A 72,089-nucleotide genomic window follows, 5' to 3' on the forward strand; every position below is an offset into this window, starting at 1 on the left:
AGGCGGAGGAGTTCCTCAGGGGACGAAGGTGACCGAGGCGGCGATCAGGGGCACGAATGCTCTCGGCTGAATGTCGTGGCCCATGTGAGCGCCAACGGCGTCACGGACAGTGGATCCGAGGAGGTCCTTCGTTCCCTTAGGGAACTGAGCTCCGAGGTGAAGCGCGTCGAGGGTGTTCGGCTGGGAAAAACGGTCTGCAGCGTCGTTCCGAGGGAGGATCGCGGGTCTCTGGTTTGGAGCCGAGTGGAAGGCATAAACCAGAGACTTTCGAGATTTTGCTCGGACATAGGAGCCTCCTTCGTCGACCTGAGGCCAACCCTCCGACCGTGCAGGACTCCCCTTAACCCATCGGGGTCCATTATATGGCGGAAGCGGCGAGTAAGGTAGCGGATAGGATACTCGACCACTGTAGGCCTTTTATAGGATAGAGGGCAGGTCATTTAGTGGGTCGGTAACATCTGGGACTAGCGCGTATAACATGATTAATAAACATATTAAAGTAACGGGCAACAATGGCATCGATGTAGAAAGGCATTTGACACGCACCTCTCCACAAACGCGTCCTAAATTACACTCAGACTAAAATACGGGCGTCATTCACAATAAAAATAGTCTTACTATCCTTGTAATAAATTGCAGAAGCCTCAAAAACAAATCAGCGGATCTAGAACACATAATCCAAACTCATTCCGCTGATATAGTATTGGGCACAGAGAGTTGGCTGTGCAATGACATAAACGACCAAGAAATTTTCCCAATAGATTTCAAAGTTTACCGACACGATAGAAATACAAGACCCGGAGGAGGGGTTTTAGTGGCCGTTAAAAGTAATTTTGAAAGCAGGCAAGTTTCATTTGAAAATAATAACATAGAAAGTGTTTGGTGCACCTTAATGCAATCTAGCCAACCCAACATTAATTTATGCCCTTTCTACAGACCTCCAGACTCAGATTTTAAAACACTTCATACCCTCAATGAACAAATATACAAATCTACACGTGAAAATAATAACAGCATCAACATAATTGGTGGTGACGTTACTCTCCCTAGTATCGATTGGGACAGCAATAGTGTTTAATCTCGGACCCGCGATCACGAATCTTGTAATTCCTTATTCAAATCGGTTCCAAGAAACTCCCTCCGTCAAGCAGTACGCATGCCCACCCGTGGAAAGAGCACATTGGACCTATTTCTTACGAACACACTGGAACGTATTATTAGTGTATCAACTGACGAGGGCTTAAGTGACAATAAATCAGTTAATACCAAATTGGGCGTAGAAATAAAAAGATTGTTAAACCAAAAAGAAAAAATTATAATTACCATACAGCAGACTTTAAAACTTTTGCCAGCCAATCAAACTCTTCACTACCCGAGTTCAAAAGACGCTTAAGTCATGCCAACGTGGAAGAAACTTGTACCCAACTTTTCAATATAAATCAAAAAGGTATCACAGATTTCATCCCTATAAAATACGTGAAAGTAAATCACGAAAGGGCGTCAGAAAAGCCCTTCGAAAGCAGAGAATGCTACACTCTAGGGTAAAGAGGGGAGGCGTGAGCACAACATCGTCGGAGAATAAACATTGAAGGGACAAATTTAGATCCTCTAAAATTGAAACCGAAACACAATTATATAGCGTCTTACTAGATTTGAAACGTAAAGTACTTTGCGAGTATTTGGACACTAAACCCAAAGCGTTATGGTCATATGTTAGGGAAGTAAAAGGGGGTAAGCAAACCGTGGCTTGCTTAAGGGATTGTAACAATATGATTCATAAAGACAGTGAGTGTAAAGCTAGCATACTAAATACATTCTTCCAAAGCGTTTTCAAGAACTATGTTGCCACCGCATATCTCCAAGAAACAATGCATACGAGAGTCAACCCATAGCAAAAATAACAGCAGACGGACAAGGAATTGTGAAATTGCTCAAAGAGATTAAACCCAACGAATCCGAGGGTCCCAAAAATATACCAGGTAGGGCGATAAAACTTTTAGCTCCTAACATCACCCCGTACCTCGAAGTTATACTTAACAGATCCCTGACAGACTGCGAAGTCCCTAAGAATTGGAAGACCGCACAAATAACGCCTATTTTTAAAAGTGGTGACAGGGAGGACCCCAGTAATTACAGACCCATATCTCTCACTTCGATATGTTGCAACATTTTAGAGCACATAATTGTCAGCTCCATAATGAGATACCTTGATAACAGTCACTTTTTAAGTGACAATCAGCACGGATTCAGGAAAATCCGCAATTAGGATTATTCATACATGACTTACTTTTATCTGGTGAAAGTGGTAGTCAAGTGGATGCGATCTTTTTAGATTTTCAAAAGGCGTTTGATAAGGTTACCCATAGTAAACTTATTCATGCATTAAAGTTCGCAGGTGTAAACAAGAGCGCGAAAAAATGGGTCGAAGACTTTAAGTCAGAGCGGGAACAGAGGGTAGTCCTTGATGGGGCGAGTTCCGACAGCGTTCGTGTCACCTCGGGGGTACCTCAGGGAAGTGTAATCGGGCCGTTGCTTGTCTTGATTCTAGCGCAGGATTTAGAATGCATTAGTAAATGGTGTTCAAAGTGGGGATTGTCATTAAATCTTGTTAAATATTCAGGGGTAAAGTTCTTTAAAACGTCAACGGGATGTGTTTTCAAATTATCTGGGGTTGACCTAGAAGTCTTTAATTCGGTAAAATACATAGGTGTTACATTCACTAAAGACTTCACTTGCGGGGCCCACGTACTCGTACGTAAAGTCTGCGGGCAAGAATATATAAAATATTGGGATTTATTAGACGCATTGTGGGCAGAAATGACTCCAAGGTCAAGGAGCGTTGCTACCACGCTCTTGTGAGGCCTCATTTAGAATATGCATGTAGCGTATGGGATCCGAGTGAAAAAGGCCTCATTCGGGAGATTGAGAAGGCTCAACACTGGGCAGCCCGTTCTTTAAAAATTCTTACCATAAAACGCAAAGCGTCACCGAAATGCTTCTGGAGTTTGGGTGGGAATCATTAGAAGAAAGACGATTTCAATGCTAAATCGAACTTACTAAATGAATTCCGATCCGCATGTTTCAGCACCGAGGTCTTACATACCGTTTGTCTGCTTAAGTATCTCTTAACAACTGCTTTTTAAAATATATGCTCCGTGTTGTCATTTTTAAATTGACTTGGCACGAACGATCCGATGGACTCAGTCTTCGCTGGCACTCTTACTCAAGACCTCTCTTGATGGGAATGCGTGGAGCAGCTTAAAATAGATTAGAAGTGTGTTAGAAGATTATCGAGAAAATATCTCCATTTGGTTAACGTTCGTTGTTTTTGACTAATTCGACCTTTTCCAGAAACGGAGCGAGATAAGAGGTTACATCCACAACTATATACTAGATCACATTCGTACCGCAAAAGGGTGTGTGTGGGTGACGACCATGAAGTAATTTAAATTTTCATTTGTACACGTAGAAATGAAAACTCAATTCTACGAAGTTGATCAAAGAAAAGTGCAATGTATATCTAATCAATAAAAGTACTTTTAATTTCGGGAGAAATTAAAGCGCAAACTGCTATTTTATGCACCTCAATGTACCCCAGTCAAACCCCAAGACGATGCAAGGGTTTGTGTCCCTGGGGTTCTTGAGCCCTAGAGTTTAGAAAAACCCAGAGCTGTAAAAAGCACATTCGGAAAGTGTTTTGTTATACTTGATTGTTTTGAGAAGTTCATCCCATCCATACGCGAACACGATCATTGCGGTGCTGTGGGGCGGTTAATCAGAGTGGTCTTCACGAGTCAAAGGTTAGTTCAATAATTTTTTTTTAATAGTTTAAAAAGCATTTGCGAAATTCAAATGAAGACTCCAGAATGAAAAGAGGGTTAACGTTAAGCTCTGAAACTGCCGAAAAACCGAAAACTATTACCTTTAAAAAGAAAACGTAGAAAATTTCGATTTGTGTCGACCCTCTGCGGTCATTCCGATGGTCAGCAGCAGGGCCGTTTGCAGCACTGGCTGCCGTCTCACCGGGCCCTGCCATCTTTGATAGGGTTTCCGAACTAGGAGGAGCCGCTAAACCTCTCGCCCGCTTCGTTTGACGGCCTTTGGTGCAGAGCGTCTTCCCGGGAGGGTTCAAACTGATTGTGTCAATGTTGATTGCTTCGAAACAAGGTGACATTCCTGTGCTCTTTTCTCGGTGAGAATCCCGAATGGCATCCATAGGATGTTTCATTTTCGCCAGTTAATTAAGGCAAGGGAAACGGCATAACTTTCAGAGGTCATTTGAGAGGCGAGTCAGTTTTGAAATAAGATTTATACCGAAGAAACTCATTGCCAATCAATCATGGATTGAAATGACGATCAAAAGTTATATCACCCCCAATCAAAAGTTATATGTACACCAATCTCATATGACTCGCTTAAGGATGTCGATGAGTGAAATTTTGGTTCAACATCTACACCAACACAAACAAATCTAAGAAAGAGAGCAATGGGGCAGGACGTTCAAACAACAGGAGGAAAGGGTGGGGGACAAGGGATGTAAAGGATCAGGGGAAGGGAAAAAACTATCAATTCAAAATCCTGAAAATACGTGCATGGGGGTGAAAACTCATAAACATATTAGCGGAATACTTAGTTTTAACAAGTGTTAATGCTACCCACTACGTGTAGTCATGCAGAACTGGAAAGGGGGAAGGGGAAAATTATATTAATCCACGGTCGCACCTTCTCTTGCCCCCAATAACAGCTAGTCCTCGGAGAGGCCAAACCCCCTCCATCAGGACACGAGGTAGGTCTGCGATTTGGCCAGCCATTTAGGGTATTCGGGCGAACCCTATTGGTATGGGGAGCTTTCGGTTTCCCACAATTTGTGCCCTTTATATAGATCTACCGTTTCGCAATTCTTCTGAATCCGTATCTAAGTCTACATTTACCTAAGACCATGTGATCCTCCGGAATGGTGTGTGGCAGGGGATGCATCAACACGAAGCATGCACAGATCAATCGAATTGCATCAATACATAAATCAATAAGTGATGGAAAACAAAATAGCATTGATTGGCACCAGGTTTGTTTAAGGGGGGAGGTAAAAACAAAGTGACAAGTAAGGGGAAGATAGGGGACGCACACTAGGTCACTTGGGTGTGCTTGAGAAACAGTGACCCGCGTGTACCTCAATCACACACACATACTTACAAAAAAACAAAATTAATAAATAATAAAACAAACTGACGACAACTCGATCAATTGGGTGTGTTAAGAAATAAAAGTCACTCTCGTGAATCGCATTCTTCACACACTAAGGTTTGCAAGGATATCTCCCATGCCAGGGACCAATTGTATTCAAATAGGAATGGAAATTAATTGAAAAGAAAAATTGAATATCAAAAAGAATGGACCCAAGTTCACGTTCGCAGTCACTCATTCACTCGGGTGTGTTAGATTCCTCCTATACCAGTGACCCATCAATCACACAGATGAAAACATAAATACGTACAAAGGAAGGTAGTAGGAATCGGGGATAGGTTAGTGCCTGGAGAAACCCTGGCACCAGGTGTTTCGCCTGCAAAGAAATGAATTAACCGGTGCATCGATATTTACCCCGCAAGCTGCCGCTAAGGTGTGTGGCGGGGGGTGTTAGGTCTTTACCCGTAAAATGGAACAAAACCACAAGCAAAATCAACACATCCATGCAAACGTACACCCACAGTGGCGTCTACATTCATGCAAAAACCCTTTCAACTTACACGCATGCGAATACATATACTATCCACTAACAAACAATTGCACCGTCGAATGTAGTAAAAATGTATTCAATAACGTGCAGCTTAGAATTTTTAAAGTGAGAAGGCGATATTCACCGAGAAGGCGATTGACCCCATGTACATGCAACGGTCCCTTCCCCCAAGGACACACCTAGGGAATGTGACCCAACGCTGCAGGTAGCGGGAGGCGATGGATGGAAGAGGAAACTTAAAAAACAGAAAAGGCAGAGGAAGCAATACTTTAAAGAGCACTACATTCTTTAATGGCATTCTAATGCGGACGTACGGGAAGGGGTTATGATAACAAAACACACGAGATTAGTGGAAGTGCATGCGATTGAGTAATTCCCTAGACGCCGAGGGTGGCAAGTGGGATTTTTGCTATCTATGCATAACCCTACAGTTGCTATCCCGTATTACCCGTGGGAAGCATTTCAGTGACGCTTTTCGTTTAATTGCAACAGTATTAAACGATACGGGCTGCTTGGCGTTGAACCTTCGCAATTTCCCGAATGAGGCCTCTTTCAGTCGGATCCCATACGCTACATGTGTATTCTAAATTTGGCCTTAGAAGAGCGTGGTAACAACGTTCCTTGACCTTGGAGTCACTACTGCCAACAATGCGTCAAATAAATAACATATTTTCAAATGCATCCCCATGAGTCCCCCATGTTAAATCTTTAATGATTGTAACACGTAGGTATTTTGCTTGTCTCTGCATTTCTACATCTACATACAACCCCGCAAGTCGCCACAAGGGCCTGTAGCGGGGTATTATGAATAGAAATCACGTTACTTCTACACAAATATTAGTTGGTTCATTCTTTCGACAAACCTTAATGACACCAAAGAAATTACTTACATTCAAATATATATAATAGCTAATTTCCGAGTTCTCCATCTGCGTTGGTTGTCTTCGGGTGACGACAGTTCCGCTGGCCATCCTGCCTGCGTCTTCAGGTCGAAGATACTTTAGAAGTTTTCTTGTCCGCCTTATATAGGGCTGGTAGTCAAGTACCGCCCTCTGATTGGATAGTCCTTTCCCACGCACTGTTCAATGGATATCCATCGTCCCTGTTAATATTTGGTGGTCTTTTTAGTATTTCAATGGCCTCGCGGATTTCCCAGGGGAAATGGCGCTTGTCCTTTGCTATTAGTTTCGCTCCCTCGCAATCGAAGACGTGTCCCGGCCCACTCCAAGTATGCTCGGCAATGGCTGAGAAGTTAAATTGCTTCTTTTCCGTCGCCCTGCGACGTTCTTTCATCCTTGTTGTGAGTGATCCGCCGGTTTCCCCGATGTAAGATCTGCCGCACGAGTAAAACACTGTGTTTACGCCTTCTGATAACTCCTTAGAGATTTTGTCTTTTGGTCCATGCAAGACGATGTTTATTTTGGTCACGGCGTTGAATCTTCTCACCACGTCGTGTTTGTTGTTGAGGATCCTGGCTAACCTTCCGGAGGTCCCCGCGACATATGGGCATGTTGGTGTCTCGCGCCCTTGGTCGTGCTGCCTCTTCCTCTCCGTTGTCATGGGTGGTCAGCTGACGTTTTTTCTTTCCAACCTTTTTAAGATCCTCAAGGTTCTTTTTAGGATCTTATCGGTCATGTTTCCATTTCCGCGCAGTGCAGTCGTCAGGTGTTTCAATTCCGTCTCCAATGAGTCAGTGTCGGATAAGGTGTACGCCCGGTGCATGAGAGTGGACATCAAAGCGGCCTTTTGAGATGGATGGTGATGCGAGATGGCATTTGAGGTACCGCTCCGTGTGGGTGCACTTCCTTTAAACGGCGTGCCCCGAGTTCCCGTTGCTTTTTCTCTTTACGATTACGTCAAGAAATGGCAATTGTCCTCCCTTTTTCCAACTCCATCGTGAACTGGCTGCTACTGCGTTGTGCATTCAGGTGTTCCAGGACCCTGTGTAATTCATCTTCACCGTGAAGCCAGATGACGAAGGTGTCGTCTACGTTTCGGCCAAAAGCCGAAACAGTTGGTTTCTAGTCATAACTGTTAAGCGCATTCATCTCAAATCACTCCCTGTACAAGTTAGTTACTACTGGCAACAGTAGCGATCCCATTGCTGCTCCTTCTGTCTGTTCGGAGTAATCAGCATTCCACAGGAAGAGGCTATTATTTAGACAATGTTCCACCAATTTCGGAAAGTCTCCATGCACGCCCGATGTGGTGAGTCCTCTGACGATCTCAACTGAGTCTTGGATTGGCACGATGGTGACTTGTGACATCACGTCGAAATGATACAGATTCCGATCTGTATCTTCCGTTTTCTCTAAATCTGCATCAGGATTTCGACGAAGTGGGCTGAGCTCTTTACGTACGAGGACTTTTTTCCGACGGGGAATCGTAGTGACTGGGCCAGATACTTGGCCAGGTAATAGGTCGGCGAGTCGATCTGGATTACTTCTTGGTCTTAACGGTCTACCCTCCTTATGAATATTGGGTAGGCCGTAGAGTCTCGGAGGTTTGGGTGCTTCTTTGTTCTTCCCGAAGAATTGATGAGTTCTTGGTGATGGATCTGGTGTCTCGGTCAGCCCGCTTTCGTCCTCGGGTTCGTGTCCAATTTCTTGTAGGTCTTGTTGTTGAGGATGTACGAAATATTTCGTACATCCTCAACACTGTATTCCCTTTTGGTGATGAGAACCGTTGAGGTGTCTTTGTCCGCGGGAAGGATGACGATGTCGCCGTTGACCCGAAGGTTCCGCAGGGCTTTTCTTTCGTTCGCCGTTATGTTCTGTTTGGGTCGTTTCGCGGTGCGTAAAACGCGGGGCACATCTTCCTCATTTCATCAAATTCTAACTTCGGGAGTTTCCGTATTGATCTCCCCCTTAATGATCCTCTCTAAAGTTTAGGGCCATTGCAAAATTCTAATCCTTGGCTAGCACTGAGGTAGTGGTGTGATCAAGGTGCATGTCTGTTATATTGACGATTAAACGGTCCTAATAAGGGTCAACAGCTGGGTGTTGCCTAGTATGAAGCTTGTCAAATTTCCTGATTTAGGTTCACATTTAGTCGTCTCCGCGGCTCGGAATTAGTCTTGTCTACCGTGTCCCAGTCTTCGGCCATCAAGGTAGATCTCAACTTCAGATGAAGCCGATAGAGTTCTTCGGAGATAAAAAGAATGTTATGGCCAGTGTTGTGGATGCGTCCCCTCAATGGTGCCTCGCTGTTACGGTGCGGTATCTCCCTGGCCTCTCTGGTATTCAGATGATACTTTACTTCTACGAATATTGGAATGGTGTCGGTATCACGGCAACGTTGAAGAAAGGCAAGGGAAGACTTCCTTCCTGGAGGTGATAAATGAGAATAGTATGAGTCAACTGCCTACGCAAAGGGAAAATAGGCAAGATGTAATGGGTCCTTGGTCGCTGTTCATGATATTTTCACTGTTCTTTTTAATTTTAATTCATAATACTCGAGCATGTAGTCTAAGGCAAGTTTTAGGAGTTTGATGTCGTCAATAGTTGCTTGCTGGCTGATTCGTTTTCCATTGCTTCACGGCCGTAGGCACATTGATTTCAAAATTTACACCAATAAGTCCTGGCTGTCGATAGGCTCCATAAGCTTCGGCGGGGATGGCCATCAGAGGTTACAAGTCCCATCCAGACATCCAACAGTTACCAGGTGTTGTCGGATGACACCACCATCGTATCAGTCGCCCATTACTCTACTCCGAGGCCACAGCACAGGCGAAGACGCCAGCGCACGGGGTGTTATTACGAAAGGTGCATCCGCATAATACCCTGGTAGCTCTATTGTTATTGTTGTTGCATGTCTTCTTTAAGACGTAGGGCCCAACGGGAGGGATCGTGTTCCTCGTGGTGTATACCAGGGAGCGGGGTTCCCCATATGACTCAGGCGGTCAAGGCGGGCGAACGGGATCTGGGTTCCTCCAAGCCGAGAAATGTTCGACGTATAACGCGGACAACCGACGCCACGCACCGCAGATATAAAGGAGTACAGCGTTCTTTGGAGTAGCCGAATTTGGAGCTGAAGCGAATCGGGGCGCAGTGTAGGGTCTCAGGAAATGTAATCATTTGTCCTAATCAACGACAGATAACATTTCTCTTTGACACTTTCATCACATTTAACATGAACTATTCTAATAAATCCCAATTTTTTGTTATCTTGTCCTCATATTCCCCGTATGTGTTTCACCCAGGAGAGATCTTGAGTGAGGGTGTTACATTAACCGTTTTTCAATTACTGGTAACGTTTTGATCTAATAGCGACATCTTTAATATGATTTCTGGATGCTTCGTAATTTGTGACGCTAGTTCCTTGAACACACGGACGGTTATTTGATCAGGCCCAGAGAATCCATCATCATCGGGTCTACTCAAAAGATCAGATGACCGTCTGATATAGCTGTTCTGTCCTCAGGATCACGGATATCACGGTAAATCACCGCATCGACGGCAAATAAATGTATCTTACCAGTGACTAAGGAGTCAATGCCATTAATGTAAAGTAGGGATAAAATAGGTCCGATGACACTTCCCTGGGGAACACCTGAAGTAACTTCCACTGCATTTGAGCTAATTCTATCTATGTCTACGCTTTGTACCCGACCATTCAAAAAGTCTTGAATCCGACCCCGGATATTTTCATCTATGCAAGTTACTGCGTCAAGCTTTGCGAGTAGTTTACTATGAGGTATTTTGTCAAAGGCTTTCTTAAAATCTATAAAAATCGCGTCTACTTGATCATTGCTCTCTCCCGAAGCAGCAATATCATGAACAAAAAGCGCAAGTTATGTCTCGTTGGATTTACCCTTTCGGAAACCGTCCTGATTTTTCATTAATAACGCATGATTATCGAGGTGTCTCACGATCTCACAATTTTGGGCATCGGTTTACCGGCACGATTTGGTAAGCTATCGGGGTTATTCTATAAGATGCAGTGAAGACGCTTTGAAAGAAAGAATGCAATAAGTTAGCCTTTTCCAAATTGCTGGTTACTCTTTAGCCTTTATCATTTTTCAGTGAATTAACAGTTGACTTATTTCCCGGAACTTCTTTGACGTATGACCAAAATTATTTTGAATTCTCTTTCAAATTTTCCGCTAATATTTTCTTTTTGAATTCACTAAACGATTTCAGAAATTCATTCTTGGCAGTTTCTCTTGATATCTTGTCATCATAAGTGATCTCATTCTTTTTGTCGCTAGAGATATCATTCCTAATATTTTCCAACTAGGCGTGGCATAACCTTTGACGTGGCAATGCCCTTCTAACATCCGCGTTGTACCATCTAGGTCCCGTGTTATCTTTTATAAATTCACTGAGAATGAACTTGTTGACTGCTGATCTCAAGGAAGTGATTCTGCGTATCCTCAGTATTTCGGCGATTACTATTTTTCTTAAAACTTCAAAATGATTCCGTAGCAGGCAGCAATCGCGTAGGAGATAATTAGTATTGGTAGTGTATATATATATATATATATATATATATATATATATTTGTCGATATCATGCATTTTTCTTCCTGCATGTTATTCTTTTTAATTAATAGACCCATCTTTTTAACATTTCTACAGCATGATTTGAATGTACGTTCCCTGGAACTAAATATTTCAGCATGTAATTACTTTTTCGCGTGATTAAGGTTTGTCGAGTGAATGAGCAAACTAATGTTTGCGTAGAGGTAACATGATTTCGTTTTGCATATGGTTTCATTTTAGTCGGGTAGGTCAGACCATAAGGAGAGATAAGATAAGAGAGGTAGATTCAGAGTTGTTCATTTTATAATCATTCAAAATGTTGTTATTCGTTTTTACTCGTTTTTATTTTTGTTAATAATCCAATGCCAAGGCCAATGTGGATGTTTCTGTGTCAATTGTCAAATAAATGGACCTTTGCACCCTCTGCCACTCTCCCTCGCGACAGTTTGTGGGTCAGAGTGCAGATATTGATTGATGCACGTAATACGCGGGAGAAGGGAGAGGCGGGCGGATGGGGTAAGGGGCTCGCCAGTTGGGATTCGAGGAAGGGGAGAGGTAGGCGAGGTGCCACAATGCTATGCAGGGCACGAAGAGAGAGGAGTATTTATTCATCACTGAACCTTCACGAAACTCCTATCAGTGTTTACGAAAATAGTTCCCGAGTAATTCGCTCTGTTGAATATTTTTCTTCAACTCTTTCTATCACTATTACTCGCTGAAGAAAGGCCGAATCGGTCACTTCCGGTTGGCCGACCAATTCATCCACATTTCACAGAAGTATGGAAAAAATATATATATATATTTATATAAAATATATATATGGGTGTATGAAAGTGTGTGTGTGGGTAAATATATTCTTTGAGTCTTGCTTGAAGAAGGCCTCGGAGAAGGCCGAAAGCTCAAACAATCTTCACTGTGAGTGTCCTTTTAAGTGTTATCTATTTAATTTGTGTTATATTGTGCCGTCCAAATGTTATATTGCTCTTGTGAGTGTTTCTATATCATCTATATAATTTATCCCTTTTGGGGTTTATAGTTTGTCAGTTGTGGCCACAATGATAAGCACATTACATACACCTGTATACCCAAAGGAATTGCTCGGAAAATCGCCTAAACGTGTTCTAGGAGCCTCAAAACATGTTGAAATCACGGCGACGAACTATGACATGAAATGTGTGGAGGCCGTTTATGACCGAGGCGAGGGGGAGGGAGGGGAGTGGGGGGGGGGATGGCAGGAGTCACGTAAGAGCGGAGGACATACATGGAGAACATCCCAGGGTGAACACCCCCCCCCTCGCGTGTGTCAGGTGGCAGAGGAGCCCTCAATCGACTCCTCTCGCGGCACACACACACACACACACACACCCTCGCCGACCCCAACCGACCAACCACTTGCCCTTTGTTCCCCGCCAACTCCGTTCGGAACCCGCTCACAGAGTCCCCCCTCTCCAAGAAGAAAGAAAGAAAGCCTGTTGGCACTCCTTTAAAAAACAGTCGCTCGACACATGTTCACCCAGACATGATACCGCAGCGACGGCAGCGGGTGGTGGGGGACACCCTCCGAGCAGTTGTTGTGCCTGACAGGGGGGGGGGGAGCATGAGTTTCCCCCCCTGGGCGCCCGTTTGCATCTGCGAGAGCGCCCCTTCTTAATCCCCCCAGGACCAGGCCTCTTCTCTCTCCGCCCCCGTGAACACAAAACCACCCCCAGAGAGGGGACGGGCGTGCGCGCGAGGGGGCGTCGAATCACCCCACAAAGGAGCGGAGGGGGGAGGGGGGGAGAGCACACTCTCCCCCACCCCTGCGGCCGCTCGCGCGTCTTTTGTTCCGCAGAGAGCGACCGAGGTGCCATCTCTCGGAAGCGACGGCAGCGTCTGTCGCTTGCGATGATGGGTTTGAAGAGTGGTTGAGTGTGTTTGCGGACTGAAGGGGGTTGGGAGGAGGCGGGGATGTATTTATCCTGGAACAAGGGAGGCGACACGGGGGGCGGAAGGGGGAAGGGGCGGCGGTCGGTGTATTTCGTGCGTTCGCCGAGAGATGAGTCCATTGCTCCCTCGAAAGGCGGCCTCCGCTGCGCTTCTGGGAAGACACGGTTCGAAATGTCGCCGCAGCTTCCCCCCCGACCTCTGGGGAGGGGGCGCGCTTCGGCGACGGCCTCCCCCTGGAAATCCGAGAGGAAAGGTATTCGATATGAAACCAAAGATTCACTCCGAGGGGCGCAGGACAATCGACCAATGAACTACAATTTTGATACGTGGAAAATATAGCCATAAAATCCAAATTCAAATGTGTTGGTGAATCAAATTCAATGCTTGCTCGTTTTATACTTTTTAAAAAATTGGGAATACGTCAGGTCCCAAGGGAAGAGGTCACTTTCGCTTTTGTTGGATTTTTTTATTGGCTCGGACAATAACCGGAGTTCTGAAGACAACGAGCTGTTAATTCATGTGCGACATCAATTTCATGGACGAATAAAATGATTTTTGAAAAATCAAGTCGGGTGGGAAAGAGATCGCGATGGTTTCTCAGTGTGGAAATTCAGAGATAGGGGTAATTTATAGGACTCGAAAGCGAACTTGAATGGAGAAACTCACTGGAGTTCAGAGCAGAGGTGTGGACTTCGGAATCCGACTCTCCGTTATTTTGGTCCATTTTATTGAAAAGCAAGCAATGATGATGAGAGGATTATTTGGTATGTTTACAAAATACATATGAATAGTTGTTAACTAAATGCCCTTAGCCCGGTCAAACATTCTGAACACACTTTGAAAGGTTTTAATAAGCAATTGAGCATTTTCATAGGTATTTCGTCTGTATCTGATACTTTTATTGGAACTGAATGAGAAAACGTTATGCGTTCAAAAGAGAAAGCTATTTGCAGGGAAATATTCAGATACCAACCAGGCCAAAGATAAATACTCACACAATGGCTTCCAGCACTGAAAACGCCGTTTAATTGCAATACGTAAATGTCCATTGGTACAAGTGTCGGTCTATTAATAAAGATCTGTGGCTGATCTCCCTAAATATCTCAATCTGTTGCACGGCGTACAACCGCACACTCACCCTTAGTCTTGCAAGGACTATGGATATTGTATACATATCCTTAACCGCACTCAATATAATTTATCGCATCTTCAATGGTATCTGCTAACAGTTTTCTCCCTAGATAGTTGATACATTTAAACATACCCAATATCTTTTCCGGAACACTAAAACAACGCTTGGAGCTTCAACTATCCTGTTTATTTTCTGAGTAATACGAAGTTTCTCATTTAATTCATGTCAAACGCTATTCGTCATTTCTGCAATTAGTTTTTACATATTCAATTTATTAAGTTGTAAAGAAAAAGGTGGAGACTTTGTGAGATTAGTTTTAGTTCCTATTGCGAAAAAGGTAAAGGCTACATCATGTGAGGACTACAGGACAATATGTTTGACATCCCGCGCAGCTTAAGTTGTTCTCAGGATTATAAACAAAAGGATAGAGAGTAGGGCAAAGATTATTTAGGGGATGATCAGTTTGGGTTTAGGAAGGTGAGAGGTACGCGTGATGCCATTGCAGTAATGAGATTATTAATCGAGAGGAATATGGAATACAACCAGGAGGTATTTACCTGTTTCGTAGATTTCGAAAAAGCGTTTGATAGAGTGAATTGGGAAAAACTAATTAGTATATTGCAGAAAATAGGAATAGATTGGAGGGAAAGGAGGCTAATCCGCAACCTGTACATGTCTCAGACTGCTCAGGTGCGATTGGGGAACGGAGAGTCCAGAAGGGTGGTGTTAGGAAGAGGGGTAAAGAAGGGTTGCCCATTATCACCGTTAATGTTCAAACTGTATGTAGAAGAAATGATTAAATAGGCATGGGAAGAACTGGAGGTAGGAATGAAAGTGGGCGGGGAATTCGTAAAATCAGTTAGTTTTGCTGATGACCAAGCTTTAGTTTGTCAGTCAGCCAAGGGGCTGCAAACATTGCTTAGTGAATTGGAAACTCAGTGTGACAGGTATGGGATAAGAATCAATATTAATAAAACAAAGGTTATGCGATTCTCTAGAAAGAAAAAGGCTAAGCTTAACATTAAAATAGGAGGGCAAAAACTAGAGCAGGTAGAACAGTTTACGTATCTCGGAAGTGTTTGGACCTACACGGTCAAAGTAGTAGGGATGTAAGGAGAAGAATTGCGCTAGGCAAAGACGCTTTCACAAGGAGGAGGGAGTTGATGACAGGGACGTTGAGTAAGGATATTAAGAAAAGACTCGTAAAAACTTTGATATGGAGCGTAGCTATGTGCGGTGGGGAAAAGTGGTCATTGAAGCAGGAGGATAGAGGTAGACTGGAGGCTTTTGAAATGTGGGTGTGGAGAAGAATGGAGAAGGTGAAATGGACTGAGAAGAAAACAAACGAGGAAGTACTTGGTATGGTGGGCGAAGAGAGGGGTTTGCTGGGAGCAATCCTATGGAGGCAGGAAAAGTGGTGGAAGGGGGTATTGACCGGCAGCGGGATGTTGAAGACTGTAATAGAGGGGAGAATGTCAGGCAAATGAGGAAAGGGAAGGAACAGGATAGGGATGTTGGATGGGATTAAGGTAGGAAGAAAGTACTCAGAGATGAAGAGGGACCTGATGTAAAGTAGGATACTGGATTTTGTGTTTTGTTACGAGTAAAAAATAATTATTTAGTAGCTGTGTCCATCCAAAAACCTACCTTAACCGGTAGATTACCTAATAATAATAATAAAGAAAAAGTAAAAATTCTCCACTGGATAAGTGTAACAGCACGACCGGATTTCAATGTATTAGATCATCTTCAGGTGATATCATACATAGAAACCCAGTCGTAGTATTAAACTTATCAAGTGGAAAATTGTTACTATCTTTTCTTTCTTATGTTCTAATTCCACCTCGTCACCCCTGAAATTACTCAATTTGTGGTTAAGATGTACTTTTCAATTCACCCATTCATTTGCACGGGATCATATAGTATTTTCTAAATCGCAAGTTGCGCCATCATCCGACTTCCTCCAAAACAGGCCCCCGGTGGATAAGGGATGGATGGCCCTTGTCCACCCGGGGTCGGGGCGGTGCCCACACCCTCTGCCTCCTCGGGACTCACGCCACTGCGAAGATCGGTTTCCCTTCGTGGCGGAGCGACCTCTCCGATCCAGTCGCTCATCCACGTTCTCCTCCCCAAACCCAAAGTGCGATATGGAGCACCACGGTGTCGTCGGCAATGGCGTACACCATAATGGGGGCCGCAGTGCGCCACCCTCGCCCCCCCCCTTACGCACCCTCCTCCCTTTAGTCCGCCCTCTTTTTAACTTCCGACAACCCTCCTCTTCAAATTTCATTCCCCACCCTCCGACCCCAGAGGAGCGGGCCATCGACTTATCCCCTGACCTCTTTAGCGTGGGAAGGCGCCTCCTCACATCACCTCCGCCCCCTCTTAATCTCCCCTCGCCCTGCTGACGGGGCAGCACATTCAAAAGACCTCCCAAGGTCCCTTGCCTTATTAAACTTCCCCCCCACCCACCCCTCCCTCTCTGGGGAGGGAAAGGGAGTCGGCAAGTGATGCAAGATGAGACACGCACGCACATCGACTGGTGCATACTTAAGAGGAGGGGGTTTATATTTTTCCCCTGGGTGGGGGGGTGCTCGCAGGGCTCTCGTTTCCCCCCTCTTCCCTAATCCTCCTTCACCGCACGGAATTAAGAGTGCCAGTCCCTTTGCGTGGGGGGGGCTGGTTTCCTCTTCCCCCAGAGCAAAACCATATAACCAACCTTTTCTGGCATCTCCAAATGGTGCAGCAGCACCTTGGTGTTCCAAGCATCGGTCCCAAGTGGGTGCCGGCACCGTCAACGGTTGCGCAGTTGTGTGGTCAAGGAATATAAATTCGAGAATCCCGCAGTGCAATAAATTAAACGCGAAATTCGAAATCGGAATAGAGGTTCTCTGAACGGGGGAGCCTCAACCGTGTGAGTGAGCTTCGTATATGTATGTAGAGGCGTCCTTGCACACTTGGGGTGGCCTTCGACTAACCTCTGTCTTCCTTCGTCTCCTCGCGCACCACCCGGTGGTATTCATTGGGATGGTGCCACACGGGAGATCGCAAGTGAACCACCCTGGGGTCTCCGATTCTTGGGTTGCATTCGATCTCATCGCAAAGCACATTCGCACTATTCGTGGGAAGGCCCTCCAGGAGCTGATGGCGGCATTCATCAAACGCATATTTCGAACAGGTAGCTATGAAAAAGTGAAGGCGTATCACCTTCCACCAGTAAGATCCCACACATGCGAATCCTCCGCGACCCCCCGTGGAACGTGCGGTGGGCACAAGGGATCATACTCGCACCAAGTGCGAGGCACATCCATGTCCACGAAGTACATACATGTACACCCAGGGGGGGGGGGGACATGGGACATTGTTCGCGAAAGGGAGAGCTCTTTGCTCGTCGGAGAAAAGTCGGATCAGTGGGAACTTCGCCGGATCTGCTGAATTTTGCAGAGGAGCTCAGTGTTGAAGTATGATCGCAGCGAATATCGCATTCGCATCTGTGGGTGTAGATATGCATGAAATTGTTGGTTTGGAATGTTGTTTTATTCTCTTTTAAGGGTGGTGACCTAACAACCCCCGCCACACGCCCTTCCGGCGCCTTGCGGGGTATTATGTGGATGTATGATGCCATTAAATTATTGTGAAGGGGTCACTGGCAGTTTAGCTGTATTTCCACAGTTTTTCTCGTGTTCTATGTTATTCAGAACTCTGGAAACCTCTTATCGGATATATACTCAATGTATATGTAGAAACACCCTTTCATTTGAAAATATTCATTGGACCTTCAGAGTCCGATAAGTACAATAGATGCCGTTAAAGATTCCCGTATATTTAAGCATTCGCAATATCGCTCCGTGGGGTGACCAACATTTTTATTTGAAGCCGAAGGGACGGGTTAATTTGTGGATTGGGAAATTTTTTCCGTCATGTTGGATTGCATTGTATTGACCCTTCGCCGTGTCGGGAGTCTCTCGATCGGCCGGGAGTTCATTAAGTACGTCCGAACGAGACATCGCTGAAAGTGGCGAGCAGGACACGCGAACGCTCGGCGAGACACCAGCGTCGTTGGAGCCATAAAGCCTCGGTCTACTTCTGGGGAAATGAATGATAAATACGAAAACTGTCTTCCGCCCAATCAGTTAAGAAGACGCCAAGTGAGTCGCCCTCTCGTGACGAGTGGCGAACAAGCCACAGCAAACACAAAGTAAGAATACATCGATGGGGTCAACATCATAATGATAATTGTAAATTGTCACAGTATTATAAAAAAAAGGGCTTAAATCGGACATATTGTTCCAAAATTTAGATGATGACATAGTTTGTGGATGGGAGAAGATATTAGGAACGGTGAAGTTTTCCCTTCGGTTCGCAGCATTCACAGACGAGACAGGAATGGCGGAGTGTTCCTTCATTGGCGAGGAAAAGCGTTTTGAAAGATACGCGCACAATTTCAATGACTGAATTGAGAGCGTTTGGCGCACAACAGAGAGGAAAAATTCAGAAAAATCTGACATGCACACTCATTTTACAGGCCACGTCAGACGCGATACACGCCTCAGAGATAACCAAGGATCGCATTACAGCCGCAAGAGCACGAAAAGCGTTTTTTATACATGGATTCAAACCTTCCTTCAATGGGCTGCGATAACTAATACATTGATCCGCAACGAAAAATCGAGATCATTGGAGAAAACAGTCATTACGCTCACCCTCTGCACCAAATAACGCGGACGAAAACCAGGGGGGAAACATTCAAGATGTCTGTTTGATAAACCATCACGAAATCATCGCACATTTGGATGTGAGTTTTGGCCGAATGCTTGTAAACGATTGCATGCGTGCGTAAATACAATTGTAAAACCCAAATATATATGTAAAGACAGAACCAAAAAATCGAATGCTATGAATAAAATCTTTCAAAGTGTCTAGACTCAAGACACAGACGAATACCCAGTGAAGACATAGTGAGGCCCATTAGAAAGATGGACGCGAAAATGGATCAACTCATCCACATTTAAAGAAATTAATCCACCGTACCAGATGACATGAGTACTGAAAAAGATCGCGCCCGAAATGGCTCCTTTCTTAGGAAAAAATATATATATATATATATTTTTTTTTCTAAGAGTCTAAGAGTTTCTAAGAGTCTCTAAGAGTCTCTCTTGAAGAAGGCCTCTGAGAGGGCCGAAAGCTCGAACAATTTACCGTGTGAATGTTCTTTTAAATGTGTCTATTCTTTTCTATTTGTGTTATATTGTGTCAGCCCATTATTGTGCCGCTCGTGTGAGTTTTTCCGTACAATCGTTATATATATATATATATATATATATATATATATATATATATATATATATATATATATATATATATATACATACATACATACATACATATATATACTATATATATAGAAACAGATATAAGGAAAAGGGATAGGAACACACATAAAGGACGAACACAACAAAGGTGGGGAAGGCGGAAGAAAGGCATAGTTCCCCGGGACTGGAAAATAGCTGCCGTCCCATCTATCTTTAAAAGTGGAAATAAGCAAGACCCCAGGAAATACCAACCAATTGTAAAGCACGACGAAAGAATTAAGGCTGCGTTTCCACTGGGAACGCCAAATCCTTGATTCTTTCGTCGTGCTTTAGAAATGCATTTCCACAAAGTATCGTCCTCAACCGTCTCCCAAACCAAAATATCCCCTGACCCCTCTCTCCAGTAAAATCCCGGGGCATACGAGCATCTATCATTATTATTACTAGCATTGTCAGAGTATTCCTCGACACTCACAAACTCGATACAGAAAGGAGAGGTATATACGTACATGATATACTGCAATCCGGGGAAAGAACAATTTTCTTGAGCATTAAAAAGGCTTTTGCTGAAGTCCCACACGAAAAATGGATACACGAACACGTTTACATTGTTTAGCGTAGTTGATTGGAAATAGTGCAAGCCATACATTTGGAAAAATAAAGATAGATCCAGCACTTTTCGTAACTTCAGATCATGCATTGACCCTCAGATCCCAAACAAGTGGACCCTGGCGATGAAAATACATCACTCACGCAAAAACAATAGAATAAGTACCTCGAAAGACGTTAAGCAGATGATCTGGATAATATTAGTTAACTGCCGTAGTTTAAAAAATAAGAATATGGACCATAATGCCATTTGCTGGATCAGGGAATTATGAAATTTTCGCGCACAACGGGTCACGGCACGCACGGTTAGAGATAATAGAGGTGGAAGTAAATCCGGGTGTGCCACAGGGAAGCAAAATACGGATTAGCAACATTAAGCCTGTGGATAGAAAGTAGTACAGATACTGAGAAGTGTCATTAGCTCTCCTTGATTGATTCATATTATATATCAATTAAGTAGCTAGCAGAGTCAAGAGTGGTGTCCTCCTGTTCGCAGATAACGCAGTAGTGTATAGAGGGATATTGGCAGCCAATTCGATACCTAGAGCTACCTTCAGGTATTTCAGGAATGATGGGTGGCAGTTAGATAGATGACAAAAAATATGGTATACAGAATAAAATCTTGATTAATCTTTTGTAAGAAGTTAGGGGGCAGACATTGACTCTTTATTCGACATGCAGAAGCTTATGATCGCGAACCGACGAGGTCAAGTTCCCTCCGAGAACTCCGGAAATGTTTCGAAGCCACAAGTATCGCCGACACATCAGATGATTGAACAGTGGGGAGGGAATGAGAGGCCCACACGGCCAGCGACGTCGATCGTGGAAGAGTGACGTGTGGGGTCGCTTTGGGGTCCTCGGCGGAACGGAAGAACACACACCTATTAACTCTAAAGCTTGTACATATTTCTCGCGAGTCCCCAATCTGCGAATGGTGAACGGCACGAGGAGATTCGAGAGCGCAGTGACCTGTCGAGACGAGGTCGTAGTCTCTCGAGCCGAAGGTATGTTGAACACAAATGCTCACGGAGGGAGGAATTGGAAATGTATATTGCAATCGGACAATGTCATTAGGAACCCGAGAGGATACCCACATTTACTTTCATATTAGGTTGGAATTATCATTCAATTTTGTACCGACCGACCATTTAATAATTTCGTTTTCAACACGTAACATGGAAATCGTTACCGTGAGAGAGACCTACGTCAGGGGTGTGCATTATCTACGTAAATAAATTTGCGCTTTTCCAATCAACTGACAAGCAATTTAATGAAAATCAACATGATAGGGAGGCGTTTGAAATGATGAGTCAAAGAAAAAGCTCTTGGCGTATAATAATACGTAAAACCTAATAAGCTTTTATGGTACGACACTAATCAGATATTGGAGTTCAACGATCTCGCCTGACTTAACCTTTGAAAACGATTAGGAGAAGGGGAATTGTATACGACACGACTGCTAATTTCTGTGATTTCGGCCGAAGTCGTTCGAAGGTACTTGAGATGTCGGAAGGGCATCCGAACGGCGGTGACCGCCGCCTCGCGCGGGGTCAACCTGTCCGGGGGTGACGGGAGGGCGGGGCACGGGCGATGGGGGTGGAATGCAACAACAGCGCACACAAGTCATTTCCTCGCCCCCCCGCCGAGCGGAATAGCCCCGTTTTGTGCCCATTAGTCCAAATATTTCCCTCTCCCCGAAAGGAGTCGTAATCTCCGCCAACAACGAGGCCCACTTGCCCCTAATGCGCCGAATGAACGAGTCCCTCGAGCGAGAGGGGAGGGAGATCATCTGGGATCGAAGCGGAGTGGGGGGGAGGACGCGAAACCCCACACACCCTCCTCCCCTTTGCCCCCTCTCGTCACGTCTCTGGCCGCGAAGGGGAAAGGGGAAGCCCGTTAAGCTCCCTCCCATTGTTGGCGGCCACCCGCTAGGGCCGAGAGGCCCCGGAGGGTGTAACCGATGGAAAATGGCCCATTTGATTGTAATCAGATCAAGAGGGGCGCTCCCCCGGCCTCCCCCTCCCCCGCCCGGGGGCCGCGGCGGCGACAGACAGTCTCTTCGAGGGGAGAGTTTGCATCTGGGGAGCGCAAATAAATGGCATTCGGTCGGGGTGGTTTGGGGGAGGCGAATGTGCGTGCGTGTGCGTGCGTTTGGCCACAAGGGTGGAGGGAGGGATTGGATCTTCCCTTCGCGATTCACAAGACTCAATCGCAATCCGAACTAATCGATTCCGAACCCATTTGCGCGCGGAACAAGACGGGGGACGGTCGTCGCGGCTCGCACGAGCTAGTGCCATCCTCGGGCAAGGGGGGGCCGACGCCCCTGGACTGGCCTCGATGTTGTCTCGGATGAGGAATGCAAGTGGTTGGCAAGAGTGTGCATTGGAATGCTGCGACGTTGACACCCGGGAGGCGGGACGGTTGTGCGGCGGACGCGTGTCGAGCGGCTTCGAGGCTATGTTGGTGCGGCGACGGCACCATCGCACCCGTCCGCCTCGACACCGACACCGCAGCATCCATTTTGAAACCCTCGAGAGGTCTCCCGCTGATTTCGTGACCATGGTTACGCACCAATGAAAATGAGCATCATCCTGAAATCTAGACATAAAGATAATGTCAGTGTGTTTTTCAAATTCTTAATTATTTCTCTGTCTAAAATTACCATACGGCCAAGTCATTAAAGCGGAGAGGCGATTTCCTCAAGAACCAACAACGCCTTTCAAAACAAAAAAGGAATGATACGCATTAATTTTACTTTTAATATCGTTTCAAATAATGCAACATGCAAGTATACTTAACAGGTTATCCCTGCAACATCAACTTGCTCAACAAAGCGAAATTTTCGGCATTCCCTAACTACTCCCGCGGCGCTGTCCCTACCTACGACCCGAGGATAGGGTGACGCTTGCCTTTCTGCGTCAAATGCGGAGAAATGAAAATGGAATGACACTTCGCCGAAGCAATGCAGGAACCATCATGTGAGAGTGCAACTAGATCGAGTGAAACGAAGAGCAGATAGGTTTGTGAAAAGTTGCCATGAACAAGGTAGCAGTGTCACGCCATTATTGGAAGAATAATTAGGATGGGAGCCACTAGATGACCGTAGGCTTAAATATAGGTTCAATTTAATGTGTAAATTTGAAGCAGGTTTCTTATTTAATCTGAGAATGTTAAGGAAATATTACCCTTACTATGGTAGATCAGATCACCAGCGTAAAATGAGGGAGATTTATTGTAGGACGGAAACATTTAAAATGTCTTTCTTTCCTCGACAACATTAGAGATCATAATAGATATATGACAGCAATAAAGTAGGAGATAATTAGAATTGGTAGTGTTTAATATATTTGTCAATATCCTGCATGTTTTTGTTTAAGGTTTGTCGTATGCATTAACAAACTAATCCTTATGTAGAGGTATAGGTAGAACATAATTTGGTTTTGCATGTGGTTTTATTCTAGTTCACGGGTGGTGATCTAACACCCCCCTTCGCCCCACACCCTTGCGGAGGCATGCGGGGCATTGTTTTCATGTAGATAAATGTAGAAAGTGGAGACCGAGACGACCAATTGAGCCGCAGGTGGGTTAAATTAGTTTTTTCCTCCGCCTTGTTTATATAGATGTTTAGCATTTTATAATTACTCTTTTTGTTTTCCTTCGGAGCATTATTTCGAGCGAAAATAACGATTGAACGTATTTAATGGGCTCATCACCTCTTGTGACAACATTTACAACATACCATGTCATGAATATAACCGAAAATATGCTCTCAATTTTATAGAAAATATATTTATAATTATATAACCATAACATAGTAATCAACCCGAAGGTCGGTTTGGTAGGTGACGGCAGAGTTCACCCAGTACTAAGCCCTATACGGCGTGTGAAATTCACACATCAGGGTAGGGGTGCCGGTTATGGTTTACCAGGAAGACCCGAAAAATCACAGAGCTTGGGTGGAGCTGCAAGTACCCAGAGAGACTTGCCCGGGAATCAAACCCGGGCCCTCCGGTGAGTAGTCCAACGCTCTACCCCCTGGACTACCGCGACCTATATTTATAATTATAAACAATATATTTTGACTTGGGGATAACTAACAGAAGTTCAACTTTGGAACAAAATCTTCCATAAAAATTGTAAGAATTCGCCAATTACTGCTTTTTTTTGACATCGATATAAATACCCCACGATCCACGGAAACGGTGAGTGGCAGGGGTGCAAGAACCAGATGGAAAGGGTGGATATGGTTAAGATAGGGGAGGATAAGATTGGGGAGGATATGGGAGAGAAAGGGAAAATGGAAAAACATTCATTAAAAAAACTATGAAACAACGTGAAAACTTTAATATATACTGGAGAAAGACCAAAGTCAAAACAAGGGTTAATTCACCTAATAAATTAGTTATTTTTATGTAAAAAAGGGAATAGATGTAAACCAAAGCCATTTATACGGCAGGCCTCCACCAAAACAAGACGGGTCAGACAGAATTGAAAAGTTTGCACGTAGTAAATTCCACGTTTGTAGTAAATTCCACCATTACATGGACAAGCAACTCATGGTCTTTTCCCCCGAAGATGCGGATGGGGAATGCGACACACAGGTGAGCAGGCAGGCAGCGGAGGCGTCCCCCTCCACGGAGAGAGACGAGGGATGGAAGGAATAACTTGAAAACAACAAACACAAAGAGAGATAGGCAATACTGTAACGAGCACTACACTATTCATACAGCAGTCTCATGTCGGTACGGTTTTGACAACAAAACACACGAGATTAGTGAAAGTACATGCTATGGAGTAGATCTAATTATTCCCTAGACGCTGAGGGTGGCAAGTGGAATTTTTTTATCTCTCTAACCCTGCAGTTGCTATCCCGTATTGTCCGTAGGAAGAAGTAGTCCTCGAGTCTGCTAGTTCTGACATATACGAGGGTCATCCGGAAAGTAGTACCCGTTCGTGAAATAAAGACACAAAAGTAAATATTAACAAACATAAAAAATTTTATTTGAAAGAGGATACTTTAAACTACTTCTCAACATAATCTCCAAGCAAATTAAGGCATTTGTCATAACGTGTGACAAGTTTCTGTATTCCTGCTGCATAGTCCTTCGCCGCCAGCTCATTGAGATACGCGAGGGACCCATCTTGCACAAATTTTTGCATAATGCAGATGGTGTTTAACAATTTCATGAACAATTGTTCGAGAAACATTGGGAAAATGCTCACAGATGTCATCAATTGTGACGCGCCGATCGTTCCTCACGAATTCGTCAACTGAGCTCACCAGTTGGTCTGTAATGACAGACGGTCTCCCCGAACGCTCATCGTCGTGTGTGTTCCCCCTCCTCATGTTGAAGTTGCGACACCACCGCCGAACAGACGACTCGTCCATTACATTGTCTCCATACACCTCCTTTAATTGGCGATGAATATCACATGGGCGAACGTTTCTTGCATTGAGGAATTTAATCACTGCCCTCACTTCACAACTGGCGGCGTTCTCAATTTTTTTAAACATTGTAAACAATCACAGAAACAACACAGGCAATGCTAGCGTCACGCAACTTGGCTCAGAGAAGGCAGACAAGCCACTGAAGCTATCTGACCTCGTCCAGCGGCTACTCGCGTCGTCAGCACTTCATGCGGCACGAACGGGTACTACTTTCCGGATGACCCTCGTATTTCCTGAATTTTATGTGCATGATCCAAGTGACCAATGTATGTAGGAGTGCGAATAATTTGCGAGACCTTGGCGCTTCCCTATTAATGCAAAAAATTAGAAGCCCTTGCTCCATTCCGTCCTGACATGATTGTTCCCCTGACAAACAAATTAATTTTCAGATTTATATACATATTTTTTAGGATTATGATGTGTTCAGTTGAAGCCCATGGACGAAGATTAAAAAATGATTTTGCATTAATTTGACCTCTCGGAATTTAATTTAGTGAATAGGATATTTGGCAGACTTTTCGTGTTAATAATAGACATTAAAGAAACAATTAGATTTTTTCGAATTCTTCATTAGCAAATTACTTAGTCATTTTAAATTTGCATGCCTTTTCCTCGTCACGTCAGATTCAGTGGAATGGAATGGGCACTCTCCCAATTATTCAATCTATTCTTAGGGAGTTGATATGAAAATTAATTTGAAAGTACCCACGTGAATAGTATTGAAATCAATATGTCATTGATTGGAATGACGGCACGTATTGCATGGATAGGTCTAAGGAGCTGCTATGAAATGAAATCTTACCAATAAACCTAATGTGCGTGGTCAAACTTAGGGTTACTGATTAGCTAAAAAAAATTAGGATTAATGAGAAGAATACTATATTGGAGAATATGACGAGAGAGTTGAAGAGCTATCTTTCGCTCCTTAGACCTAATTTATAATATGCCGCTAGTAAATGGGATCCTCACAAAGTTGAATTGATTGCCGAGTTAAAAGGCACGCAGCGCAGAGGAGCTAGATTTGCAAAACTTTGTTATGGCACACTGAGTAGCGTTTCCAAAATATTAAAGGAACTAGGTTTGTAATCACTCTCGGAGCGAAAGTTAAATTACAGATTAAATCTCTTGCATAAATTGAAAGGATATATCTTTTGTGATGATGTTGAAAATGTATCATTGCCCCAATCGTACTTTGGCAAGAGAGATTATTAAAATAAAAATAGAAAGATTAAGTGTAGAACGGATAGATTTAAGATTTCATTTTTCCCACTACCGAGGAGGGATCAGAATAACACTAGTTTAATAAGTAGTAATAAGTATTTAGTGCCAAGGGTAGTCGAGAGCGTAATCACTCTCTTCCCCACACACACACACGAACACACTAGCGATGGCTCTCAGGTTATTATATATACTACAATATACTATATTCCGGTTGCGTACAAAACCACGCGCCACATCAAAGTTTCGACTAATATTTTCTCCGCACTCTTAGCTTAAGGTTCCTGCCATCAAATCTCTCCTTATGGAAGCTTCTTTGCCTAATGCCTCATGGCATTTTTCCACAAACGATAAGGAATCAGAATAACTGGATCCGCAAGAGGGGAAAGTATTTTTCTTTTTTCATGCTAAGTAGTTTTGCCATTATCTCAGCTAGCCATTATTATTACCCTTTATATTGCAAACAATTCCTCTCTTATGCTTACAAATGTATATTTCATACAGATATCGAAATGCGTGTACATGTGGTCATCACGATCTAAATGGTAGGAATTATTTTACATGATATATTGCAACTAAAATTAAGAAAAACTTAATTTTTGATGTTGCATGCCCATTTCTGAATCACCCCCTGCCACATACGCTAGCGGTAGATTGCACTCTGTTGAAATAAAAAGAAGCTGCTGATGAAAGGGACCCACGTCGAAAAGATGACAGGGATACGTGCGATTTGGCCTCCTCTGATGTAGACCCTCTCTTGAATATTTCACGGCTCAATCAAGAAGTTTCTTTTTGCATCTTTGTAAGTGTGCACCGATTTTCCTGTCTTTCATTCTGATAGATATATTCCCTTCCGCACAACGCACCCATTTCCTCTTTCCTTCGTAAACACTCCCCATTCTCGCACTGTGTCCTGTCCTAGACCTCACTCCTTTCTCCCAATCGGTTTCCATCCTCCGTTTATTATTTGGAGGAGTAGATAGTTCATAGCGTATCTTATTCAGGGAAAATAAATATTGAGGACTTGTTTTTAATAATAATCAGATTAGGTACATGCAGCTTTCGGATAGAAAGTAGAAACGATAATGAGAAGCATCATTGGCGTTACTCCATTTGATATATCAATGACTTAGTAATCGTAGCTGAGAGAGGGATTCTCCTGTTCGCAGTAGTGCATAGAGGGAGGGATATTGGCAGCCAGTCCGATACAGGGTCATTGGATAATGGGACCTTGAGGGATTTGAGGAATGATGGGCATGAGTGGTGATGCGATATACAGGGTTCGTCCGGAAAATAAGTGTACTGACTCCTGGGCTGGGCGCGCCGCTCCAGGCGCGCCCAGCACCGCTCTGACGGGCTGCGATTGGAGGGGGGTTTGTTGGCAAGCGACGCTGAAAAAGGCAGTCGGCTCTCAGCTGTGGTGTAGTGAGGAGCTCTGTTAACGCGAACCTCCACGCTTCGACCCACGTCACGGAACGCGATGCCGAAGTTTTTGGAGCAGCGTTATTCCATCAAATTTGCGGTAAAGCTTGGGAAATCGTCTACCGAAACTGTCGGCATGATTAACCAGGCTTACGGGGAGTCAGCCATGTCCAGAAACATGATCTTTCGGTGGCACAAGATGTTCGTGGAGGGCAGAGAAGAGGTCGACGACGAGTCTTCGAGAGGTTCCCGATGATGCCTTCGCGGGAGCGTTCCAGGAATGGGAACGCCGCTGGAACAAGTGTATCGACTCACAAGGGTCCTATTTTGAGGAATATTAGCTTAAGATATGTAAAAGTGTAATAAATTTTTTTTTCCTGAGCTCAGTACACTTATTTTCCGGACGAACCCTGTATGTCAAAAGTTGTGACAATTACGAGTAGAAACAAATCTTAAGAATAATTTTATTAAGAAGTACTGGAAACGAAATAGCTCTCCTCTAACTGCTTACAGAATTAATATTAGAGAACCGACAATTGTTGAATCTATGAAATATCTCGGCATCACTCTTAATCATGATCTCTCATGAGATAAAGATATACAACAGATATGTGGAGAGGTTGACCTAAAATTAGGATTCGTCAAGAGTGCATCGGGGGAAAAGCGAAGAGAGAGTGAAATACCCATGCTACTTTTCGCCTTTCAACCTGGAGTATGCAGCCAGCCAGTATCTGGTATCCTCATGAGGCAGGTTTAATGAAAGAGACTGATTTTCCAGCGCTTGGCAGTGAGATCTGCTAAAGTAGTACATGCCAAAGAAAGCAGTGTGGAAACATTGCTGACATACATGTATTTGGGATGGAACCCACTTCAAAAATGATGATATTTTTAAATGAATCTCTTAAGTAAATTTGTCGCTGATTAATTCTCTGAAGACAGACACCTCGTCACGCCCTCTTTGTTGTTATCCAGCATTCCAATATTGTTGCCGTTCAAGCTCCTTCTTATTCTTAGAAACAAAAAGAAGTCCCGACCTCAAGAAGAAGACTTCAACATCTCAATGCCAACAAAACGCTCCAAATCCATCTTTCCTACCTCTTTTTGATTTGTCCAAGCAATCCCCGCTCCTCCCCCACCATACCCAGCACTTCCTCCTTTGTTTTACATTTTGTCCACTTCACCTTCTCCATCCTTCTTCTCCCACACATTTCAATAGTGTTCAATCTACGCCTACCATCTTGCTTCCATGACCATATTTTTGTGCCATTAAGTACCACGCTCCATAGCAACATGTTGTCCAGCCTTTTCTTAAGATCAGTACACTACGACCCTATGATCAATTCCTTCCTCTTTGTGAAAGCTTCTATGCTTAGCGGAATTCTCTCCCTCATGCCCATGCTACTTTGATCATTTTGGTCGAAAACACTTCTGAAATGTGTAAACTGTTCCACCTGCTCTAGTTTTTGTTCTCCTATTTTTATATTTAACTTAGATAGACTTTTTCTTTCTGGAAAACTGCATAACCTCCTCCTCCACGTATTCTTTGGACAGCAAGGGTTGTAATAGATAGCTCTGCCTTGCTCCTCTTTCTATCCTTTCTATAGCAAATATTTCATTCACAAACGATATACGTCGCTTCATCTCAAACAACTCCAACCTCCTCTCTTTGCGGATAACCATCCATTTTGCCCTCCTTAAATGGCGCTACCGCACAAAGTTTCTCCAGCAATGAATTCTTGATGCTCAAAATACATTCTTTGGCCCTGGGGTTATGAAAATGAGTTCTTTAGACAAATTATTGAACGCCCCGCAGAATAGCCCGTGACGGGAATCGTCACAAGTGATCTTGCAAGTTTATGCATTATGGTGAATATATCAAATATTTCAGGGCATGTCAATATTAGTTGAATCCAAATATATTAACTTTCCTCCACGTCAGCATAGAGAACCAAAAGTTCACTTCTTACGTAAACGCACCTTTCCGGAAAAGATTGTATAGCTTTCTCTTAAGCACAATGCTACACGTGCAGGAATAATTCACATTCTTTTTCAAAGTGAGTTTCATCTGAAAAGCTATTACGTGTATAATGGGGTTTAAAATTCCACTAGATACATTATCTACCTTACAGAATCCATAATTTCGTCAATTAAAAGTCTCAGAGATGAATCTATGTTCTCCCCTGAGATTGAATCCACCACACACTGCTTTTCCTGAAAACGATTTTTGAGAATAAGAACTAATGCATATCCTCCCAGGGATTAATTCCTTATAATTTGGATACACATTTTCAAGCAATTAATTTTCTTATCGCTAATATAATGTCCACCAATTTTTGAAGGAATTAAAATGACGGAATTTAACGAATCAGGGATGTAGCAATGACATCTAGAGAAAAAATATCCCTCGAGAGAAGTGAGTGGGAATCGAGATGGAGCGAATGTTTAGTAAAAAAACATTCAATGTATCAACTTTCAGAAAATATTGCAGTATCTCACTGAGCTTGTTTTAATGCCTCATTGTGGTTTCCAACCCCTAGCTAGCAAACTTAGTAGAGTCGTGTCAGAAAAATGGATGGGGGAACCTCAAGCCTCAAATTCACGTTTAAGTCCTTTTGAAAGATTTACTTATGAAGCGACAAAAACCAGCAATAGATATTTATAATACTTTGACAGATGTCATTAAACAGGCTGATTGTGGGAGAGTAGTTTAATCCATGACCAGTGTACGTAGTGTGTGAGCAGAGTGTTAGCAAAATTCTTACCACCTTGCGCTTTCGCTAGAATCATTTCGTCTATATATTTCATTATTTAACCCAAGAAATGGTAGTACACCTCGAGAAACTTTACAAAAATATTTTATATCCACCGTGAGAAGATTTTTATTCAAATCCTTCAACATGCTAAGGCATCACAGATGGCTGGTACACTAATCAAATAGGGTAAAACGTTGAGACCCCGATGAATGAGAGAGGTATTACATTATTGTTTTGAATAAAATGAGTAATCTATTTTTATTGAAACGGAATCCAGAGTTTTAAAAAAACCTTTATATTGTGACCACTGCATTAGAAATTTTGAATTGCCGCTGTTATGTCCGGTGGCTCTGTCAGTGAGTGCGTCATGAACTGAAATAAGAATAGCGAAAAGCGTTGACCAGGTAACTCTAACGTGTGTTGGTTACCACGTGAGCATGGGTAAAAAGAGGAAATTCCACAATGAAGAGGATGAGTATGAAGTTGACCCTCTTCCTAAGCATTTACAAGTAGCTCATATTAAAAACCAAGAGAAAAGATTAATTGTGATACTGGAAGGCGCTCAACTGGAATCTGCGAAGGTACTTAAGAGCTATATTGCACTACTTAAATCTCTTATGTTTTTATTTCATTTTATTGATTCCTTGATAATTTTATTAGGTTGGGAATGCATTTGAGTTGCTAAACTGTGACGACCATACAAGTATATTAAAAAAGAATAACAGAGAACCGGGGTCGTGTCGACCAGATATAGTACATCAGTGTTTACTTATGTTACTCGATAGCCCCCTCAATAGAGCCGCTCTTTTACAAGTTTATCTGCACACAGAAAAAAATGTTTTAATTGAAATAAACCCCCAAACGAGAATACCACGGACATTTAAAAGGTTTTCAGGACTAATGGGTAAGTGATTATTGTTTTACCTATGTACGGTAATTTCTGGTGGTTGACGATAAGTATTCAATGTTAAATGGGTATGCATTGTGCCTTACCCCAATTTTTATGTTAATCCACAAATATATTGGTGCCATCTTGTTCTAATGTCAAGGTATTTTATCTTGCAGTTCAGTTGCTTCATAAATTTAGCATTCGTGCATCCGACGGCCCTATGAAACTATTGAAAGTTATAAGTAATCCAGTTACTCAGCATTTACCAGTAGGAGTAAAGAAGATATCTACATCATTTTCAGCGAAGAAAGTTGTTAATCCAAGGGAACTAGTTCCAGCAAACGAAGATCCAATTGTAATAGTAGTTGGCGCGATGGCCCATGGGAAGGTACCACTAATTTCTTTTACTAAGACTTGCATATTTGCTTTCACTTTAGTGATACGTGCTAAGAAGGTTTTTTTTTGCCATAGATCAATGTGGATTACACCGAGGATGAAGTTTCCATCAGTAACTATCCACTTTCAGCCGCTTTGACATGTACAAAGCTATGCTCAGCCTTCGAAGAGGCATGGAATGTCCTCTGACGTAAAAGGTTACAAAATGTTAAACATAATTTCATGTAAGCAATATTTATCGTCATTTAATTAAAGTCAATTAAGTTTTAATGTGGTTTACTTGTCCCATTTTATTTCATTCGTATAAGTTAATTATGTACAAATCGGTTACAAAAAGCACTGACAATCGCTATCAAAAAGTTTTTACTGCAATAAATAAATTTATAAATAAATGGGTGCCTGTAGCGTCACAACCTTGACATCTAACTGAACACATTTACTGCAAATTAAATTATAAAAAGGAATACAATAAAAACTTACAGAAAAATAGTCTTAACAGATCATTAGTTGGTAAATACTATTCATTCAATTTAGAGCAAATAAGGTGCTTTAACTTCTGAGAAAATTAAGTAGGCTATTTAGGGGTTACTTGAACTAAAGTAAAACTCTAACAGAGATTAATAAAAACCAAAGAACATGTTTTGACATCCCGCAAATCCAATTTTGGCAAAGCTTAGCACAGCACAGCTTTTAACCCTTTGATTAATGACTACAACAGGCCTTACACAGCTGTAATGCCATCTCAGTGCCAGTCGAACTAGAGGCGAAACCTCAACTTATCCTGCTCTCATACCTTGCCACAGAAGGTACACTTCCTCTCTTAAAAATTGTATCTCACTCGCTATTCCAATTACTCCTCCTAGCATCTTGCAGCTAGGACAATCGAGACATGATGCCATCAGGGAAAATACGCATGGATCCTCCTAGCCCCAAAATTCTTGTAAACAGTAAACTCGGACCCACTTAATGGTTTTATTGAAGAGTTAGGCGAAAGGATGGAAAAACTTGATTCCACACTTTTGCCACAGAATCCAGTCATCCAATTTTAAAACTAACAGAAAGTGCATGCGTCCGATGCCTTAATTGTCTCTGTACCCTTCAGTGAGACTTGCTTCTTCACAATCCAAGTTGAGTTCCACAGCCATTACTAGACTTGATTCATTCATCAACCATGTCCAGCACTGCATTTCAAGCCTGTGCTGTGAACTGGAGTGTGATGTAACCATGATTTACAAAATCCAGTAAGCATTTGTTATACTTGCAAATTAAACTTTTTTTGCACAAAGAAAATTGTTATTTTGGCGGTGGTTGGGCTTCACAGTGCTAAAATTAGAGTCTCAACCCGTCTATGTGAGGAAAATTTCCAAATGAAAGCATTGTGCTGATATTTTTGTAATGTTTTATGAATATTGAAAAAAACTTAAATCTTAATCCAAAAAACTTGGATCGAAGCAAATCCAGCTTAGCTTTAACTGTGGAAGACCTATTGTACATAGTCAGTAAATTGAGGGATAAAACATACTAAGCTTAATCGAGCTGATGGGTGCCATGCGCTGGCTGGGCAAACGGGAACCAACTATCATCTAAGCATTTTATATTTGCCATAGAACTCACGTTCACTCATTCATTCAACCTCATTTCAATTTTCTCTTCCAAGTTCCTCTAAAGTGAGTGATAAACGTTGCACATGATGGAGATCTCCAAAAAGCATTTGTACAAAGGTCAAAAAATTTTACAAACACAATTAATGCTCTGGCTTATTTTATAAACCCAATGAGCTAAATTCTTGGGTTTCCTTGTTATTGTCCTACATTTTTCCCACTACGAGGCACTTGTTCACCATTTGCAATACAATATGCCTTTTGCCTACACTCTTGCCCAAGCAATGATTTCATCCTCAATCGAATTCCAACTCAAGTATTATTGATTTAGTAGTGAATCAAGCTGGAATTGCTGAGAAGAATGATTCACAAGATCCTTTTAAATGGTTCCACTGATCATGCTTACCAAAGCACACTACACGATTAGCTGCAGTGAGCAAACAAGTCTCAAGTGCCATTCTTCATACTGGAAGGTTAGAGACCTGCAAAAAGATGCAATTTCCACACTTCTGATTCCAGTGGAATCAATGGTGCATGAAAATTTCTCTTTTCAAACTCTCCCTTTCACCGTCACTATCCTCATCACAAAGGCCTCGTCCAGATGGGCATGCTTCCCAACCTGCGGGGGAGCAATGCGATACACTTTCTGTTGACAATCGGTCAAGAAATCCAACCAGGTTATGCACGAGGATCTCATCTTGCTGATAACGTGTTTGAATTTAAAATTCCGTTTTCGACATTGCAGCACGTACGAGGGGCAAAGCTACACTTCATGCAGTAATTTGGAGCACCAAGAATAAAGTGTACATATGAACACTCCTTTCTTTTACAACAAAATATCTTAGCAGATATAATAAAAATCTATCTTTCTTACCCTGAAGTGTCATTTGGAATGTGCCCTCAGAGTAAGAGGTAATCCATTCATTCAACCAAGGATTAAGTTCTGCAGCAGCCTGAGAAGTAGTCTCCTGCGCTACAGAAATAGTCCTCAATTAATACTAATACTGTAAATTATGGTGAATATGTCCAGAACAAAAACTTGAAATTGCTATGCTATTACTGAACTTGAACATGCCTGTTTGCATGCATACAGTTAGGCTATTGCCTAAAATTCTATCACAAATTTACACTATAAAAATATAGTACCAGACTTTGAAGATAGCTCATTTTTTTACAAAAAAATGTATTGAAAACAACCATGGCATTGTGAAACTGACAGCCCATAGTTGAGATGTTACCAACGTTAAAGTCCCATCTCTGAACCCCCAGCATCCCTGAAACTTCTATTAAGCACCACAATATTTTGCGCTCATGATTGATGTTGATGGTGAATTTTTAATCCTTCTTTGAAGTACACTATCCCATCTGTCATTTTTTTTAATAATAAAGATGCCATAGTGCAAAATTTAAATTCTCAACCAGTGCCAAAGAAAAATATGATCGTCACGAAGAGCATCATAATTAACAGAAACAAACTCTCATGAGCCATCATTAATGACACAAATGCTGTCAGTGATGAGACGATTCCTTCATTTCACGGCCCTTGGTCTCGATGGGCAGGGAAATTGAAGCAACAGCCGCAAGTATAGCTGCAATGGCATAAACCGAAATGGCAATGTCTAACGATGACTTCAGCATCACCTGAAAGAAAACCAGCAGAGATTACTTTTATAAATGCCTGTCTCATTCAATGCTATGCCCAGAAGAGGATAGATTACATGATTATGATAAATACATACAATGATCATGAAATTCATCGCAATGAGCCAGGACAAAAGAGTATGGTGATGCACTCTATTTGTCGTTGCATGATTAAATACGTGCATTGCATTCCAGTTCGCTGTGCTAATCAGTGCAAAAGGATTCTTTCAAGGGATCATAAGTTTGGTTGGCAAGCTATTATCCACTTGAGCATCATTACATATCATCCTCTTGGGGCTATAAAAGCTGCCGGGTTTCACATTAGCCGGTTGGAGGGCCCCAAGGGGTTTTATTCATTCACTTCCAATCAGTAATTATTGGAGATATTCCTTTAGGTGGACCACTTAGCCCTAGTACGACAATCTGCAACATTGGCTCACAAATAAATATTTGAAGGAGAATGTTAATTTAAGTTTATTTATTTAGAGCAAATGCAAACCTATTATTTGTTATGAATTCACCAGATTCAACAATTTCTTTTCTACATCTTTCACAATGGCCGTGGATCACATGCTATCACTTCATTCCTAAACTTAACCACATTGCTTATTAGTCAACTAGTTTGCCACAATAAGTTGGGTGCCTTGAAAAGTTAAAATGCCCACTGAAATAGGGTTAGCCAGGTGTCTCATGAGTGGCAATTCACAAGAAAAAATGTTTCCAGACATTTCAGTTCCTGAAAAGCATTACAAACTTTCAATAGGTTTGTCCATCAGGATACGACACCAATTGGGTCAAGTCAATGACATGTGCACCACATAAAGGTTACACATTGAGCTAACAACACGGCATGAAATTTAATTTTTGCACAATAGATATTTGAATAAAAATTTTATGATCTCTCTTTAATGCAACACCCTCGTACACAATTTTAATCACAGCCCAAATAATATTCTCCTTATTTGCCATTCCATAATTGGAATGTGAATAATCGTAATGAGCATTTGCAATGAGTGGTAAATGAATACTCTCAAATTAACTCAAGCATTTTAACCAACAGCATTTATCAAATAGCAACAAATGAGTACATCATAACTGGTAAACGTGAGCTAAAACAATTTTCAAGTGACAGTAATCAAAATCAACCAGATATACAACACATAAAACTCCTGCATAAATATTCATAATTGAAACCCATTAGCCATTGAAAGATCTATTTTGCAACCAAATCAGAAATAAAATGAAACTTGCATGCACTCTCATTGGCTGACCAAGTTGAGAGAGCAATCACACAAAACTCTTTCTTTTAACAAGTATTGCAATGAAACACCACCTCACACCAAAATGCACAACCTATCGGCAAATAACTCACATGCACCTCTCCCAAGGTTCCATGCATAGACCTTGGCCCATTGTGAAGGGCAAATGCATTATTCATTTACCTGAGCCACATATGGGGTCACCATGGCCCCGAGCCTGGCCATTGCGCTGCACGTTCCCACGCCAACAGCCCGCAGTGGTGTCGGGTACACCTATCGGTAATGATTCAACTGTTAATGAAGTGACAAACATCAGGGACGGAGGCACATTTGTCAAGAGTAAAACTGTTGCAGGCCTTACACTGCGAAGGCTTTTCCGTGTGAACCTACCGACTTTCAGATGACCTGGCAAAATGCTTTCTTTCAGAGCAGCAGAACTACTACATCACATGAATAATTTAATTTTCATGTGATACAAGTATTTATGTTGATATTAACTTTACAGGTATATCAATTTTTGCAATCACAGAAGACATGATTAGCAGATATTACAAAATACCATCACATTTGTGTTGGTACCTATTACAACACCATCGCTGGCATTGTTTCTCTCTCAATCTCATCACCTCAAATGCCCACAAGTGTTCATGGTGAATGAACGACTCATGATATTAGAAAAAAAAATAAAATCTGTAGTTAGAACACTGACATGAAGATGGCCAAATCATTTGAAAATTGATGAACACACCCGAGTCCGTGGAAATGACAAACAAGGCAAGTAGGAAGATAAATATTAACCATAGTTTTCAATAACATAGCGCTCCAGCCGTAAACAAATTACATTTTTCATAAATGTAAGTTTTTTTAAGGCTGGAGCACAATAAATTAAGTTTATTCATTCGATTTTTTTCATTAATTTGTGCACGGGTTAACAAAAATCAAATTTTTCACAAAAGGAGAAAAACATGACAAGAGGAAAGGAGAGTAGGAAAGCAATCATCCAACGTCATGAAGGAAAGGAACAGTGGCACTCATGGCACACACAGCCAAGAGGAGGAGACGAGTCACATATATATATTACATTAGGTAATCTACCGGTTAAGGTAGGTTTTTGGATGGACATAAGTAATAATTAAATAATTTGTGACCCCTAGCAAAACACAACATCCTACTTTACATCAGGTCCCTCTTCAGCTCTGAGTACTTCCTTCCTCCCTTCATCCCGTCCAACATCCGTATCCTGTTCCTTCCCTTTCCTCCTTCCCAGCAGCAGATTCAAGCTTACACACCTGGTACATGCAAAAATGTATGAAGTACTCCAAAAGAGAAGGTACAAATATAATTTACAATACATACTTATTGTTAAAGTATGTTTAGAACCTTTGATGGGTTTTCAAATTACCTTATACTAGTAAAATATTTCCATACTAAAAACTAATCCACATTAGAAATGGATTAATCTGTGAAGAAGAGAAAGCAGTGATGCAAAGTTTGAGAAGGCATTACAGCAACCCCTTGCTAATCCTGAATGTACGTAGTAAGGGTGTGAAGAAGATTAGGCAAAACCTGTACAATGCAGGGATTTGACACATGTGATCTTATGGTATTATTTTCCCTCACTGCTCTCGTGAATCCATGTTTGGCGACATCTATGAATGACTTCATGCAATCAATTGGAGTCTCCTCCTCGATTATATAAGATCTCATTTATAGATGAAGCAAGCTTACGTAAATAAAATACATCACCAATTTGCCCCAAAATTTAAGGTGGCAATAATTCAGATAGACCTTCAAACAAAACAATGGTATTCCATATTCAATGGCATTATTCTATTTCTTTTATCTTTAACCATGCAATTTATTTTATTTTATTTATTCAGTATAAGTCCGAAAACAGCACATTCTGGCCTTTACATCGAACTATTAACAACGATAACAATGGTCACATTTACAAACACCCAAGCCCTAGGTGGAGGAAAACTCACCCAGGCGGGAATCGAACCCGCGACCCTTGGAATAGCAGCCAAGGACGTTACCCCGCCGCCACCGGGGTCGGCGATCAATTGATCATGTTTTCAAAAAATGATAGCTTAATATGTTGCATACCAGGGTATTTACATGGGTTTTAACCCTCCGTTCTGGTGGACTTCTAAAGTGCAGTTTTTGAGTATCTATTGCTTCAATCACCATTACTTTCTTAGAAATTGAAAATTTTCAATGGCACTTTGAATATAATACAAATAATTTTAGTATTTCTTCTTTGTGTGATACCCCATGAAACACTTTCCTTTGTGCAATGGAACATTGCAAGAAGAGCACACACACACACACCTTGGCTCCTTCCTAATTTTTCTCGAAGCACACACTTTGCACCTTCTTGAGTGGTATTTTTTCTTCCCTTTACCCACAATAGGAACGAGATGATGTTTACTAAGGTCCCTCGAGAGATGATCCCTTCAAGTAACACGCTGCGTTAGCTTATCACCACTTTCGTCCTCCAAAGATGACTCTCTACGCCTTTCATGAACTTATTGTACTTCAAAATGCAGATAGGGTTTCTGATTGGCAGTCCTGTGATCCTGTCTTTTGGCTGTGTATCACCCATCCTGGCACTGCGAATAGTATTAATCATCCTCGCCTCCAGTTTTCCTTTCACAATCACCAGGAGAACTTCACCTTTACGAGAAAATGTGCACTGTGCCTTTTCCATTGTTTTTGCCTCACTCTTCAATGTGGCAGGGAGCACTCTATTTGACCCGATGGTTCCAGCAGAGATTCCTGGTGAAGTATTGCTCTTCATTGGCGCTCTTATCAGAATCACTTTCACTTACCAAGAGATGAGTGAGTTTTCTATTTCTGACCTGCACTACAATAGCGGAATCATTTCCACTCTCTTCGCCATACTCTGATGGCACATCTGACAAGTCTAAAGATCTAATAAAATGTCTTCCTCATGCAAAGCACTCTCTTTCCTATACGATGCCATTACATGGAATATTCCTTTAAATATTTCAAAAAATACAAATTGAGAAAACCAACTCGCAAAGACAAACCAACACCAAAATCGCAATCCACCGGGACTCCAGGAAACGAACTGCTCACGGCACATCAAGAGAAGGAACAGACCCGCACCATAAAATAACTCTGGGCGGTTCATCATTGACCCCCTCATTCTTTTCATAATGAGGTTTTACGTTGATGGAGCAGAGCTGAGAGTGCATTCCATTAGCCAGGATTAGAGCTCGCAAGCGAGGAAATGGTCCTTGAGGTGACAGAGATGAGGTTCCTTGCAGATAGCACAGCTACGGCCATGTGGATAAACATGTAAAAAATAAAGAGGCAAGGCGTTGGGGTGCCGGAGAAAGAGATGACAGAAATCTCACCTCCAAAATGAAGAGGGACGACGAATAAGTTTCAAGCCGTTGACATTGAAGTTGCGTGCCATCACAGAGAAAAGGTCTGGGATTCAAACACGGCTAACACATGTACAATCATTACTTACAATCAAATTACTTAATGAAATCAAAAAACATCAAGTTACGACTGCTCCCATTAAGAAACATGAAAAATTACCACCAAACATTCAAATAATGTTAATTAAAAGGTGTTTAAAATGATGCTCCTAAATTACAAGAATTCTTGTTACCTATACATAATGTGTTAAACAAATTCGGTGCTAGTTTCCCTTGCAACATTCAGTTGCAATGTTGCCATATGTGGTCCCAATGGTTCTCTGGCATACTTTAATTTTACCATTCACCACTGAAATATATTTACATGTATAATTTGCTAGCAGCTAAAAATTTAAGAATACTACAGTTAATGCTGTTCAATGCAGCAGCATTGGGGACACTTCTGCCACACTATACTTTAGTAAACCCAGCAGGCTTCCACTGGTGTGAATGGAGTAACAAAACATGAGAATTAAAACATTTGCTTCCATTTTCTGTGAGGACTCAGCTTGAAGGAGACGAATGTTTAGAAATGTATGCTTGCTTCTAATGCAAGATGACCAATAGAATGGCGTACTTCTTTCTTCCTCAGGAAATCTCAGGGTTCCATAACATATGGAGCGAAGATATTATGGCACCAGGCCCTCGTTTTAACTCCAGCAAACCATTGGTACATTGGTCGAATTCTCACAATGTAAAGAGATGTCACCAATTATCCCCTTCAAGGTTGTCAATATTACCCCAATTCAACGCTTAGGTTTGTGGCTTGGGTCAACGTTAGCATGCCGAAGCACGGACACCCTTTCTTTACATCAAGGAACCTCGGATGCACTCCATAAACCTTGTGCATTTCATGTCCAATACTTCAATTTAGAGCCACTTCATCTGCATCATAGAGGTTGGACCACTGTAAATAACATTGTCATCGGTGCTTGCAATTTTTCTGCAAATGGTTCATCAGCATTGGCTGGGTCCGGATTGGCAATGGTTCAATGTACATGCCTCTAGTCGCACATTTTAGTTTTTAATGCTTTTATTGCAAATATCTTGCCCACCCCAAAACCGTCATCACCAATCACTACCTGAGGTCACGTTCTCTGCATCCAGCGTCATTAGGCAAGTGTTTCATGCCACATCTAGAGTGGCAGCGTCATGCATTTTGACTCCATGTCATTGCTTATGGATGCACACCAATTTGCCATCTTCTAGGTACATAATTTTCTGAACCTGCCCCCTTTCCATTTTGTGGAAATTTAATTCAAGCCAAAGTGCAAATGAATGGACATTAGTCTTCTTCTTTTCCAGATTGGCTATAAAATAAAAGAAATTATTGGGCTCTACAGCCTCGTAAATTAACCAAATATAAAGGAAACTCCTATGGCCATAATTATAAATAAAACCCTAATTACAACGATAGGAGTTTTATTTCATCAGATTGGCTATGTTGTATAGACTGAAGAAAACTCTTATAGCCGTAATAATAATTAAAAGCCTTATTACAACTAGAGTTTTCTTTTTATTTTATCAGATTGGCTATGCTGTATAAAGTGATAGCAAACTCCCGACAGCAATCTTCACATCCAATTTGACCAGACACTTCACCTTGTTAAATGCTCAAAGTTACATTATATCTTACTGCCACCCTTCTATAGTGCTTCTATCAAAATTGCTTTTTTTTCCTTGCCAGAAGATCCCATTATTAATGAGTACAAATATGGAGAGTCACAAAATAGCATAGAAAGAACTAACCATCTACACCCAATGAATGTGTTGTGTCTGTGATATGTGCCGTATTTAGACGGCTGTGTGGCTGGTAGATTCAAAATTTCAAATGCACAACAGGAAAATTGATGCATTATTCAAATATTTTAACTAATACCAACTCTGGGGAACTTCCAAGCAATATGTATTTTCCATCAGCGTATAGCAATGCCTTATCTCATGACCCCCTACTAAACCACCTCGCACTAAACCACCACACTCCATCTGGATTAGGTACGAGTCTTGATTAGCTATGTCAAGATTAGCTAGGTCTGGATTAGCGAGGGTTTACTGTACACACCTCTAGTTGCACATTTAAATTTCAATATGTGAAATTATGATTGATAAAAATAATTTTCTTACCTTAATGCAATCCAGAAGCCATGCTAAGTTCAAAGATTCATCACAGATAATACCACCACCTTGGAAGCAGAACATTTATCTTCATTACCAACCATCAGAGGGAAGAAGAAGAATTATTAATTTTTATTAGTTGTCATATTAAATAGTTATCAATTATTCAATATTATTAATGCCAAAATAAATGTCGGGCATGAGTACAAGGTCAGAAAGATTATGACTGCACTGTGCAGTTCACACCGGAAAAATGTAAGACCTTCAATGAGGAAAGTGAAATTTAAACATTGAGAATTATCCAGGAGTGGTGTGGGCTGCAAACTCAAACATCTCTTTTTGACTCGGCTGCAGTCATACATGCGTCCAGGAGCCAGAAATCTTGCCAGCAGCAGTGGGCAATGCCTGAATTTACGATAGCAGAGTCCCGAGATGACTAAACTAAACCACCAGCTAATCACCAACCGCCAGCCAATGAATGACATCCCCGCCCCTCCCCACCTCAACTCAACTCATAACACCGTCTCTTCACCATGGAGCCACCCCCTCTTCAAGATGGAGCCCAGTTCCTAACCATTTGAATGCCATCTTCTTTTATGATTTTTTGGTCATATGCTAAGTACTTTTAAGTTTTATGGTCCAGTCTCAGCAAAATATCAATCGATTTTTGAGTGTTTCAAGAAGTTGTAGAGTGCCTCGTGCTTAAAGTTTAGATCAGAATTTGTTTGTGGAAAGACAATGTGACGTGATGCCCTTTTGGTGAATGGAATATACCACAATAGTGAATGCTTACACATCAGCCATCCAAAGTAAATTTATTTTTGAGAGCTACGCTGAGGGCACTTTTTATCTTGCAACTAAATGGCAAGTCATATTGAACTCAGCCTTGGAGAGCTACTCGTCCGTCATCCCTTATTCTGTGACCACCCTCGGAAGGAGTTATTTTCCACTCGATGCCTACTTCATGAGCCCAACTACCACCTGCACTGCAAGTGCTCTGAACGATGAATTTTCTTGTGGAGTGCATTTCAAGACATTTAAACAGCAGCAGCATCACATAAAACTGCCGACCTCGCACAAGCAGAGGACCAAACACGCCAGGAGCCTCACTGAAGGCACATCCTGCTGCGGTTCTCACAACCAAGCGCTATTGCCTACCGTTGGGAGCGAGGCACTGGCGGCCTTCTCCCCATGTTCCTACTATCTTGAGTTGCTCACACCAACAACCACTCCCTGCCGAGTGTTAGCAAGGGGTTAACAAAGGGTTTTCATGGCACATCCTTTCTCATCCCAATGCCGAAGCTTGCTCACATTGCCTTCACTAAAACTAAGCGACATTTCACTACTACCAGTTTGTCATGCATCAAAGACATTAACTTTTAAAGTGAATAGGTTTTCAAAAAAATATGAAATATACAATGTAAACATTAAATATAATTTTTTTTAAATAGAAGACAATTGTATTTACACATTTCAATTAAAAGTTACCTAGAGAAATAAATGTCCAGCATAGCATTAACCTCCATTATTTATGCCCGATGCTACTTTCAATTAGTGCAAGTTAGAACCCCAACCCCATTGCATAGCAAAGACAAAATGACTCATTTTTTTCATACTTGCCTCCAACACATAACACATTGTACCACAAGGAATGTGGCACAGCCCAATGCAAAGGGCTTAAAAATCAGACCAATGTGTTACTCCACAATGAATAATAATCATTAAATTGTACACGGTATCACAGAGAAGTTTGCCTTTAACTTTAAGAGGTGCCTAACGCTAAAAGACTTTAATCATTCATGCTCAAGAAATACTCTATTAATTTCATGAAATAGCAGTTATTTTAACATCATGCATTTGTGTACATATTTACAATACCATTATTAAATATTACAAGAGACACAGTACTGTACAGTAAAGAGGAGGGCAAGGAAGGAATTTAGGAGCACCTTGAAAGCATTTTCACATCCCAGCAATGCACACGCAGATGGGTGCAAACCATATTAGAACAAACTTACCATCTGAAAATCTTGTGTCATCACTCTCTTGTCGAGCAAACCATTTCACTTTCATTTTTAAATTTAATAAAAGAGGAAATCTTTCCTCCGTCATTACCAGATGCCCTCCATTTATCTACTCCTCCAAGCCATTCTCAAGGCAATATTTTAGTCTAATGGGCAAATAGCTAACTTATATATTCGCCAGTCTGAATCCCAAGGAGTATATGGAGGTTCAATATGGAAGTCTTAAATTTCATTTGATGAGTTCATCGTGATATAAAAGGGGCACATTAATTTAAACTTCCACCTTAATTTTCCACTCACGTAACTTGGAATACTTTAACTTTCTCCTAACTTTTAATTTTCCGGACGAACCCTGTAGGTGGTTACTGGAAACGAGACGTGGGTCTTTGAGCATGACCTAAATATAACCCCTTTGGGTACCATTTTGGACCGCTGGATTATGTCAAAGAGGCTGTGACAAGGTGCCTGAACAAGGCTCCTGTTGATGCCTTACAGGAAGCATACCTTGACTGGCAGAGGCACAGGTATTGGTGTGTCGATACATTAAGGTGCTCTCGTGAAGAATTTTACCAAATTATACCTTAACCTGCAATATATTTTTTCCTCAGATTTATTCCACTTATTCTTGGGACCGACCTTGTACTAGAGAGCATAAATGCAGGGACCGCCTAATTCAAGAATTTTATCATCTGCCGTCATTCAAGTGGGCACGAAGTGGGTTCCACCGAATCATGCAAGACCACTTATTCTGACAAACGCTGACCTGGCCGAGGAAAGTCGAGAAGTCTTGCCCTTCCATTCACAGCTCTTCCCTCCCCTCATTCACTCTAAAAGGCACTACTTTACATAAGATGAAGCCACTCCAGGGAAAATGACACTGTCTGACTGATAGTGCCATAAATGGGAAGCCAGCAGCACATAACCAAAAGAGGGAAAACCAAAATGTTAACATGAGAGTGCCTCTTCCCCAAAGAGAATGGATGCAACGATATCATTATAAAAGCCACCATCTTCGCAGCTAAGCTAGGGAGCAGGGATAGTGAGAAAAAGGGTGGAATTGATGGAAGTGGGGGGGCCAAGTAGGGAGCATGTTTGACTAGAAAGTGAATGCATGATGAATTCGGTTGATCTTGTTTCCTACCCCAATGCGATGCATTCCCACCTGCACCCCTTCATTCACTTTGCGCCTCACCCAGCCGGACGATATCTGAAGAGTCAAGATTTAATGCCGGGAAGAAATGAAGCAGGCCAAACTTTGGTGACCTTAAAATACTGCATGTGCAAGGAATTCTTATGATACAGAATGAACAACTCATTTACACCCAGCACATATTTACTTTCTCTTCCGGAAATGTTTAGGTTAAACTTAAACTGCTTGACTAAACCAATAAACTCAACAATATGCATTGACTGACATTCCCTACCGGTGTCCTTGGGGGAGGAGACCATTGTGTATTGCATGTCCTGGTGGCAGTGGAATTTTGCCTTCTTGCTAGTCAGAAACATTCCTAAGGTGCAATTGTTTGTCAGTTGTTAGTATATGTATTTGCATGCAAGTAAGTTGAAAGGATTTTTACATGAATGCATATGCCACTGTGGCTATAGGTTTGCATGGATATGTTGATTTTGCATCTGGTTTTGTGTCCTTTTACAGATGGTGACATAACACCCCCCACCACACGCCCTTGTGGCGGCTCGCGGGATATTATGTAGCTGTAGATGTGTGCCAATCTATGTGTGTAAAGAGAGAGTGAAATGCAAGCAAATGCTTACTTGAAGAATAAAATATACCAAAAGTAGATTCTTGAAGTTTTCACTGTGCCCACTTCACTTAAGCAACAACAAAAGTCGATCTTCAAAATCTACATTTTAAACAAGGGTCATAATACCAGTGGCTGTTGGACATAAGCACTTACCTCAGGTGTATAAACGTATGCAGCTTGAAATATTCCAGCAATGATGCCTCTTGAAATAAACAGCATTATGGTCAGGAAGGAACGACTGGAAATGAATCGGAGGAGAAATTATAAGCATCAAGGCTCAACAAGGCCATTTCAAAACACTTAGATTGCACACCTTATTTCTCTAAATGCAGTCCTCATCATTCTTGCCTAAAATATTTGTTAAAATGTAGGCGGAGGGTGAGACTATATCTCAGCTGAAAAACATAAGCAGCCCACAATAGTAACACCACTAGTAAATACAGGTTTACGGCACCTAAAATTTCAGAGTGTTAGAGGACAAATCGGTAGATTATTAGCTAAAGCACTTGGCCAGACATTGAAGGATCCAGGTTCGAATCCAGGTCAAGGTGATGATTTATACAGTTTGAAAATGTTGAATTTTGATGTGCATTAGTGGATGACTCCGTTAAAAAAAAACTGTCTTGGCATCTCCTGCAGTGTCTTTGAACTTAGTGAATACAGGTGATGCAGTGGAACCTTGTAAAACGAGCACATTGCAAAACGAGTAATTGGCACAACGAGCAAAAGCATTGCGGGGAACAATGACTCACTTGGCGAGTGACTTTTTACAAAAGGAGTGATGAAGAGAGGGGGATTCCCAGAATTATTGCACTCCTGCTACCTCAGGTTATGTTTAGCACTCGTTCCATTAGCATCTTAGTGTCATTGGTGATCAAACACTTTTCCAAACTTCAGTTCAGAAATAATATTTATGATTTTTTTGTGCAAAGATGGACAATAGTTTGCTCATAGTTTGAAAGTATCCCAGACGAAAAAGTGCCATAAGATGACAGCCATCAGAGAATAAACATAACAGTAGAAATGAAAAGTGAAATCATTGCAGAGGGAGAAAAATGCGTGATCAAGGCTGATCTACAGGGTTCGTCCGGAAAATAAGTGTACTGATTTTTTCCCGCCGCTCCAGGCACGCCCAGCACCGCTCTGACGGGCTGCGATTGGAGGGAGGTATGTTGGCAAGCGACGCTGAAAAAGGCAGTCGGCTCTGAGCTGTGGTGTAGTGAGGAGCTCTGTTAACGCGAACCTCCACGCTCGACCCACGTCACGGAACGCGATGCCGAAGTTTTTGGAGCAGCGTTATTCCATCAAATTTGCGGTAAAGCTTGGGAAATCGTCTACCGAAACTGTCGGTATGATTAACCAGGCTTACGGGGAGTCAGCCATGTCCAGAAACATGATCTTTCGGTGGCACAAGATGTTCGTGGAGGGCAGAGAAGAGGTCGACGACGAACCACGGCCTGGACGCCCATCAACGACACTCACCGACGAAAATGTGCGAAAAGTTCGCGATGTACTGAACTCTGATCGTCGTCTTAGTGTTCGGATGATAGCAGAGCAGTGTAATGTGCCAAAAACAATAGTGCACGAGATTATTAGGGAGTAATTACAGATGCGAAAAATTTGTGCAAAGTTGGTGCCGAAAGTGCTCAGTGATGATCAAAGACTCAATCGTTTGGAAATCGCGACACAACTTTCGGATCACTGCAAAAATGATTTACAGTTTTTAGAGAACTGTTCTGTTCCCGAAGATAAATAGGAGTTTGAAAGGAACGCGATACGGGACTTTGGACGCCGTCAAAGAGGCCGTGACGACGTGTCTTCGAGAGGTTCCCGATGATGCCTTCGCGGGAGCGTTCCAGGAATGGGAACGCCACTGGAACAAGTGTATCGACTCACAAGGGTCCTATTTTGAGGAATATTAGCTTAAGATATGTAAAAGTGTAATAAATTTTTTTTCCTGAGCTCAGTACACTTATTTTCCGGACGAACCCTGTAGCACGTACATATAATTGGTCAACATCAGCAATTCGCATTTACCTCACGAACAAGGACAGCATTTAGGAATGGATGCTTCAAAGGGAGTGACAAGAATATCTATGCAATGGTCATGCATTCTTAATGATGTCTTAAGGTTGCCTCTCATATGGACACACAAAAATCAATCGCAATGCAGCAGTATTAACAAGAAATTCATTTGCGAGAAGATGAAAGTGATTTCCACAGACTTTGATAAGATGGCACCAGGTGCAACCATTGGCACCTGGTGCAAGTATTGGCACATTAGTAATATTGACCACACACAATTGGTAACATCGAGAGTTTGCTGCATAACACACACATTCTCTTATCAGGCGTTGATGCATTTCGCTGAGCTGCAACAACATTCCCTCAACTCCAGGAACTCATAAAATCTAACAAATATCCATTGTTTAAGTAGAAAATGAAATTTTCAAAATTCCTATGCTTTGCCACGCACTCAATAAATGCCTACGTTGGAATCAAAGTAGAGCAATACTTACTTTGGTGTGCAAACCAACAGGAAACAGATGCACACTCCAAAGGAAAGAAACTGCACAGCCATTGTTTTCTTGCGACCAAACTTTTCAATCACAAGTATTGTGGCAAATATACCTGTAAATTAAAAAAAAACAAATGACAGATAAGATGCACACCTAGTATAAGGTTTGTCCTGTGTTCTATGATACTCAGGTATTCATGGAGGTGTGAAAACTTTGTTGCATAATTATTATCATCATTACAACAAAGTCTTAAATTGATCATTTAAAAAACTAAATTGAAAATTTTTGAAATGCAAACTTGTGTGTGTAGAGGCATGCCTTCATCATGCATATAGGAAATATCTAAAATAACTGTCCAAGAAAGATTAAATTAGAATAATTTAAAAATTGTAGGTAGTGTGATCTGCGATTTGCATCAATATAAATTCCGTAGTCAGGATAAAGGCAGCCATTGCACAAGATATAGGCTAAGCCGTCATGCCTCTTACATATTCAAAACATTGGCTAGAAATCACTGTCGAAGCTAACGTTATGTGGTCAAACATAAATTCACTCAATGGCAGAAAAGTATCATGAACCAAGAACAATCAGAAGGGATGAATTAAAAGAAGAGATGAAATGAGGACATGGTCATCCCACGCCATTAACTGGGAAAGAAAAAAACATCTTTCAGATTTAACATTGGTTCCTGCTGGAGGGTAGTTTTGCACGGGCAAGGATGGCATCACGGATATTTTCAGTCATACGAGGTTAGTGAAAAAAGTACCAGTGGCAATTTTTCTCTGCCACGCTCGTGAAGTGCTGAATTCCCGCCAATTGTTGTTGAGTGTGCGCACGACCGCATTGATAAGATGACAGTGCTCACCATCATCACTGAAAATTTGATGATGCACTCCACTCATCTTCAAGGTCTAGAGAGACGACCAAGAGCAGAGTCGAGTGTCCGCTTCCAAAGACCTTCTGCAATGGCATCGTGACGATTTCCCAACCCACTTACAGCCCCGACTTTGCACCAGCAGACCATTCATTTTTCTCAAAAGTGAAATCCTCCCTCATAAGACCCTACCATTGGACCCTAAGTGCCGTCAAAGAAGCTTGAACGCATACCCTTAAGAACCTTCCAGAATCCACCTACCAGGGAGCCTTCGAGTGGTGGGAAAGCCGCAGGCGTCAACGCTCAAGGGAAGAAGTACATTGGAAAAGTTTGAGACATTACAGCAATATACGAAATAAATCTATTTTTCCAAAACTTTTCCCAATGCTTTTTCCCCAAAACCATGTACGTGAGTCCTCACAAATGCCACTCGCCTCATACAATATGACGTACTGGGCGTATGAACACAGCTTGTCAAATGTTTTGATGAAATAGAAGAATGAATCATGGCATTTTACCCCAATCTCAACCTCTACGTCTTCTCAAAAGAGGTCAAGGAATTGAAAGTAAATACTCCCAACAATATTAAAGCCGACTATAAGGTTTGTGAGGTGATACTCACTAAACAGAGATGCTGAAGTGTAATGGCTACCACACCGCACCAAACGCCCACTTCAGAATTAGCCGATTCATGGCCAACAGCTTTTGTTAAACATTTCAAGGCCACCAAGAGTTAATCATTGAGAAATTTGAGTGGCCAAGAATAAGAGAATACATATTGCATGAAAAAAGCATGAGACACAATGACATACTTTACTCTTTACTTATAAAATATTCTAAAACTAAAAAAGCCTCTTATTTGGATTTATGGGAGAGGATGTACACGAAGATAACATGCGAGGAGAAAGGAAAGCGTAGAATAAACGTGATCAAAATCAGAACTTGGAATGTGAGCACCCCCTTAAGGCATGCAAAACTGGAAAACATGAGAAGAGAGATGGAGCATGACAAGACGGACATTATTGGAATTAACAAAGAGGCGGGAAGGATGTGGTTGAAGAACAATGAGGAGAGACTACTTTTATCAGCCAGAAAGAGAAGGAAGGAACGGAGTTGGATTTATTGTAAATTAAAATACAAGGGCTTTTCTCAGCGAGGTAATGCACAACAGTGACAGGATGATATGAAGATAAGAGCCTACAACCAAAAACCTTCTAGTATTTTGGGTGTATATACATGGAAACAGGCGACTATGTTAATGGGCAATTTAGAGGAAGTGTATGAGTGAAAAGATAAAATGAGGAGAAACAAAGGGCAAGCATGCTGCAATGTTGTAATGGGTGACTGGACCGCGAGTACTATGCAAGGAGTGGCAAAAGGAACAGTTGGGCAGTACGGATTTGGAGAAAGGAATGGGAGAGGTGATGGATCGGTAGAGTTCTGTAGGGAAAATAAGTGAATAGTTACAAATACATGGTCTGTTTAAAAAGTTCCTGAACTTTTTGAAGAGCGAGCCTCCAGTTGGTTATTTATTTAATTCACTTGGCAGCCTTGTGCAAGCGGAAACTTCCCGAATAACCACCTTCAACCACTTTCCTAATTATTTACAGCCATTAATATGAAGGGGTGCTTACGGAGGGTGGTGGAAAATCGGATCAGCTGAAATGAGCTCTTTGAAGGAGTAGCATAGTTCTGCGAAATTCTGTGTGAAACTCTGAAAATCCTTGACGGAAACTTTGGAATTGATTACCAAGGCTTATGGTGAGAATGCTATGAAACGTAATGTGCACCATGAGTGGTTTCCCAGTTCAAAAAGGGGTGGCAATCAGTGGAAGGCAATGACCGTTCAGGAAGACCATCAACGTTGACTGATGACCACCACATCGAGGAAGTGAACAATCTCATTTGGGAAAATCAACCTTTGTCTATCAGGGAACGTACAGAAGAGAGTGGCATCTTGATTGGTTCATACTATGTCATCCTGAAAATTCATGCCTCGTCTGATGACAGCAGACCAGAAACAACACTGAGTTCAAGTCTGTCGGGAACTGTTAGATCGATCCGAAGAGGATGAAACCTTGTGCACGATTGCAATAGGTGATGATTCATGGGTTTATGGATATGACATTGAGGCAATAGTGAAGCCTTCCCCACAATGAATTGGTGAAACAACCCCCACCCCATTAAGCCATGTTTTTATGCAAATAGGGTTGTGCAACACAAATACCCACCTAAAAGCCAGACAGGCAACACCAAGTTCCACCTGGGGCTTATGAAATGCATAAGAGAGAGAATCAGGCGAAAACTGCCCCAACTTTGGAGGAGCAGCGAGTGTTTTTTACATCACGACAATGCACTGGCTCATTTGTCTCTCAGAACTCTTTTGAGTTTCCTCCCAAAAGCAAAACCACCGTGCTTTCCCACCCACTCCACTCGCCAGACCTGGCCCCATGTGACTTTTTCATGTTCCCCAATCTAAAAATCCCCACTCAAAGGAAAAAGGTTTGAAAAACCAACCCAGGGATGGAGAAAAAGTCGACGGAGGAGATTATGAGCAGTCTGGAAGAAACCAGGACTGCTTCATAAAGTGGAAACACCAATGGGATAAGTGTATACGCTGAGGAAGAGACTACTTCGAAGGGGGGCCTGACCAATAATTTGTTAGTGAAGTATTTTTATGTAATATATAAAGTTTGGGAACCTTTCGAATAGACCTTGTAAGTTTCCACAGAATGTTATAAGAATGCCACCGTGCTCTGAACCTTGGTGATACTAAAAAAAAACAAATGTTTGACATATTACCTGGAAATTCAGCTAATGTTGTCCAAAGAAGATCAATGTAATCGGTGGTATTCAATTCCCTGCAGTCAGCCGCACAGGTATCGCCACTTGACCCCCCAAACGAAGCAGAGCAGAGACTTTCGGATGCTTCAAACAGTTCAGTGGTCATGAGCACAACTCCATAGTAGCAAAAGGCACACGAAAGCCTGAAAAGGTTTCAGAGATGATGATTAACAAAACTGCTTCCATATAGATAAAAGAATGAAGAAACTCTAGTACAATGCACTTTCTCTCATTACACCAAATAAGGAGCCCCGTGTGGGGCAAAACTATTACAACAATTTTCACTCTGATAACTTCTCCCTGAGAAAGTGCTCTCGTGCCCACTTGAGTGTGCGCCCTCACTTGTTTCCCAGCTTCAAACTTGCCAGATAAACCAGAGGAGAAGAGAGGTCCGCCGCATTTCTGGGATGAGCAGGTCCCACACTCGGCCCCTCTGGTACAGGCTGCCCCCATGTGGGCTCGTGTCCTCCAACACCAAGCGCCCCAGCAGCATATGGTGACCGTTCTCTGATGCAACCCGCTTCAGGGTCTCCAAGGCCTCGTCTGCCTTCCCGCTGGCCATCAGGAAGCGAGCACTCTCCGGCAGCCACTGAAACGAGAACATCAACTCAACTAAGTTAGTTGCCCTATGAAGCACCCCGCTTTCTTCTTGGAGGACATAAACCTTCCCAACAAAGAACTACAAAAAGGGTCATTGGGGGCCATTAATTAGCGGCCCCGAGAAAGACATGCATACCAGTGAGAAGACTTACGGGACAAATGCACACAAATGCAATTAAGGGAATGGTGGAGAGTCCTAGGAGCCACTTCCAGCCGAGTGTGGGCATCACAAGGAGCGCCAGCAGAACTTCAAAGCATGCACCAAGGGCCCAGAAACACTGCGGATAGAACAAGCAAGCAGACGATTAAAAAATGTGCAGCATAAATATTTACAAATTCCAAAGGGCATACTATTTCAGGTAATCCATGATATCTACTGCCACCTCAGAACATGCGCGTAAAAAGTTTGACAAAATAAACTTAAACAATTTGTAACATCCAGTTAAGAAATTATGATCCTGAAATCATCTCAAATTAAAATGAAATTATTTTCCATAAAAGCACTATATTTAAATGACGTTTAATGAGCTCTCACAGCCATATCAATGTTAAATAAAAGGGGAAAGGAAAACTATGGTCTTCATTTTGCATTACCTCAAATGTACAAATTAAAACAAAATAAATGCCATAAATGCATGCCTCATTGTGGGGAAATTTACAATAAAAAAGACAGCAATAATAGTCCAGGTACATATGAAGAATTCGGACAATAGCTCGAGGCCAAGTACAAACTGCCTCAAGCCATGAAGTAGCTGAATAGATTGATTGAAATAAACGTAATGTTGATAGCACATGGAAAAGAACATGGAAAATAAAAAATGGAAGAATGCATCAATTTCAGTGTGTAAAACTCATTTGCCTTGACAGGGATTCGAACCTGGATTTCCTCGATGTTCGGTCGGGTGCTTCGGCCAATAAAGCTACCAAGGCATCCTCGTGCAATCCAAAATTTTGGGAGCTTAAAAGAACATAACATCTTCCTCCTTTATGGCCCCACAAAATTGAGGAGTGTTAGAGGATGCTTTGGTAGATAAATTGGCTAAAGCAATCAGCCAGACATCAAGGGAATCCAGGTTGGAATTCTGGTCAAGGCAAATGAGTTTTACAATTTGAAATTGTTACATTTTAATGCATAATACTGGATGACTCCATTCAAAGTTCCTGTCGTGGCATCTCCTGCAGTTCCTTGAATTTAAACATTGATGAAGTTATATACAGGTAGCTGTAATGTTAATAAGAAGACGTGAATGGCTATGCACTTTTAAAGAATTTCGAATGCAGAGGAAAAAGATTATGATCTGGACTTCAAAGAGCTTGGCCACAAATCACACATCAACATCATTTCTTTTTTGCCTCACATACCATATTAGCAGAGACATACATTTTGCATCATACAGTTACTATGAATAATTATTTCTAGTACATGCGAAGTTCAAAGTCCTCCCATTGACTAACTCCCGGAGTTCAAACTGCTTTCTTCCGAAGAAAGATATAAGAGGGATGATCTGAGGCTTTCCTGGCGAATACTGTGCATGAAGGCTTCTTGGGTTTCGCACCAGGTCAGGTTGGGTAGCACCAACGTTTCGACGGCTAACTCCGCCATCGTCTTCAGGGTGAAGTGACATTGCCGGGATTGTGCCCAGTATTTATATGTTTGGCGTGGAGTCCGCTGTCTCGTGATTGGTCGAGACGCTTGTTCTCTCGATTCCGCGATCTTTTTGAGTACGGGTTTCCATGCGTTACTAATCTGGAATCCGTTGTCTCGATTTACCAGGTTCTTGTTCAATCTTATGTGGACTCCTTCTTTGACAATCCGGTCCCAGTATCCATTGGCCTGACAAAGGACCTTTGTCTTGGAGAATTCTACTCTATGTTCCTTTTCGATGCAATGTTCTGCCACCGCCGATTTCTCGGGGTAGCATAGTCGGATACATCTCTCGTGTTCAATGAGTCGCTTTTCCACTGTTCTCCCGGTTTCCCCAATGTATGATTTCCCACACTCGCAGGGGCTTTCGTAAACTCCAGCTCTTTTTAGATTCCGGTCGTCCTTCACGGTGGATAAGAAGGATTTCAACTTGCTCTGAGGTTTATGTATTGTCTCCACCTTATGTTTCTTAAGGATCCTGCCAATCTTATTCGATATGGTGGACACGAAAGGGATGCAGGCTCTGGCGATGGGTTTTTCTCCTTCATCCTCTCCGGCTTCTCGAAGGTCCTTTTTAGGGCCAAGTTCCTTCCGGTCAAAAGGACCTTCGAGAAGCCGGAGAGGATGAAGGATGAAGGAGAAAAACCCATCGCCAGAGCCTGCATCCCGTTCGTGTCCACCATATCGAATAAGATTGGCAGGATCCTTAAGAAACATAAGGTGGAGACAATACATAAACCTCAGAGCAAGTTGAAATCCTTCTTATCCACCGTGAAGGACGACCGGAATCTAAAAAGAGCTGGAGTTTACGAAATCCCCTGCGAGTGTGGGAAATCATACATTGGGGAAACCGGGAGAACAGTGGAAAAGCGACTCATCGAACACGAGAGATGTATCCGACTGTGCTACCCCGAGAAATCGGCGGTGGCAGAGCATTGCATCGAAAAGGAACATAGAATAGAATTCTCCAAGACAAAGGTCCTTTGTCAGGCCAATGGATACTGGGACCGGATTGTCAAAGGAGTCCACATAAGATTGAACAAGAACCTGGTAAATCGAGACAACGGATTCCAGATTAGTAACGCATGGAAACCCGAACTCAAAAAGATCGTGGAATCACGGAATCGAGAGAACAAGCGTCTCGACCAATCACGAGACAGCGGACTTCACGCCAAACATATAAATACTGGGCACAACCCCGGCAATGTCACTTCACCCTGAAGACGATGGCGGAGTTAGCCGTCGAAACGTTGGTGCTACCCAACCTGACCTAGTGCGAAACCCGAGAAGCCTTCATCCACATATAAGAGGGATGTATACTCTGCTAGTTTGCACAGAAATGAGTTTGGGAGGAAGAATAAGGAATTGGACAGGAACACTTAAAGCAAACGGTTGGGAAGGGAAGATGGAATTCAGTTAATTTGAGATCAAAAATAGTTTGAAAGGACCTCAATACACATGCCTCCATGCATTGTGTGCAAATATATGAATATATCTCCTCTTTGAATATCGCAGAAGATTGAACCACCAATGTCTTGGCTATAAGCATCCAGCAAATATACTTGACACACATCATGTGCTCATCATTTTCAGTGAAAATTCACGTTAAATTATGTATAACTATGCAGAGAAAATGAAATCATTCCTTCAACAGTCCAATTCACAATCATTCATGAATATGTAATATTCGTTAGTTTCTCGCTGAACTTCTATGAAGTTCATGTACATTAAATGAAGAACACAATGTATTTTTCCATCGTTCTTCATTTTTGTACAACTAGTTTCACGCTGGAGGGTCATCATCAGGCACAAATTACTCTAGTTGCAGTCAATTTATGTACCATTCTTGTGGGGGAAGGGGTGGGTGAGAGAGGGGGAAGGAGAAGGGGGTGAGGGGGGTTGCGATCGGCGTTGATGGGAAGGAGGAGAGGGGTGTCAAGCGTCAGGAAAGGTGATTGGTGGGTTCACAGGGTAGGGGGGGAGGGTAGTTGGGTCTTTCCGTGAAGGAAAGAGATGCTGCTGGGGGAGAGGTGTTCAAACAATAAATCATTGACCAAATGACCCTTTTTCAAATCCCTTCTGAGTTCCAGCCCTTCCCACTCGTCCACGAACCTGACGATGATGCCAAAGCATTGAAAGTAGTAGTAGTACCAAGATGAAGAACAGTGGAAAAATGCATGGTGTTCTTCATTTAATGAATATGTGATATATATTTAACAAGTATGTTACAAATATAACTCACATCTAACAAAACGACACACTTAGCCCTCTGCTTGGTGGGAAGAAATTCAGCATACAAAGTCACTCTGCAAATAGTAAAGACATTCAAAATAAAGAGCCTTACACAAATTCATGCAAAAATATTAATGTTAAGAAAAACTTAAAAGAGTACTCATAAAATCAAAATTTTTAAAAAATCAAATTTTTAAGTAACAAATATCGATATGCTCATCAAAAGCATTTTAATTATTCATCACAAAGAGTGGAAATCATTAAAATCACTCCAGAATATTGCATTTCATTTTCGTAAGAAATGATAAAAATCTTTAAGAGTAGCAATAAGAAAGTGAGGGAAGTAATGAGCAACGTCAGTTACATCACTTGGCAATTGGAAATATAAAAAGCAAAGGAGAGGCAGCATTTCTGAAGGCACATTTTTCACTCTGCTTGTTTCTGCATGTGACATATGTGACAACGATTTGTGTTTTGCTCTGCAAAAAACATCGAACTCTTTTTGAAATGAAAGCACTGAGAAATGTAGCAAAAAGACCATGAATGATGCCTGGAGCCTGTAGTGTGGAAATGATTTGAGTACGAAAGAATTTGACCGTGAGGAATGGTTCCATGTCTCTGCATTGCCATGTCAGTCTTGCTTTTCAAAAAGTCTGGTTAATATTGAAGAAAGGTGCTTCCATGCTTGCACTGCCAAGACTTGAAATTGGACAAACTTAATTTTGATGATGTGCTAAAATTATCAATAAGGGAGCACCGGAATACCATCGCATTGGTTGGACTCCATGAACGAGACTCTATCCCAGACCCTTCTCTCTCCAAAAGATGTTCAACTCAATTTCATCACACTACACAAGCCATTCTCTGAAAGATTTGAATGTACTCTAGATGAAAAAATTATTCATACAACTATTCATAGCATGCCTGTTCTACATTTTTCTGCATCTAGAAAAGTGTAATGTGTTATTGTTCGTTAGCTTTTACCTTTCAACCTGATCCACATGAAAACCTGATTCGATGTAGACAAGTTGTCTTGAAGTTCATGAATTACGATGCTTACAAATTTAAGGGAACCATATTTCAGGGAACCACTGTGAGAGATTGGACTACTGATATTTGAGGATTGGAAACAGAAGAATAATCAACAATTAGCAGAAGTAGTAATGGCATACGTACGATTGAGGCACACATCCTATGGCAAAACCAACTAGTCCTCTGAGAAATAATATCCATAGATAGTTTGGGGCAAATGAGCTCAATAATCCATAGTAGAAAAGCAAAACCGCACATATAGTCAGTGCCTGAAAGAAAAATTTTGCAAATGAGTAAAATGAACAAATCCATCAACGTAAAAAGAAAGCGTTATGTAATAAATGGAACATTGTAAACACAACCACTTTCTTTTAAGAAAGTAGAATATACTAAGCCCAGCCCAGCTACAACTTATGAAAAACAAAATCAACCACCAAATGACAATCATATGTCAACTTTTATTTACATTAGGAATCAACAAGTTTGTATATTAAGCAACAAAGTCATTTATTTTTTCCTTCACCTGCTTTCTGCCGTACTTATCACTGATGTTTCCCCAAAATGTCGAACTTAGCATCATACCCAAAAAGACTACCTGAAAGTACAAGAGGAGTGTAAGAAATTTTATTCAGACTCTTTTCGGTGACGACTCACTCATTTTCAGGCGAATTTTCACTTGCCGTGGTCGTTAAGGCCTGCTGATACTGGGTTATATTCCAGTCGCAATGTAATGCTGGCGATAATATACTTAGAATTGTCATTTCCATACTGTCAGCCATCCAACACAACCCAGTAAAAAGGGAAAGCTTCACTTGGAATTTTCCGAATCCAAAAGCATTAACGGCTTGTGTCACTGTAAACGTGTCTTGGAGAAAAAGTGATAAAAACTATATTGATCAAAATGGAATGATTCAAAAAAATAAACCCTGGCAAAGTGTTCTTTAAATGTCAACTTACCATCTGGAACCACGGACACAGTTGACATTTCAATTTCCAGATCTGGATCAGGTATGTTATCGTTGAATTCATCTTGAAGTACGTCGGGTCTCAATGTACTATCAGTGTCATTGGCCTCTGATAGGCCATCAAGATCTTCGTAAGTAGAAGAGTTTGGCCGTCTAATGGAACGACTAACCGAAGACAATAAATTTGCCATTGCTGCATCGACTTAATTTGCAAACCTTAAGCCGTCGAAAGTAATTATAAGTTGTTTGCGAAATAATACAAATGACTAAATGATTGCTCCCGTCACAGTACACTGCATTGTATCAAAGAGGAAATAACGTTAATTAAAAATCTTGAAGCTATTCACCGACAATTATTGGGTCCACTCCAGGTGTAGCACAAAGTGACTTCGTGCTTCTAGCAGGCGAATAAATTTTAATGCCTGTCATTATTGATAGTCTGACATACAGAGATTTACATAAGAAGTATACATTCTAAATTGTTGCCAACACCATACCGGAAATCTACGTCACTACTAAAAGGTGAAAAGCGAAATTTTTCGTAGAAAATGTAAATATCACCTAATTGACAGTAACATTCGTTAATATAAAACATCGCCGTTAAATGCAGTACCGGTTGTACCCGGAATTTTTATGAGGTGGTTTTAAATTGAACCTATCAAAATATTTTGGTTTTTAGGACTTTCTCTCCCATACCCAAATATGGAAGTGTGATGCTGCTTCCGTTTCACTGCTAGTTCGTCAGGTTTTATGTAGTCCTATACCGCCTTATCCCTTCGTGTGATTCTGAGGAGTGAGTTCAAAGAAAATTGTCCTTATGACACCGAAACATTCGTTAACGTGATATTTATTATAATTAGAAATATACTTTAAGGTAAGGCAAAAGTCTTTTCAAACTTCTATATTATCCTTTTTCATTTCTATGCCCAAAAAATATATTAATAACTATGTTGACATTGTGCGCTCTTATGGATAAATTCGTTTCTTTCATTCGTATCTTAAATTTTTGTGGCATAACTCAATCCTTATTGCTCTAATTAATTTATCCGCCCTGAAAAAATAGCCATTGCCAATGTAGCGATTATAATTGCAATCAAAATGTTTAATGGTATAATTTGAAGTTGCCTTTGTTCACGTTGTAATTTCTTTTTGGATCACTTGTATTGGCGAAGAAAATGTAAATTTTTATGCTATAGTGAACTCTTTGTCGTAAAATGTTTTTCAGATGTCTTTCCGCGTGGTACGTAGCAGTAAATTCCGGCATGTGTATGGATCTGCCCTGAAGAGAGAACAATGCTACGACAATATTAGGGTATCAAAGTCGTCATGGGATTCAACATTTTGTGCAGTAAATCCAAAATTTCTGGCCATCATTGTAGAATCTGCCGGAGGTGGTGCCTTCATCGTATTACCACTCAACAAGGTAAGGCTGGAATTGTCTCATGTGTTTTACCCCCCAGGGTCCCAGTTTTGTTTTGTCATTTCGGTATCGTTACCTTTCTTTCTGCTGGCTTCCTTCAGTTGTTCTAACAACTGCAACTAAATGAAAGTTTACGTTTAATTCTTTGAGAGACTTCAGAAAATTGATGTCTTAGGATCTATCGCCTAGTAGTCCAAAAAGCTGACTATGTCAGTGTAGGGTATCACTACGGAAGTGAGTGAATAAAGATCCTTGCTAATGAAAGGAAATACAGCTTCCTCTTCCTGACACTACAGATAAAAGATAGCCGTTGTAAAGAGATTCCGCTCTTCCTTATTTCTCTAAGGAGTCCTCGAGACCTCTTACACCGGTTGTAATTCTGGATTGGGTGTATTCTTTGCTCTGAGATTTGCTTTGATTGTTGTATATTGTTGGTATATCTGCAGGAATAGTATTACACCGGCAAAACTATAGGGTCTAGGTCAGTGGGACTATGTGATCACCATATTGTGAAGGGTTAGATTGGCTGTGCCTATGTTGGTAGGATTACATTCTGGGCATGGCATAGTTTAGTTTGGTTGTTTGTGGTGAAAGTCATAGTTTGGGGATATAATGCCGGTACATCTGTGGGAAGGAGTTAAGGAAACAAATGCGTTCATAATCGAGCGTTTTAGAGTGACTCAAATTTTCAGGGCTCTTTATTTATCTTTATTTTCTCCCCCATCCACGGCACACAAATTTACCCACTCCATATATTCCCCCCCACACAACCCCTTATCCCCCCTTGCCTTTGGCGGTATTTTTAGGACCCATCCTGCACCGAAATAGGCTCCATCTCATGGTGTGCCGCCGCATTGCCTGATTTGTCCTCTCTTCTTCATTCCTTCCCTACTGCACGTTATTATTCATTTTCCTCCAAACTCAAGACCTTCAATGAAATTTCCACATCTCGTCCGTACTCGTATTGAAGTCATGAAACTATTCCTAAGTATTTATACTTTCTTAGTTACCACTGTAGTATCGCGTGTAAGCGTATTCGCTCATCCAGTTTCGCGGTGTATCCTCAGTAGCCAGCCACACCCGCACATTAGACGAGGAAGGCAGGCCAGTCACCATCACGGGGCAGCATACTTCGCTCGCGGGGCTGTTGTCCCACGTCTCTCGGCACGAAGAAGGTCACGCATGTTAGTTGAGTTGGTGGTGTCGTCACGGAGGAAAAAATCAAACCGACATCAACAGTCTAATGCAGATGTAGAGAACCTAAGGCCGTGTCATTGCAATGTCAGACGCCGTGGTAGATATTTTGCGAGTGTGTATTTTAACGTTTCTACCAACTTGCGAAGGCTTTCGCAGATTGATTTTGAAGAATTCATTATTCCGAATTTCTTCATCGTGTATTCATTTTAATCACGAAGGTTTATCTGACATTGAGGAATTTGATAGAAAGGTCGCATTATTCGTTGCTTTGAAAATGAATGGATGCTAGCTTTTCTCCTGGAAAGTAAGCCTCAATCTTTTTTAAGCAGTAGTTGAACCAAATCAAGAAGCACCAATGAAAGAGGAGGTGTGAATTGAATGTTGACCATGTCTGTATTGAGCACAATAAAAGTCATATTTCTAAACTTGTTATTCCCCTCCAGTCTGAAAATAACAAATGGCAAAAGAACTGATGTTCTTCTGCTCAGGCAATTAAATTAATGCGAGTGAGGCAGTTCCAAAGAACTGATCTTCTTTTAATATGCCTCGCTTGCATATGGCGTGGTCAGATTAAACACTAGGCTTGGATTGCGTACACTTGATTATCCCATTTGCAGCAGAGGAATTAGAAATTGGTTTGTATTGGCTATAGACTATACCAAATTAAGATAATTAATGGTGACTCAATGTACATACTAACATTGTCATAAATCTACAGGTGGTCTCCAAAGAGTCACGAATCGAAGGAAGATGAAAATGTTCATTGTGTTAGCAGTCGTTGGCTGGAAGGCAGCGATATTTAGTCATTGCCCAGGGAGGCCCTAGTAGGGCAGTGTAACTTTAACTAACTTTAACAAGATTGCAATATTTATTCGCCTCTTGAATTGTTGATTTTAATGTTATCAGTTAATGTTAGTGTTGTAAATTTCGGCATCCAGTATCAAATTGTAACTTATTTGGTCTAATATCTCATCCATAAAACCAGCTAAATTTTAGTTTAACTTCAAGGAACTTTGAATATTGTACATCTCAGAATCCATCCCGGCATGATTCCAAAGGGTGAGATTGAATAGGAAGAAGTAAAACTTGAAGTGTGACATTATTATAGTTTCATGTTTAATTCCACTTTGTTTGTTTTCCTTACCATATATTTTACTTTTTCCACCTTCCTTCACTTTCACATGTTGAAACCCTCTAATTGATGCCTATCATCTTTGTTCCCTGACCATGTTTCTGCCACCACCAACCTTTTAACGAGGCCTAATTTCCTTACTCAACATCACTGTGAGCAATTCCCTCCTAGTGAAAGTTTCTTTGCCTAATGTAATTCTTCTGATGAGACCGTGTCAATAAAGTTATGAAGATTAAGTGTGGAACAGATAGATTTAAGATGTCATCTTCTCCACAAACTATAAGGTATCAGGATAACATTGTCTGACTGCGATAGGGTCATATTCTGGTCCAAATTAGTCCGGTTTGTATTCACCACCTGCCACACACCCTAGTGGAGGCCTGCAGGGTGCTAAAATGTCACTTTTAGAGAAAATCTTGATCCAAAGCACCTAGTTCAACGTTTTCGACCTGTTCTAGCTCTAGCTCGAGATGGTGGGGGGCTAACGTACCGGCTACCCACCCAGAGGGCCCGGGTTCAAATCCTGGCGACGACAGATATTTTTCAGTGGCATCTCGATCTCTACTTGAGGTTCTTTGTGGAGGGCAATTTGAGTGAGTACGTCGTCCGTCGGATGGGACGTTAAGCTGCGGCCCCTTGGCGCCTTTTGTTAAGAGTAGGCTAATGCCGACGCCGGGTTTCTCTCCACCCTTCATCCTTTCCTGTCCATCCCCTATGGCGCAAATGACCTCAGCTGTCGGTCGCCTCCCCTAAGTACTACTATTACTACTCCGTTTGATCAGAAAAATATTTATAGTCAGAGAGTATTTGTTCTCGATTTTAGTTCCCTACGAACTTACTTCACTTGTCAACAATATCGCCGTTCACTTTTCAGCAGTTTTCGTAACGCTGCACCAATTTCTTGAATCATTCGGCATACCTGTGGAAGTTGGCCGCCTGGGAATGGCGCCAGTGGACGGTCTTGAGTTCCTCCTCGTCTTCAAACCGTTGTCCATTAAGCCACCATTGTCCATTAAGTTTTGATATTAAGATGAGGAAATAGTCACTAGGTACAAGGTCTGGACTGCAGGATGTGTGATCTGAAGCTGTCCAAAAACGCTCGTCCACTCGGCATTCTTTGCCTTTTGTGTTAGCTGGTGAGCCATCTCGGTACCCACCTTGTTCACAATTAGTGATATCCGAGCTTTTCCGTAGGAATCACGTAAATCGTGGTGTTGCGTTTCACTAGAAGAAATTTACCAGCCAGAGCACCGATCGTCGATCAAATCGCAGTTCTTGGTCCTCTTGCTGAACGATTGCATTGGTCTGGACACTGGGCCTGCCGCTCCGCCCTTCATCGTGCATATTTGTGCGACCATGTTCGGTGTCGACCTTTGTCTAGCCTTTCCTTCAATCATTACTCTGATTAAGTCCATGAACTAGGCTCAGCTCCGAATGAATTTGGCAGGTGATGATCCTTTCGCACACAAGTGTCGAATCACAGAATACACTTCGCAATTGGCGGGAGCAATGTTTTCCACGGACATTATCTTCACTCACCGATAGGCAAATGACTATTGAATCAACAATGACTTGTGGCTTTGGAAACAATGGATAGATGGCGCTGCTTGCGTACAACTTTGTTCTAAGCCGCCAATATTTAAACATAAGAAAACAGCACTTACATTTCGAATATGAAGCATGCCTGTGCCGAAGTAATCACCATCATCTTCATATCTTCCTTATATGATTAAATTTGCTGGCCTAACATTACGTATATTCTTTCCTTCTGTCTCGAATATTTCTTGGTTCAAATAAAAATGAACCCGTATCATCTTTTGAGTTTTGCCGGATTCGCCTTTGATTTCGTTGCATTTATCTCCCCCGTGCCAATTTTATTCAAATGAGAAATCATTTCCGTCCGAGATTTTACCAATACCAAGGGCACATCTTTTAACTATATCTACCAATGCACTTGATTACTCCAGGAAAGACTTACGAGCTGTCATGCTCAAATTTGTGTTTTAATCATGCAAACGCCTTGTTTTGTAACTATTTGAGAGGAAATTCGTGAAACTGGAATATGCCGTTATGTAGAGTGTTATGTGCCAAGTATTACCCGTTTTTTGCTAATTTGGTTATTGTTAAGTGTTTTCCAAGAAATAAATGGACATTTAATTTGTCTGCGCCTTGTATTTATGTTGCTCACTTTGTAAATGGGAAAGATGTCTATGTATATCTGTTGATCCCATCAATGACTTGTCATAAAAAGAAGGAAAAAAGTGTTGTTTACTCCAACGACTGATATTCTGAAATCTGGATAAATGTTTACAATAAGCTCTGTAGTTGAAAGCATAATTGGAGAATAGGGAAGCCGAAGGTGTTTTAAGCGAAAATAGTTAACCCTGGGATCGCATTTTCAAGCTAATTGAAGCATGATTAGAATGACCTCGGTTCTCAGGTTTCACAACAGTTCCGATGGTGTTCCAACGAGCGTCCTCAGGTCGTAGGTGTCGGATTGAAGTTTTGGTCGTCTTCATATAGGGTGTACTGCGATAAAGAAATAAAAAATGAATGGACACAAATCAAAAGATAAATGGGCGTTTACCTAATCGGATACCTTCGGCCTGAAGACGCTGGCGGCAGCACCACCGAATCTGTTGTCAACAATGTCAACGCACGCGATGAAGACCAGAAAAATGGAGAGAAATTCCAATGATTAAAATTATGCCGTTTGTAGGAACCATTTAGTTAATACTTTTACAATGTTCATTTCTCGTGTCGGTCTCCGTCAAGTTTACGTATTATTATTAGCTCGCGGGCATTGACAATTGGCACTAGCTTACGACAGTTTAATCTGTGGAACTTGTGTCATCGTACATACTACGTGTTAGTATCCATGCATTATTATATATTTGAGTCAGACATTCCTTACCACGATTTTGTGGATATTTGTAACCCTTTTCGGATATTGAATGTGTATTCTTGCTGCTAGAACTTAATCATGGCGGTGCAGTCAAAATGTGAAAGCTTACTCTCCGCTGATGTGAAATTCTTGAGAACACACTGTAGTACACGAATAAAGCGTTCACAACGCGGGAGTGAGGGAAGGAGAAATATTTTGCTTGTTTGTTTTTTATGGACCTCATTACTACAGTCCTCTGACACGGATCACATGGAGGTGAGCGTTCTGATAGTATTGGTTGTTTTTCTCCAAGCTGTATGCTATAAACGTTGATCTTGAAAGTTTAAAAAAATTCCCAGCAAGATTAATTGTTGAAGAAATTTGTTTTGAACAATGATATTCTTGAAATTTAAAACACTATGCTTTTGTTTAATGTCTTATCCCTCCGTTACATTTAAATCTGCAATTATTGCTACCAGCTTAGATAATTTTCCAACTCTTGGGAGTTAGGACACCCGAGGGAAACTTGTCATTTTCATCAGCAACCGGATCGCAGAAAATGTTTCCACTCACATAGTCAGATGCCGGAGTATAGTTACTTCGTAAAGAGGTCCCATCATAAGAAACACTTACCAAACTTCCTTCCACTCTGCTGTGATTGGTTCCTGGTGAAGGAGTTGAAACTCGCGACCGCGCAATTTTTCAAGGCTGGTTGTGACATCGCGTATTTCATTGTAACCGTGAGGTCGGAGTATTACTCTAAGTTGAGCACATTTTATGCCAACTCATGGAAAAGTCAAACGTACGTCACATGCAAAATGGAATATCTTAAGCTTACATAGTTCAGCGCGGCACTAGTGAGGATTACATTGCGTGTGAGTAAATGACAAAAATGACGCAACCTGAGAACTGTCTTCATGAACGAGTGCCGATTTTCATCGCCCGGGCAACAAAAACAACACGAATTGAATAAATGAGGAGCCGCATCGGCTTTGATTTCAACGAAAAGCTTAAAATTTTGTGTCCGTTATACTAATCACTCCAGCTGTATGTCATTATAATGATCTAGGCACTTAGCTTATGGCCGACCGGGTTTCTGTCGGTTCCATACAGGATACTTGGCTATCGCCATTCAGTTGAATGCGTCTCCATAAATATCCCGCGTTCCACCAAAAAGGTGTGTGTTAGGGGGTGCAAGCACCAAGGGGGTTGGGTGAGGTGTAGGGAAGAGGAAAGTCCATTGAAGGGTTAGGAAAAGGAAAAAAAGGATATATTATAAACCCCAAAAAGACGTGCCAATCCATGTGCATGCTAGCTGGAAAACCTCTTCCCGAACACGCGTTAATGTAACCCACTCTATAAGTTCTTCTGCACGCGAACAAGGAGGAAATGAATAGAGTGTAGAGTTGAGTGCATTAATTTCACCCTCAACACCCACCATAATCATCGTGTGTCAATCCTGAGAGGGATTCACGGCCCTCCATTCTCGTCTATTTAATGGCAATTCCCTCACCCGTGAGAGCTTTTATTTTACATCCTTCCTCATTTGTCCAAATTAAAGGGTTCAATCATTATTCTTCCCCCTGGTCCACTCTCCCAGTGTAACATGTATCCGATCCGAAGAGTGCTCCTTGCGAACGTTTCGGCAGACTGCTTCATTGACTGCAGCCTTAGGTTTCATCAATGTCCTCCAAGGCGTGTACTTGTAGACGACACTGTCGATACAAGTCGATCAATAAATGTCGACACCCACCGCCGCATATCGAAGTGCTGCCGCACCCCTTGGTGTCTGTGCCAGCCACTGAATGGAAGCCAACGCCAGGAGCGTTTTCACCGCTCCACGATTCTCGGCGTGCCGGTGATACGCACTCCGCGTTGTCTTTTGGGAATGGTGCTATTCGGGCGCAGCGAATTTACGCAGCACGCGCTTGGTAGCACAGATGACATAAAGTGAGTACATTAAAGCTATTGAATAAGAATCCTGCATTTCTGGCGAAATTGTGTTGCTATCGAAGAATTTCTGAGGCAACTTTGATTGGAAATCCTAAAAATTGTAGTAGAAATGGAGAGACAATGGCTACTTGCGATGTCACGGTAGAAATGGTGGGCCGGGCGTGCTTCAACTGCCCTTCTTAATGTGGGGGGGGGGCATTTCTGTTAGATTAGTTTGGCTCCTAATTTTCCTCCTCTTTTGCTAATTTGGCTTGGCGTCACTAGAGGCGAACGTGCCCTCGCTTGATATTTCCAAATAGTCCCTTGGTTTTAATTTCAAGACATTCAGTTATCCATCTTCGCGCTCAGTCTTCAGATTGGTAATTAGGGATCTCTTCGCTCCATTCATAAGGACCGAGAATCTTTGTTGCCCCTTTTCCGTAGACCCCAAGTTCTGGCGAAAAGCATTTGTTGTCGTTATTGGTAAACTACTGCTGAAGGTAGGTTTTGGATGGGCTCGAGCTACCAAACGGTACAGCGAAAATTCCCTTGTCTCTCTTAGCGAAACACAACCCTGCATCCTATTCTACTAGTCCCTCTTCAATGTTTATATATACGTATGGATATCGATAATGTAGAAGCAATCACGAAAGCAATAGAACATTTGAACGGCGCAATAGAGCACCAAAATATAAATAGAAAACACGTAAAACGGCACTCACATTTAAGAATGTTGAAGCATTCGGCCTTCTCTAAGACCTTCTTTAGGTAAGACTAAACTTCCTTAAATGTGAGTATAGACTTTATTTTTAAATATATGAAACTATATGTGTATGTTCGTCCTTCATATATGTTCCTGTCCATTTTCCTTGCACCTATTTCCTTGTGAATTTATATATATATATATATATATATATATATATATATATATATATATATAAATTCAAACACGAACTCCCGCCAAACGGCGAATAAATACTCATATATACAGAAACAGATATAAGGAAAAGGGATAGGAACACATATAAAGGACGAACACAATAAAGGTGGGGAAGGCGGAATCGAACGGATCACAAGAGTAAAAATATTTCCTTGACCGGGACTCGAACCTCGGATCTTTCCACTTGCCGGGCGGAAATGGCTAAAGAATCGGGGCGCTTGGCGACATATTAGACCCACGGATCTCAGGGTAAATTACGTTTCCTCGATAGCTCAAGTGGTTAAGAGCATCCGCCCGGCAAGTGGAAAGATCCGAGGTTCGAGTCCCGGTCAAGGAAATATTTTTACTCTTGTGATCCGTTCGATTCCGCCTTCCCCACCTTTATGTTCGTCCTTTATATGTGTTCCTATCCCTTTTCCTTATATCTGTTTCTGTATATATGAGTATATATATATATATATATATATATATATATATATATATATATATATATATATATATCTTCGAAATGGAACGCTCTTCGGCGACGCACAAATATATAAAAACACAGATGTAGATTTTTAGAATATAGAGACACAAAGGACTCTCACAATTTGTTATTTACATATATATGTGTGTGTGTGTGTGAAAAAAAAATATATATCTATATATTAATTAATTATCATATAATATATATGATAATTAATTTATATATATATATATATATATATATACATACGAGGGTCATCCGGAAAGTAGTACCCGTTCGTGAAATAAAGACACAAAAGTAAATATTAACAAACATAAAAAATTTTATTTGAAAGAGGATACTTTAAACTACTTCTCAACATAATCTCCAAGCAAATTAGGGCATTTGTCATAACGTGTGACAAGTTTCTGTATTCCTGCTGCATAGTCCTTCGCCGCCAGCTCATTGAGATACGCGAGGGACCCATCTTGCACAAATTTTTGCATAATGCAGATGGTGTTTAACAATTTCATGAACAATTGTTCGAGAAACATTGGGAAAATGCTCACAGATGTCATCAATTGTGACGCGCCGATCGTTCCTCACGAATTCGTCAACTGAGCTCACCAGTTGGTCTGTAATGACAGACGGTCTCCCCGAACGCTCATCGTCGTGTGTGTTCCCCCTCCCCATGTTGAAGTTGCGACACCACCGCCGAACAGACGACTCGTCCATTACATTGTCTCCATACACCTCCTTTAATTGGCGATGAATATCACATGGGCGAACGTTTCTTGCATTGAGGAATTTAATCACTGCCCTCACTTCACAACTGGCGGCGTTCTCAATTTTTTTAAACATTGTAAACAATCACAGAAACAACACAGGCAATGCTAGCGTCACGCAACTTGGCTCAGAGAAGGCAGACAAGCCACTGAAGCTATCTGACCTCGTCCAGCGGCTACTCGCGTCGTCAGCACTTCATGCGGCACGAACGGGTACTACTTTCCGGATGACCCTCGTATGTATATATATATATATATAATATATATCCCTCCCCGGACTGCAACCTTGACGTGGTGGAAGGGCTTGCGCGTTCCGATGACCCCTAGAGCTGTGCTGGCGGGAGTAATAATAATTGCTCCTAGTAGGGCCAGATAGGTCGAAGGTTAGGCGCCAGACTAAAGGTAGTCCACGCAGCGTCTGTTCCTCAGTGAGGCGGCTGCAATGGCGTATGACCCCTGTGGGGCGGCCAGTAAGTGATGGCGTCACGTTAAAAACATTTTTGAGGAAGGCAACGGGACCCCACCTCAATTATCATTCCCAAGATTTAAATGATGGACGATGCACAGATTTTGAGTCCTGGCAACTACGGGGCTCGGCCCAATCGGCCGTGTGTCGTGCCCGGAAGCGGGGGAGGCAAGGCTTCCGCGGTCGTCATCCCACGAAACCCTTGCAAGGGAAAACCCGCTGCAGCAGGACAGAAGACGAAGGAGAAAAAGACCACATTAGTTAGAATAGGAAAGTGGAATTTTAGGACAATGATGAGGACAGGGAAATTGGAGGATGTTAAGCGAGAGATGGAATGGGGAAATATAGATATTTTAGGTGTATGCGAGGTGAGAAGGAAGGATAGCGGCGATTACTGGAGTGATCAGTATAGAATAATATACAGCGGCGGGGACGAGAGCCAACGAGGGGTTGCCATAGTATTAAATGAAGAGGTAGGAAGAAGCGTAGTCAACATAGAGCAGGTAACGGATAATTATTACTAGTAGAGATAAAAGCAGAACCGACGAAGTTTGTTATTATTCAGGTATACATGCCACCGAGCAACTATACGGAGCAAGAGGTCGGTAGGATATACGATCAGTTAGAGGACATAATCGCGTGTGTTCCCGCAGGAAAACATTTGATAGTGATGGGGTATTGGAATGCGACGGTAGGCGAAGGAAGAGATGGTGATGAGGTGGGGGACTACGGTTTAGGCACGAGGAATGACCGCGGGGAGAAAGCAGTTGAGTTCTGCAGGAGACAGGGGTTAGTCATCACCAACACTTGGTTTAGACACCACAAAAGACGCAGGTATACATGGAAAATGCCAGGTGACTCAGGAAGATATCAGCTAGATTATATTCTGGTTAGACACAGGTTTAGGAACAGTGTGATAAATTCCCACAGCTTCCTGGGAGCGGATGCGGACTCTGACCACAATTTAGTTGTTATGAAATGTAGCGTCCGTTTCAAAAAGATAAGGCAGGGGCGGCGTGTTAGAAAATGGAATGTAGAAGCATTAAATGGTTTGAAAAGGAAGGAGTACCAACAGGCGGTAGAGGAAATCATGGAGGATAGTAAAGAGCTAAGTACTATCGAAGAAAAATGGGAAAGCTTCAAGAAAGGGTTGTCTAAAGCTGCAAAAGACATTATTGGAACCGTTAATGCTAAAAGGACTAGGAAACCATGGATCACAGATGAGATGGTTACAAAGATGAATGAGCGGCGAAAATGGAAGAATGTAAATACAGAATTAGGCAAAATGAAGTACAAAGAATTAAACAATAAATTGAGGCGGGCAAGAAATAAAGCAAGAGAAGCGTGGTGGAAGACGCAGTGCGAGGATATGGAAAGTCTGCAGAGGAAGGGTGAAATCGGTGCGCTGTACAGCAAAGTTGTCTTTATCGGGAAGTAAGAAAGGGAGATCTATGCTAACAGTTAGAGATAAGGCTGGTAAGGTAATAGTTGACACAGGAAAGATCCAAGAGAGATGGAAGGAGTATATAGAAGAACTGTATAGTAAAGAACTTCGACCAATAAAGTTAGACATTGAAAAAGAATATGACGTAGAGGAAGACAGCTTAGGTCCAGGCATACTAGACAATGAGATAGAAAGGGCATTAAGGGAGATGAAACTAAATAAGGCCGTGGGGGTGGATAACATTCCCGCGGAACTAAGGAAATGTTTAGGAAAACGTGGGATGTAGAGGCTACCTGTATATGGGCTCATTCGTAGTATTTATGAGGAAGTAATCTGGCCGGAAGACTTCGTGAGATCAGTTTTAGTTCCTATTCCGGAAAAGGTAAAGGCTACATCATGTGAGGACTATAGGACGATAAGTTTGATTTCAAACGCAGCTAAAGTTGTTCTCAGGATCATCAGCAAAAGGATAGAGAGTAGGGCAGCGATTGCTTAGTGGATGATCAGATTGGGTTTAGGAAGGGGAGAGGTACGCGTGATGCCATTGCAGTAA

General features: G+C 41.9%; 2 protein-coding genes across 2 annotated transcripts; one reads left to right on the top strand and one right to left on the bottom strand.

Moving 5' to 3' along the window:
* Nucleotides 1-31,443: 31,443 nt before the first annotated feature.
* LOC139686017 (ribosomal RNA small subunit methyltransferase NEP1) lies at nt 31,444-32,592 on the top strand. The gene is made up of 4 exons (XM_071583114.1): nt 31,444-31,618; nt 31,698-31,941; nt 32,103-32,314; nt 32,398-32,592. The coding sequence occupies exons 1-4, from the start codon at nt 31,475-31,477 to the stop codon at nt 32,509-32,511; spliced, it is 714 nt and encodes a 237-aa protein (XP_071439215.1). The 5' UTR covers nt 31,444-31,474; the 3' UTR covers nt 32,512-32,592.
* A 9-nt stretch (nt 32,593-32,601) lies between these two features.
* On the bottom strand, nt 32,602-59,367 carry LOC139686016 (synaptic vesicle 2-related protein). Its single transcript, XM_071583112.1, has 12 exons — nt 58,881-59,367; nt 58,604-58,788; nt 58,447-58,518; nt 58,068-58,192; nt 56,902-56,965; nt 53,167-53,292; nt 52,780-53,003; nt 52,373-52,557; nt 48,697-48,808; nt 46,331-46,415; nt 37,007-37,096; nt 32,602-35,564 (listed from the first exon to the last, which is right to left on the bottom strand). Exons 1-12 carry the CDS (start codon nt 59,077-59,079, stop codon nt 35,433-35,435), a joined length of 1,599 nt encoding a protein of 532 aa, XP_071439213.1. The 5' UTR covers nt 59,080-59,367; the 3' UTR covers nt 32,602-35,432.
* Between the last annotated feature and the right edge of the window lie 12,722 nt (nt 59,368-72,089).

The sequence above is a fragment of the Hetaerina americana genome, unplaced genomic scaffold (genome assembly GCF_022747635.1).
Source record: "Hetaerina americana unplaced genomic scaffold, ioHetAmer1.1.p SCAF_126, whole genome shotgun sequence".
NCBI classification, from domain to species: Eukaryota; Metazoa; Arthropoda; class Insecta; order Odonata; family Calopterygidae; genus Hetaerina; species Hetaerina americana.

Coding starts and splice junctions, on each gene's coding strand:
- LOC139686017 (XM_071583114.1), top strand. CDS start 31,475: ATGGGTAAAAAGAGGAAATTCCACAATGAAGAGGATGAGTATGAAGTT. Junction 31,619..31,697: donor CTCAACTGGAATCTGCGAAG/GTACTTAAGAGC, acceptor TAATTTTATTAG/GTTGGGAATGCATTTGAGTT. Junction 32,315..32,397: donor GCGCGATGGCCCATGGGAAG/GTACCACTAATT, acceptor TTTTTGCCATAG/ATCAATGTGGATTACACCGA.
- LOC139686016 (XM_071583112.1), bottom strand. CDS start 59,079: ATGGCAAATTTATTGTCTTCGGTTAGTCGTTCCATTAGACGGCCAAAC. Junction 58,193..58,446: donor ATAAGTACGGCAGAAAGCAG/GTGAAGGAAAAA, acceptor TTTTTCTTTCAG/GCACTGACTATATGTGCGGT. Junction 52,558..52,779: donor CTTCTCCTCTGGTTTATCTG/GCAAGTTTGAAG, acceptor AAACCTTTTCAG/GCTTTCGTGTGCCTTTTGCT.